We start from the raw sequence: 71,672 nt of genomic DNA on the forward strand, positions 1-71,672 counted from the left end.
ACATACCCCTAGCTAGATGTCATTCATGCATGTACGGCAAAGTCATTTTGTCGTTTTCAAAATACATTTCTAATAAGGAGATTATTATCTCTTTAATCCAGTGAAAAGACTGAACAAACATAGTAGAAAGACTATCTACTTTTTTCCTGGCGTAAATGATTTATTAATATCGATCTTAACCATTGAATTAGCGATCTATATTGTGTGCTAAATTAGCTTAGATGCTTCCAAAAGAGATTCAGGGGGAAACTAATGATTTACACGTTAGAATAAGACCACATTGTTTGATTATACAGTTGAGATTAAATAAGATGAAACTTAAAAGTTAAATAAAATATTTTTATAATATAATTTTTTAATATAATTTTTCTTTTTATATTTAAAAATATTTAATTATTTATTATATTTTGTGTGAGAATTTAGAAAAATTATAATGATTATCTGAAATTGTTTACATAATCAAACTAAAAAATTTCTAAGTGCTATTTTAAAGAATAGTGAGATTCATCATTTAAAAGTGGCACCAAATCACTTGTAGCTTGTGACAAAGTTGCAGAGTAGGAGTGTCGATATGTAATACGACACAATAATAACGGGTTTAAGTTTAATCTTAATGAGCTCAAATAAAAACGGGTTGACTCGTTAAGACATAATTGTTTAACGAGTTGATAACATATCAACATATTTTTACATATTATAACTTGTTATGACCCCTTAAGAAAATTAAAGTTACAATTATACCATTATATCGAAAAGTAATATTTTTAGAATTTTAATTTTAATATTTTTAGTATTTAGATTGTAATTTTGAACTTATAGTTAGTTTATAATTTTTATTGATATTGTGATTTTAACATTTATACAAAATTATACTAAATTTAATTAAGTCAAATTAGTTAATTTCGAGTATATTCAATCCATTTACATAAATGGATTGAAAGGGGTTAACACAACATGACTTGCTATGTTAATGGGTCGTGTTAGAATTTGATATTTTGACAAGATAAATTTAACGGGTCGAGTTCAAATTTACTCATAGTATAATATAGATACCTTGACACGGCACGAATACGACCCATTAACATGATTTGACATCCCTAATACTGGATATGCCTCAGTTATGAGCTTAATTAGGAAATTCATTCATAGCTAGCACTCCAAGTTATATATGTTAAATATCATTTTTTTTTCTTACAAATAATGTATGAACTATTATCTAAATTTTTATAAGCTAAAAATCATAACGAAGAGAACAAAGAGTATTGTTAGATATAATTTTAAAATACGTAAGTCTTGCATATTTAAAAAATAAAAAATAAAGTCTATTATGAAAAATATAATTTTTTTATATGGGTTCAAGATTTAACTACTTTTTTCAAGAAGTGGGAATGATTTACACATTCTAATTCTAATATTGTAAATATCATTTCTAAAAAAATAAAAAATAAATTCTATTTCAATTTTTTAAATGTACTATTTATTATTTATAAACATAAAAATTAAAATTAAAAAAAAATTGTTTCCATTATCAATTAAAATAACAAGTCATATAGTATTGACGTTAATTTTTGCTTTGTTTTAGTTTTCTTCCATATTTTTCTTTTCAAGCCCTCTTTATTTACATGTATTTTGCAAGTCTTTAGCGGGAGAAGTGGAGCCCACATGTTGGGAAGAGATGGGCTTGAGCCGGCAGCCTTATGCCCTTGACTGATACATATCGCCGGCATCGTACTTTTGGGCCCCGCCAATTGGATTCTTCTTGTGGCGCCCATTTCCGTATCTTTAGGAAACTTACAAACCTATTCCTAACCAGTTTTTGGTTCGGCTCCGAGCCATGGGTTTGAATATTTTGAACGTTGGGAGGGAGACGGGACAACTCTTTCAGTACTGGCTTTCGAATTTTGTCCAATAGCTTTAAATTTTATATAAACTTTATAAAATACAAACCATATATTTATTTCTTTCATCTTTTAGACTCAGGTGAATTTTTCTTTAGAAAATATTATCCCTGAAATAGTATAGGACCAATGACATTTAGACTAATTATATATATATTTTTTGTCAAAACAAAGCATTTTTGCCGACATAATTTTGGTTTAAGAAATGCTACGGCCACAAAGTAATTCTTTAAAATAATAAAAATAGTTTGATTATCTTAGGCCTCTTTTAGTTACACAGTTTAAATGAGATGAGATGAGATATTTTGTTAAAAATTAAATAAAATATTATTATAATAAAATTTTTTAATATTAAATTTATTTTAAAATTTAAAAAAGCTGAATAATTATATAAAATATGATGAGATGAGATAATTTAATATTTAATAATCAAACCAGTCATATCATCAAATTACATTAATTTATGAATTTAATCTCTTTATACGTAAAGCATTTCTCTTTAGTTTCGATCAAGTTATAATTCAACTCAATAGATCATTACGTGTCCCATAATGGAGAAAATTTTCAACCCATTAAAACCGTTGCATGTATTATAGGCCATCACCTCGCATGAATTGGCTTAGGTAATAAGGATCTCGATTTTGGTGATAACTCCCTACATGTATAAGGTGCGAATTTTTTAGATCTAAATAATTTTTAAAAATCATTAGATTAGGAGAATTTTTCTTTGATTAGGAGTCTGTGCATCCCGAAACTAGTTGAGACTTTGTACCCAAACACTGATATCAATTAAAAAAAGAAAAAAAATTATTCATAATCAATTTTCTCATCATTATAAGATGTGATATTAGATAATAGATTTGTAAGTGAAATATAATAAATAGTCTCCAATCATTTAATGATGCATTATGAGATGATGAGAAGATGATGAGAATTAACATAATGAATAGCATTACTCTAAAAAAAGGAGTAATAATAGAGACAACCGATGATAAAAAACAAAGACAAATTCTTACAACAGATAATCAACCTAAATTCCTATAAATTTGGTAACAGAAACATTAATAATACGTTGCAACGTACTCTCAAGTAGAAATTAGACTTTAGTTGGGTGATACTTACAACATAACTTGTGACAACTTCATGATTGGATGGTATGGACCGTATGGTACACCTCTCTTTGTCCTCTCTGTCCCTCAGCTTTGGAGAGGAGAAATCCTAAAGAAAAAATTGGGAAACTTAATCTCGAACTTAGCCATTAATGTATAGTTTGGTTCATATCTGAACCTTATACAAATTTGTTTCCAAATTCAGCTGACAGCATTAATGTTTCTCCCGTGAAAGGAGAAGATTTCTGACAATAGATTGATGGTGTCCAACGGTTTGGGACAACAAATGGGTGGATAGTGGCTTAAGAGTTTTGCTACATACAAACAAAGTCACGTACTAATCTGCATATTAATACTGATTCCTTTATACTTAAAATTTAAATTAATATTATTTTTAATAAAATTTATTTTTTGACTAATCACATTAAATTAGTGCACAAATTAGTACACAATTATACTTACAACTAAATTTTTCGGTGGCCTAAATTATGAGGTGATGTGCATATCCTTTGAAAGTTATGGTGCTTTTTGCCCTTCCCCCTTTCTTTCATTTATTGGACACATTTTATGTTATTGACATGACAGAAATTGATTAATAAGAAAACTTCAAATTTTTAAATTTTTTTAATCTGATGTCAGTGATGTAAAAGACGGTATTGTCTACTTGTAATTTCGACAAACATCTTGCCTCGCTCAGTTGTATCTACCAAGAGACAACAAGACATATTCACTCCCTCACATCTCATGATGTACACATAGAGTTGGATTGATATATATATATATATATATATATATATGCTTAGAACCTACTAGCTAGATAAGTATACATAACTGCCAACAGAGGAGTATAAAAACTAATCAAAGGGACTTCTCACCAAACTGTGATAAGTTTCATTACCACATCTCATACATCTCCCTCACTCCATTTTTATAGTGTAAAAGATGCATCCACTTCCATCTCATGATGTTCTTGTCTTTCATTGATGGGAAAACAAAAAAACCCTTCTGAATAAACATCTCTTGATTTTGTATGGCTTAAGATTCCAATGCAATTGCATGTTGTTTGTATGCATGCATCGCTCTTGTCATGCATTTTTGGTACCCATGACAAGGATCCATAGATATAGATTTGTGACTGGTACTTGCATATTTGATTGATGAATACTACTGAATAAGAACTTATGATTTTGAGAAGCTGTCTGTTATTATCTCCACTTCTACCAAAGTTGTTTTGGTATAGTATAAAAATGTGAAGTAGCAATTAATTTAGCAGTCAAATATAACTGTGATTCTTCAAACCATCAAGTGTTTTACATTTTCTACCTTAAATTAATCCATGCATTTAATCAAATATTGATCCACATGAAAGCCTAACTCACTTACTTAGGGGGAGTCGGACTCATAAATGAGGCAGAGTGTTAAGATATAAGCTAAATAATAAAATCTATTTAATCATATTAACTTAAGCTTTTAAAATAAGTGTTACAAAGTCCAAGAAAAAAAAGGTGAAAAAAAAAAACTCTCTTGAAACCATACTATCATTAGGAGAAATGATATTTATAGTCGTGAGTGTATAAGTGTCACGCAATTATTTTAAAAAATGTGAATAAATACGAGATTTACATGAAAAGAAAATTAATTTTTTAATAATGGACCATACTCTTTTTCAAAGAGATTGCACAATATTTGCATATTTCACGATTATATGTAATATTACTCGTTAGTTAGTAGCTATAAACATAAACTGAAATCAGAGAAGGTAGGGGAGATGTATATAAAAACACCTCACCTCTTGCACTCATATAAACTTATAAAGTAAATATGAAGTATATTTCATTCACAAATTCAATATTGATGCTAATGATGGTCTTAATCTTTTGAGTATTGGTTTTAGGTTTATTAAACTCGGGTTTCCTAACCCCGACCCCACTTGTAGCCTTTTAGTTTACACATGAACAAAGGGATTGGAAGGAACAAAGTCAGTATCATGCACGAAGGCATTAACTTTAAAACATATGGGGAAGATCAGCCATTGTTTACACAAACCCATCATGCCATCACCAATTTTTATTGAGGGTTTGGGCTAAGTTCTTAAAACTTGTAATGATACATAGGCATCTTGACCAAATTGCTATATATTTTCTAAGACCTTCATTTTTTAAATAAAGGGTAATAATACATGCACAACTTCTTTCAAAAGTTTATTTCAAATTAATGACGATCATATAAATTAGAAAAAATTCTATTTATAAGTCAATTTTAAAGAAAAGTTTTAAAATTTACTATTTAAATGATGTGAATAATATACTCTACATACTGACAATAGAATAACTCAAAAAAATAGATCGTGAGATAATTATATGAATAATCATTATTCTTTCTTTTGAAACATCCAAAAGAAGCCCTCATTCAAGTTAGAGAGTGGATATATATGAACATTGGGCAGAATTATATAGGAATCCAGCAAGGTAATGTTTCAATTCTGAAAGGGCCAAAGTAATATCAACACAGCCAAGTTTGAAAGCAATCCCAGTAGAGTTAAATGTAAGTATTAATTAGGGAGATTAATGTGTATGCAATTAATCACTAATCAAGCAGATTAATGTGTACGGTTGACATCAAACCCACCTAGAAATGGTGCTCAATTTAATTTTTACTGCGTTATTATTTTTGCTCTGGTCAAGTGAATTTAAGGTATACCTGTTGCTTTGTTCTCTGCAGAGAGTGTCCTCTTGTCCCAACTGCCAACTACCAACACAGATGAATCTGAATAAATGTTCAGACCAAGCACCATCATACATTTGCCTGCATTTTGTATGCATATTAGAAGACATAAATCTGGCATTATATTAAATAATACACTTGGAATTAAACTCAAACCAAGTCAAGTCAATGAGACAAAGTGAACAGTATAACTGAAGGAGATAACAGAGTTTCTCTATTTTTATTTATTTTTTGTTTATAACCATAATTTATACAAGTAGAATGAACACACAATTCACGTAATTTAAACGATCAGATTTTATTTATAAGATTTAAATTTTAAAATTTAATTTTTAAATCAAATTATATAATATAAATATTTTATTAAAAATGGTCCTTGAAAATACCATTTATTATATATATATAAATTACTTGTTTAGAATTAAAAAAATATTTAAAATTGAATTTTCTTTGCCCGAAAAATTTTCAAAACCGTCCAGCCCACGCCGAGAGGCTCGGAACCAGGTTCGTTCGGGGCACCTTTCTCCTTTCAATATTAGACACAGGAAAGAAAAACAAGAACAAGAGCGAGAAAGAAAAGAGAGAAACCGAGAGAAAGTGTGAGAAAGAGCAAGGAAATTCGAACCACTTTTCCCTCTCTCTCCACCTTCGCATTCTCTCTTTATCTTCGTAGAAGTTCTCTTCAAAACCCTTGTGTCTGTTTCTTCCTTCCTATTCTCTTCCCCGAGAATTCGATCGAGTTAAATTTTCTTAAAATATAATCAAAAGTCTTGAAATCTTTGTTACCTTCAGTTTAGTTAGATGGACTATATTAGATTTTTGACGTCTTTCAATTAGTGGGTAGGATTTGAAATTTGGATATGGAGTGGTTTTAGCCGTCAGAATTTTCTGGGTTCGTTGCGATTTGTGTGATAAAAATGGCAACAGAGCAAGCTTTGTCTTTGTCCTTAGCTTCAGTGGTTGAAGATGTTCTTCAAAAACATGGTACCAGATTGAGTGATCGTTTGGTTTCGAGGAAGGCTGAGGAAGCTTGTATGATCAATCATTCTCTTGAAGTATTTTTGCTTTCTTTTGTTAAAAACAAATTGACTGAAATTCAGAGTTCCAGTTTCTTTCAAAAACAGAGAACGCTTTTGTGGTGTTATGTTGGATTTCTTTTGTGGATTTGATTTTTAACTTGAGTTTTGCAAGAGGTCACCTGGGTTTTGACAATATAAAATTTTGTAACTTGTGGATGTTTGAGCTGTTTGCTTGTTAAAGTGACAAATAAATTTGTGAAATTTCATTATATAAAAGAATTTTGAATTTTTATATGATTTTACATTAGTCTCATTTTCCGTATCATCATTCTCGTTGGATTAATCTTTTTTATATGCGTTTCCTCGTTCTTCTATTTTCTTTTTGAATTTCGCATCCCCTGAAATTTTATATGCCAAACAAACAAAAGAAACTTAATGTTGCTACATCATTTTGCAGCTTTGAGAAGATATGAAGCAGCCGGGTGGCTCAGAACGACGGTTGGAGTTATTGGGGGTAAAGACTTGCCAGCCGAGCCTTCTGAAGAAGAGTTCAGGCTTGGATTGCGAAGTGGGATAATTCTTTGCCATGTTCTTAACAAGGTTCAGCCCCGAGCTGTGCCAAAGGTATGGTTCATTTAAGGTTTTTATTTTCCTTCAAACTTTGTTGGTTTTGACGATGTTAATCGACTGGTTTAGGTGGTTGAGGGCCCGGGTGATTCTGTTAATGTTCCTGACGGGGCAGCTCTATCGGCATTTCAGTACTTCGAAAACGTTAGAAATTTCCTTGATGCTGTGGAAGAATTGGGGCTTCCGACCTTTGAAGTATCTGATTTGGAAGAGGTGTGTATTCTTGTTTTGTTGACATCAGTGGAAAGACCTTCAAGGAAATTCTGTATGATGGGCATCACCCGCACATCTCCTTTCTTTTCGATTAACGTTTGAAGTATAGGCAAATCTCTATAAAGCTATTTCAATTTTGTATGTCCTTGTCTCTTTTTTGGATGTGACAGAATTATACGGATAAAACAAATACTTTTAGGCGGATGATGAAACAATATGGTTCTGAATTAATGACTAATTTGCAAGAGATGTCATTCTGATGCCATATCGTTTAAATCGTCTGAATTACAGGGAGGGAAATCTGCGAGGATTGTAAACTGTGTTCTAGCACTCAAGTCTTATAGTGATTGGAAACAAGGAGGTGGAAACGGATCATGGAAACTTGGTGGAAATTTGAAACCACCTACGGGTGGGAAACCCTTTGTACGAAAAATTTCAGAACCATTTATGAATTCTTTTTCAAGGACCTTATCGTGTGAGAAGTCTCTAGAGAGTTTGTCTGGTGATCTGTCTTCATATGGTGATCACAGTCATGACCCCAATGAAACAGTTAGTGAGCTTTTTTTTGTTATTTTTTTGTGTTTTACTTTTTAACTTTTTCTTGTCATTGAAGCATGTCGCCAAAAAGCTAATATGTATTCTGATTTGCAGGGTTCATCTCGTTCCTTAAGTATGCTAGTCCGTGAATTTCTTTCTAATAGGAAACTAGAAGACATTCCACTTGTAAGTTTCTTATGCTGTTATAACATTTCTTAATGTAAATACATTTCAAAGAGACTGGTCATGATCCTGCATACCAAGCAGGCGAGTAAGGAGTTTAGAACAATCACTTACTGCTGCCTATGTAGGTATTTTGGACCATATCTTGTCTCAGTTGGCTGACACTACCCTTTAGGTTTCAAATTAACTGCCTTCATGTTCATCTTCTTATTTTTCTGGGCTGAACTTTGTTGTAACCGATTAGGTACATGTTTTTATTCAGATTTAAAGGGCAAATTATTTTTTTGGTATGTCACAGGTTGTGGAATCTATGCTTAGTAAAGTCATGGAGGAGTTCAAGCGCCGATTTGAAGGCCAAAATGAACTGGTAAGCATCTGTTTTCTTCAATCGAGTGTCACCGCCTCCTAGGCAACAAAAATTCCTAACTACCTTTGAGTATGATTAATGTGAGGGATCGGGATCCCACTTCTTGCAAGTCATGTTCTTGCTGTAAAATTGTTAATGTATTTGATTTTTTTAAGCTCACTGTCAATGATATTAATTTTTCCGGCGATCTTTACAGACGAAAACAACTGTGAAAGATATCTCAGTATTTGTCCCTGACAATTCTCCTTCTAAAACGGTTTCTGGTGATATAAAGGTAGTTACATCTATCGTATAAAATTTAAAATGCAAGTGACAAATCTGCGGCACTCAAAATATATTTTTTCCACAAAAAACTTGAATATATAAGTTTGCTTTTGTGTATTGAGCACAAATCGGTGACCTTTTCTTTCACTATGATTAAGATGGAAGAAAAACCTACTACACAAGATAAAGAGGAGGAATGTCATGATCGGATGTGTGATCTTGATGAGGGATCAAAAAGTCAGCTTTTCAAACAGCATAAGTTGGTAGAACAACAACAAAGAGACATTCTGGTAATTTTTGCTAGTATCAGACATCAGGAAGAAAAACTGCTATTCTCATGCAATTAGTGACTATGTTGATATCCTGTAGGAACTGAAACACATTCTTCATAGTACAAAAGCAGGCATGCAGTTTTTGCACAATATGTACCAGGAAGAATTCAACTATCTAGGTACATTTTAAGTTATTCTTTAATGCTTTTGAAAAGTTTTTAAAGATGAATGATATATCACTAGCTCCGTTTAATAGGTAAGCATCTGCATGGTCTAGCTCATGCTGCTTCCGGATACCAGAGAGTTCTTGAAGAAAACCGCAAGTTATACAATCAAGTGCAGGACCTAAAAGGTGACATATTGAATGGTTTGAAGGCTATCTTTATGAATTCAATAAGGAAAACTTATATTTGTGTTAGGGAGAATAAATTTTGTGTATATGTTATGTTTGATTAGGGAACATTCGGGTATACTGTCGAGTGAGGCCTTTCCTGACTGGGCAACCAAACCGTTTGAGTACTGTGGGTCACATAGAGGAAGGTAATATTACGATTGTTGCCCCTTCAAAATATAGCAAAGAGGGACGGAAATCATTCACTTTCAATAAAGTATTTAGTTCGTCTGCAACCCAAGGTACGTTTTATTTTCTTTTTGTTTTGTTCTGTTTCTCTTCTCTTAATTTTACAAGGTAAATTATATTTCTGTAGTCCAACCACCATCCTTTATGCAAAGTGCACCATAAACTAAGAAAACTTGCAACATGCAACTACTAACTGATTTCAATTTATACTCTCCCCTTAAGATCTAGTTGTTGAAATTATTCCACGTAGCTTATTTTTTATCGTTTCAAGATCCAAAGTTTAACTGAGAATTTACATTAAAACCTATTAGTGATTTAGAATGCTCAATAAGTTTTCATGGTTTATGATGCACATTGAAAGATGGGTAGTAATTTGAGGGCATGAAGTCTAATTTCCATAAATTTCTTCTGGCCAACTTAGCACATATACTAATACTGCTGCTTTCCGTTCTTTTCCAGGGGAGGTATTTTCAGACACCCAGCCTCTGATTCGGTCTGTTCTTGATGGTTACAATGTTTGTATCTTTGCTTATGGCCAAACAGGATCAGGGAAAACTTATACTATGGTGAGAAATTCATTAAATTTTCATTGCAGTCAGATTGTTGCATTCTGTCACTATTAAGGCTTCAGTTTATTTTTTGCCAATAGATGTTTAGTACTTATATTATTCATATTGATATATCTTATCTATCAACCCAGAGTGGACCTAAAGAGCTCACAGAGGAATCCGTAGGTGTTAATTACAGGGCATTGGGTGACCTATTTCTTCTCTCAGAACAGAGGAAAGAGACCATGTCCTATGATATTTCTGTTCAGATGCTTGAAATCTACAATGAGCAAGTTAGGGATCTGCTTGTGACAGATGGTCTCCACCAAAGATATCCTTCATGAAATTTGTTTTTTTTTTTTTTTTAAAAAAAAATATTATTATTATTATTATTATTATTATTATTTGTGTATGGAATGCCTCTTACTCCTATAGGTGTTCTTAACTCCTATGTACATTAGAAATTCGTAACAGCTCTCAGAACGGAATCAATGTACCCGATGCAAACCTTGTACCTGTATCGTCAACATCTGACGTAATAACTCTGATGAACCTTGGGCAAAAGAATCGTGCGGTGGGTGCTACAGCTATGAACGATCGAAGTAGTCGTTCTCATAGGTATGATTCATTTTGCCTTAAAAGTTTTAGAACAGAGCAGTCTTTCTTTTCTAAATTTCCCTTTTAATTATTGCTCCTACTAGAAAGAAAAATTATAATATCATTTCCAGGTATTTATCATGATCATATTGTGATTTTGGGAACATTGTATTTGTTTTCTTTATGTGTGTGTGTATATATATACGGATACTTATATGTGGTCTCAATTTCCAGCTGCCTTACAGTTCATGTTCAAGGAAGAAACCTGACATCTGGATCTATTCTTCGTGGCTGTATGCATCTGGTTGACCTGGCAGGGAGTGAAAGGGTTGACAAATCTGAGGTGACAGGAGATAGATTAAAGGAGGCACAACATATCAACAAATCTCTTTCTGCTTTAGGAGATGTGATTTCCTCACTTGCACAAAAGAATTCACATGTTCCTTTCAGGAATAGCAAACTCACACAACTTCTCCAAGATTCACTTGGTAAGTTTCTCAATGTCCTCTAAGAGATTCTTCCATTTTTCCACTGTAATTTTCTCTTCTTAAGTTGTTGGTAATTGTATCTATCAGGAGGGCAAGCAAAGACGCTCATGTTTGTTCACATAAGTCCAGAGCTTGAAGCTGTGGGAGAAACAATTAGTACACTCAAATTTGCTGAAAGGGTTTCCACCGTTGAGCTTGGGGCTGCTCGGGTTAACAAAGATAGTTCAGATGTGAAAGAGCTTAAGGAACAGGTTTTTACTCCATTTTCTGTTTGTTCACAATCAGTTTGACAAGTGCCTATACTTCTTAATTCCCAGTCCAACAAAAATTATGTTTAGTTGTAAGTCAGAAGGCTTAACTTGAGGCTATCTAGCAGTTTTATCTTTATCCTCTATATCTAGATGATAAATTTGAGAGAAGCATTGACACATTTACTTATCTTTTACGCTTTTGTAATATTTTTGGAAATTAAAGGTGCCTTGTTTACTGTCTCTCTTTAGATTGCTAGCCTTAAAGCAGCCTTAGCTAGGAAGGAGGGAGAAACAGAGAGTCTTCAACATGCGCTATCTAGCAGTCCAGAAAGATTAAAAATGAAGTCATGTGGATCTTCTCCTCCCCATCCTAGTTGGAGAATTGTTGGAGATCTGTCTGGGGTTCAGAGGCAAGTAATGGAGGATGTTGGTAACTTAGAGGTATGAACCGAGCATTAAAAATTGTAGGGCCATGGTTTCATGTTACCTCTGTAAATTAACTGTCTGAGCACTATAGGTTCATATCATGCATGCCACTTGCATCAGATTCAAGTTGAATATACTGAAAATTGGACATGCCCATAATTTTGTTGTGTTCTTATTGTTACATAAGTCTGTCTCTTGCTGTAAACCATAGATTCTTTTTGCATTTAAAATGATATGATTAATGGAATAACGAGAACAGTAACTAATTTGTGGGGTTGACTCAACTTGGAGTGTATTCAAACTTCAATGAATTTCCTAGTAATTTTAGAAAGTAGTTGTTGAAACCTAATGCAGTATTTTGAGATGAAATCGTTCTGTTTCTGTATTCGTATCATTTGAGTCAAGAGTTAAGCCATTTACCAAAAAGAGAGAGACTTAGACCCGAAGTAGGGAATAGTTTCAAAATGTTCATCGTCTAAAGATGATAATAAAAGACGTAAGCCACATTATTCGTTAGAATCTTAGACTAAACTCGTCTCATCTCTAATGTGATGACAAAGCCTAAAAACTAACTCATTTTTTTTTTTTTTGGATAAATGAGCCTAAAAACTAACTCATTTCTACAGCTACTTTACTTTGATGCCTAAAATCCAATGATTTGTATCTGCTTTTACTCAAAGGCTATTGAAAACATGGTTCATGGTCTTATGTTGGATTGCAGGGTCTGAATAAGTCTGCAGTAAAGCCAAAAAGATGTAGCTTAGATCTCCAAGATATATTGATGAATTCAACTTCCTGGCTACCTGTTGGCAGTCCTGGGCTGAATAGAAAGGAGGATGACAAGGATTCAGTTTCTGGAGACTGGGTTGATAAGGTTATGGTGAATAAGCATGACAGTACAAATGGAAATGAAAACCCGGTGGATTGTTGGGAAGTAGACAAGAGACAGTCGCCTGAGATGTTTGGTCAGAGTTATATCCCAGTTCCTTCAAAAATATACCCAGAACAAGCTTTTAGTAACTTAATGACTAAACCGAAGGGCAGCCAGGACTATGATGTACCTAACGGTCGGTATGAAACAGCCACTGATGACTCTGATGAGCTCGAGGTTGCGACTAGTGATTCCTCAGAGCAAGACATGCTTTGGCAACCGAGTCTTCCTAAACCTACCAAAATTCCCAATGGGCTGGGTTCTAAAACAAAGAAAACAAATCCCAAGTCGGCAAAGAGCATAGAATCAAGGTCTGTCTTCTTGATCATGTTTTACTAAGTTCTTGTGCATTCTTGTTGGTTCCCTTCCTCCACTTCTACATGTTTGGAAATTTTCTTCACGTTTCAATATGAAATGTAGAAACTAGAAGTGAGATAATTTGTTCCTTTACATACAAGCAAACTGACAACATTCAGCTATTCAGCTGGCCACTTATCTGGTTTTTCCTTTTCCTTCTTTAATATATTATTTGAATTACGTGTTTGTAACCAGGAGCTTAATTCCAACATTGATTCCTTCACCATCACGGATCAAACCACCCAATGGGTTTAGTCAGTCTTTGCACAAGCCTGGAAGGCAGGCTGTTCCAGTTGATGGAAAACGGAAGAATGGGATTGCAAAGTGAGATTACTACTACGGGGTATTGATGAAGTTGCTTCATGATTCTTTTTTTTTCCCCTCTTTTTATGTTTATTTATTATGGAATTGTAGAGAGAGAGAGAGAGAGAGAGAGAGAGAGAGAGAGAGAGAGAGAGATTTTCTATATCGAAGGGGCAATGGTTCCAGTTGCCCGAATTCTCTGGTGGTGATCATGAGATGTATGGCGCCCCAAATTCCATACAAACTCTTATTTCTAGGCTCATAAGAGTGTTGATATGGAGAACGTTTTTTCTTATTACAAGGAAGAAAGAAAAGTGTGCAAAGTGAGAGAAATATGTTTGACGCCTCTACTTGCATTTGTGTCATTTTCTATTGCTTGTCTTTGTCCAATTCCCAGTTTGTATGGAATTTGGGATCATATTGTAAATTTGTAATGGATGAAAAACTAACAAATGAAAGAACACGGTGAGGTGAAATGCTATACACTAAGTTCTCATTTTACATCTATTTTATTGTGTTGAAATCTTTGGATCAATTCTTTTTTTTTTTTCAAAAAATAAAACTCAAGGAGTAACATATAATATTGCATCAAAATATCTAGATATATATGCCTAATGCCTTGTTTGAATGTTAAGATGATACAAAAAATATGTAAATAATAGTAAAATAGTTTGGTGAATGGTAAATATATTGTATTAAGATAGTTTATGGAGTTTTGGGATGAGAGAGAGAGAGAGAGAGAGAGAGAGAGAGAGTTAAAAATATTTTTTTAATCTTATTTTTGTTTATGGATTTGAAAATGTTGAATTATTTTGTGTTTTATTTGAAAGTTTGAAAAAATTGTAATAATTATATGAAAAGATCAAAAATTTGAAATTAAAAAATATTCGTTTGAGTGATGTTTGGATGTTGAGATGAGATAGGATGAAATCATCTCAACATCCAAACGAATAAGACTTTCCAACCTAGAAATGGAACTCAAATATAAATAGTACTCTATGGTTCTATGGTTCTATACTCCTCATCTATTTAGCAGTATTTAATCCTTTTTTAAAATCTGGAGAGAACAGAACGCAGCCTCAATTCCTCAAGGAAGTACTCTCACATGCCAAGCTAGTGACTATAACAACTCTAGTAATAAATTTAGATAGACTCTTTTCAATAAGTAAGTCTGTTTCATTAAATTAAGTAAAATGTATAATTAATATTTCAACTCTGGACTTATGCTATTCAAATTGCTCACAATGATGTCTTCTGTGAATGGGCCAAACATATTGTGATTGATTGTCACTTTGTTCATCACCATCTTCTTGGCTCGCTACAACTTCATTGTATTACTTCTTATGATCATCTTGCAAACATTTTTACCAAGTTATTGTTAGGAACGATAAAAGAAAAGCAAAATAAAAAAGTAGAATCAATAACACATGACACAAGGTTTACCTAATTTGGCAATGTGCCAAAGTCCATAAAACTATAGAGAATTTTATTTCAAACAATAACAAAATAAGTATAATGACAGTACAAGAGTATAATACAACATACGACTAAACCCTAATTAGCTAGTCAGGTCGATTCAAGCCTCCACTCTATGGTCGAAGTCTCATTGAAAATCCACCAAAAAAAAAAAAAAAAAGCCACAATTAATCTTTGTTGGATCATGTCAACAACCAGGATCCATACAAATAAAACCAGACTCCATACTAAAAAAGGTTCAACAATTATATCCTTCAGAAAGGTTTTGTGGTCTTATTAATAAACTCAAGTTCACTTGTCAAACTTCATCTTGAGTTTGAGAGGGGCTGTTAAACTAGTCCAGCCAATCTCTTAATGCTTAAGAGATGCTTTGTATATTATTTTATTGGATTCTATAAATAGGGACCATTTGTAACAGGCTTGGTGTGTAGGCCACCATATCTAGCTCGCTCGGCCCATCTACTCTCACTAGCAAGCTATTGAGCAGACTACCCGCCCGATATTACCTAATGAGCAAGCAGATCAAAATCTTAAAACATAAAAAGCATGCAAGGGGTAGGCATGGTACCCGCCCGCACGTATATAACCCACCACCCCGCCCCATGCTATATAAGCAAAAAACAACCCTACATCTACTCCATTTCTTCTCTCTCCTAAGTGTCTCGTCGCTCATTTCCTCTCCTTCTCTTCGTCTCTTATAGCAGCCAAGTCTCACATTCTTCTTCATCTCCTTCTCATCCTCCTATTCCTCATCTTCTTCCAAATTTTTTCTAATAGACCCATGATTATGGGTCACTCAAACTAGTTGTGGCCAAAAAGATCCACAACCATCATCATCGGTCCTTACAAACTAAAACTGACAATAACTTGCTAGTGGGTGGCGTTATGGATCTTCAGAGCCTCTTCAGAGCCCCACGACCAAGTCATGATCGTGGGTCTACACAGCGACCCATAGTCAAGTCGTGGTCGTGGGTTTACACAGACACCCATAGCAAAGTCCCAACCTGGTATGGATCAAAACTGGGTCGAAATCCGCATTACAAAACTTAAACCAATCCAATCCAAGTTCGGTTATGAAATTCGGATTCCAAATCAGATACACCTGGGTGGACAGCCCTACAGGGAGGGTGCTAATTTGTAGAGTGTTCCTTGTGTAATTCAATATGGTCACAGTTCACTTTAGTCTTTGTTAAAATGAAGTACACGAAAACAAAGGATTAGGTCAATGTAGTTGAATTGGTGAATTAAAAGAACATTAATGTGGATGTTGTTCTCGGATATCAACTATGGGGACAAAGAGTAGTATGCGGCTCTGAGGATTTAATCGCAGTCCACTTTTCCTCTTATGTTGACCCTCTAACAGCTTAAAAAACAAACAACATCTTCAGGCCTTTAATGTTGTTGTTGTGGTAATGTTTCAATTCTGGGGGACAAATGAGTGCTACAACCTCAAGAAATTAATAACAACAGACAGCGCGGTGATACCCCATGTCATGTTTGATTGTTAAATTCATATCAAACTAATTATCAATAGGGTCTATTATGTTTTTAAATTTTTATAAAAAAATTAAATCTATTTTTTACTTATTTTATATATATAAATAAATTTTAATGGAATTTATAAAATATTACTATTTACATATTAATTTAATTCATTTAAGATCACTTCAACGTCTAAACATAGTTTCGCATGGAATGAGAAAACCCTCATTTGATATGATTTATTACATAATGCAAAAAATAAAATTTTCATTAACCTTTAAATAGAAATTTTGATATATTTGATATACCCATGACACTTCAATAGATGAGTAATGCTATAAATAGTTCTAGGGTGTGCAAGTCTTGTACATTATTTTTGAAAAAAATAAAGTCGATTATTAAAAAAATATTTTTTTATGTGAATCCTAGATTTAATCACTTTTTACAAAATGAATGTGGGATGTTTGCACATTTTAAGATTGTAAATATCATTTTTCTTAATATATTAAATTTTAAAAAGAAATATTTTAGGTACAAAGAGATTTTATAAAAATAAACTCATAAATGTATAGCTTGATGTGATATATTAAATTGTAAAATTAATTTTATGAGTAATGTTAAATACAATCATGTGTTGTGTAAGCGCCACACATTCATCTTGAAAAATAATATGGTTTATCGTTAAAAATTTAATTTTTTATGTAGATCACATATTTATTTTTTTTTTTAAAGGAATGTACGACGCTTCCACACTCTATATCATTTCTCTAATTTTATTATAAAGTAAATATAATCTATCATATCAACTTATGTTAATTTATATTTATTTTTATATAATATTTTTATAATAATAACAGTTCTCAATTTTAAAAGATACTATCGTCCCATAAAAATACTATAATAACAATACGGGCAACCGAAAGTTTTTATTTATTTATTTAATTTCATCTAAACAAGCTGAGCATATGTTCTTTACAAATATATGGTTGAGTGGAAGAGGGTGAAAAGAAATGATAAACTATTTCCAAAGTGGCATCATAATTGTTTGACTCTGATTACAAGGCATGCATGCAAATAAAGAATTAGGAAAGGAAATGATCTTTTTTTATTTTTTTAAATATTTTTTCATGTCTTTAAATAATTTTTTTTTTTTAAATTACACAGTCAATAAAATATACTTTCTTAATCATAAAATTAAAAAATAAAAAAAAATTAAAAACTAAAAATATTATCAGTAGAAATGCTGTCGGCATCCCAAACATTTTTCTTACCCTTATGGGCCTATGGCAGCGTAATCATAGCACAAATTCATGGAAAACTAAAGACAAGAAATACCTATAATTTAGGGTAGGCAACTTTCACATATTTTTATTTTTTTAAAAATGAATAAATATATAATTTATAAGAAAAATAAATAAATTTTTAATTATATATACCATTTTTTTTTTTTAAATACACGAAACTTATATACTTGAAAATTATATCCGTAATAACTCGACATACAAATATCGAAGCTTTTTGCAACTGCTTCTTTAGACTTTATTGTATATAAATTTTAAAAATTGTGCAGCAACATCAATATACAATCACAGGATCATCCTGAAGAGCCGATTGATAATTTTGTTGGAGGTCAATTTTATTTTTTAATTATTTTAAATAAAAGAAAATAATTTGTACAAATTTAAAACATACAAATCTCATGAATGTCCTTTATAATGAAGTAGATTCCATCATAAAAATATATAAAAAATATTTTTTTTCTTAATAAGATTTATTTTTTATAAAAAAATTATACGAAACTTACACATCTAAAACTTATAACCAACATTAATCTCTCAAAATTAAGGAAGATGACTTTTTTTTTTAGGAATTTCTAGATTTAGGGGTGATTTTTAGTTTTATTATTTTATTATAGGGTTGAAGAGTTATTTTAGATATCTTAAGGATCAAAATAACTTTTGGGAATTTTTTCTAGGAGGGTATAGGTATTTTTTTATTTTACATGCTTTTACATTTATATTTTACAATAAGTATATTTTCATTTATTATTTTAATTCTTCATAAACAACTGGACATATTTAATCAGGAGATTTAATTTTTGAAAGAAACATTATCAAGTTCTTTGGGTTGGAGTTTGTTTAAGAGGTAATAATATATATAATTATGGAGCGAATAAATGTTGAGAAATTATTTTAAAAATTTTAAAAATTTATTATTAAAAAATTAATTTTTTTAATATAAATATCATTTTTTTTTTTTGGATTGCTCCATACAAGTCCAAGAGATAAAACAGAGAGGTTGTCCTCTAGTCCCTTTCAAATACAGGCTCTTTTGTTCCTTTGTCAAAACACACTCTCTCTCTCTCTCTCTCTCTCTCTCTCTCAATCTGGATTAAGAAAAATCTTAGTTGGGTTACCGATCTGTTGTCGTATTTCACCACAAAATCTGCTGTCTTAATCTACCTAATTTTGTTTTCCACCACATCCTACCAGAATGACCTTTATAACCTTAACATAAGATGGCCACTTTATATAAAACTATAAGAAATAAGACCTTTACTAACCTATAGATGCTAATCAAGTTTGGGAGTAAAAAATAAGACATTGCTTGTGTTGTGTAACAAGATATTTTTATTTTTTTTTCAATATCATTTAAATAAAAAATATTTTTTAATTTTAAATATTCAACTTTTTTATTTATTAAACTTTCTCTTTTGTTTTCTAAAACTTAATCAAACATCATTTAATTATTATTTATAAATTATTTTATTATTTATATATATTTTACCATATTTTAAAGTTACTTTTAAGTATTGAAGTGATTTAAGATATTCTGTAAATAGTAAAAAATAATAAAAATAAAAAAAATTAAATAATAATAAATAATAATAATAAAAATAAAAGAATATTAAATAATCATATAAAATAATAAATAATAATATAAAATAATAAAATATACTGAAAATACTCCCCCTCTGAATTTGTCCCCGTCTATTGAATAGGAAAAAGAGACCGGGGAAGGGAGTAGGGACTAGACGACGGTCCACGGACTTTTCCGTCATTTCGACAGGTTGGCTTTTCGTAATTTTGTTCCCTTAGTTACTACGAAGATTGGGACATTACTTGGCCCAAAAAGGACGATTAGGACAAAAATGTCATTGTACAAAAAGACTGCCACCGAGAAAAAGGACACACACTCTCTTCTTCTCTCCTTCACTCGGTATGTCTCTTCCGATCAAATCACAGAAAAACCTGTGACTCTCTCTCTCTGGACTTGTTCTGGCTTTGAGCATTCGATCAAGTTTCAAAATGCTGGCCTTGTAGAGGGGTTCTCAGCTCTGTTCAATGTACCTTGCTCTCGACTCGATCTGCATCTAAAACTGTGAGTTCATGACTTTCTTGTTTTCTGGCGAGTTTCCTTTTTTAATATGTTTTTGCACGCTATTCTTGCCGCTTTTAGTTCAACTTCGCTCAATGAATGGGTCTCTTTACTTGATGTATGGCATAAAGAAGAGAGAAGACATTGTGACTGCTTTTTGATGGTTTGATACGTATTAACTCCATTGTTTATGCTTGGTACACATGGTTCGTGCCGAGTTGGTGTGTGAAGAAGTTAGATCAACTAATGGAGATTTGTGAGTTTTATGCGGATCTTCTTTTGGTGCGAGTTCCGATGAATGTGTTTGACTGGTGGATGTTCTGGTATCAATGTTAGAAATGTCATAACTTTGATAGCCTCATCATCATGGGTTCTTTTGTACGTTTTGAGGGCTATTTGATATTTTTTTTACTGTAAGGTGTAATTTATTTTGCTCATTTTTGAGTTTTTACTTTTGGAAATCTAGATTAGTTGCGAATAATTGCCTATATTTTGTTTTCGTTTCGATATGTGAAATTATGCGTGGGAATTTTGATTAACTGGTTAGTTGTAGTTTTATTCGATGCGTAGTTTAAGATATGGTCGTAAATTCCATACGTGTAAGTTTTAGATCATTGGTGAGATATGTGCTAATTTTTATATCTGTGATCTAAGTGGTCCAGCATTCATGTAACTGATTGTTCTGGGTGGTTAGGGTTTTGGCATTCGGGTCTTGGAAATGTCAATATATAAACTAAGATGAGCCAGACAGAAGTGTCAAGGATGAAGCATCCTCTTGTTCCGCTTGCAACTCTGATTGGTCGCGAGCTTAGGAATGAGAAGGTTGAGAAACCTTTTGTTAAGTATGGACAGGCTGCTTTGGCAAAGAAGGGAGAGGATTACTTCCTGATAAAACCTGATTGTCAGCGGATTCCAGGAAATCAGTCGACATCATTCTCTGTCTTTGCGGTAATAATTCCTTCCCATGTATATATTAACACGGAAACATTACATGACCTCCTGTAAATGATAATTATAAAATATATACCCCGAGGAAAAAAAAAAAAAAAAAATTTAGTCCCAACCAATGCATCCTTTGCCATTTATTTACTTCTAAAAAAAAAAAAAAAACTCAATTTCAGGACCAAATCTTTAGTTGGATAGAGGTTTTGGCTCTTAACTTTCTCGACCGTGGCAAATTTGAATTTGACATAAATTTCTTATATTTTCCATCCTTCTCTCGGTGCCAGAATGGAGCGTCAATATAATTCCTTTATGGTTATAATACCCACTGGAATTCTTACTTGGCAGATTTTTGATGGGCATAATGGTATATCAGCTGCCATCTTTGTAAAGGAAAATTTACTTGGAAATGTTTTGAGTGCGATTCCTCTAGGAATCAGCAGGGAAGAGTGGCTTCAAGCTCTTCCTCGGGCATTAGTCGCAGGTTTCGTGAAAACTGACATAGAGTTTCAGCAGAAAGGTAGTAACCAATTTTTTTATTATTAAATTGATATATTTTTCGTTTTGTGAATGTTCTTTTGTTCTTACATTTAACATTTGGATATTAATGACAGGAGAGACTTCTGGGACAACGGTGACATTTGTTGTGATTGATGGTTGGACAATCACTGTTGCATCTGTGGGGGATTCACGATGCATATTGGACACCCAAGGAGGTGTGGTTTCTCTCTTGACTGTTGATCACAGGCTGGAAGAGAATGAAGAAGAGAGAGAACGTGTCACTGCTAGTGGGGGTGAAGTAGGAAGGCTCAATATATTTGGAGGAAATGAGGTATAATTTGACTATCATTTTGACTTATCAGAAAAAATGACTATTATTTCAGCATGCGACTCACGGTTGCTAGATGATTTTATGCATTATGTACTACTCTCCTATTGTATTGGTTTCAATCTGTATATGATTCATAGGTTGGCCCCCTTCGCTGCTGGCCTGGTGGATTATGCCTTTCTAGGTCAATTGGTGATACAGATGTCGGAGAGTTCATTGTCCCAATACCACATGTTAAGCAAGTGAAGGTGAGGGTGTTATGTCTTATTGGTGACTATATTTGCATTTTTGGTAATTTATTTAGAAGTTGAACTTTTTTTTCCTGGTTGTTTAGCTTTCAAATGCTGGAGGAAGACTTATAATTGCTTCTGATGGTATCTGGGATGCTTTATCTTCTGATATGGCTGCCAAGTCTTGTAGGGGTCTACCTGCAGAGCTAGGTGCAAAGCTGGTCGTGAAGGTGATGTCTAGAATAGGATTCTCCTCTCAAAATCCTAGGTGACAATTAAATTAATCTGTGTGGCTTAATGATTTTTCTTGTTCCATAATTTAGGAGGCTCTGAGGACGAGGGGCCTGAAGGATGATACAACCTGCCTTGTTGTTGATATAATCCCATGTGACCGTCCTGTTCTACCACTAACACCAAGGAAGAAACAGAATATGCTCAGTTCAATATTTGTGAAGAAATATCAGAATTCTATGAGCAAATCAACAAATAAGCTTTCTGATATTGGGGTTGTGGAGGAGTTGTTTGAAGAGGGTTCTGCAATGCTTGCAGAAAGGTAAATTTGATTGTGTTCCTCATTTACTTGGCATACTCGCATCATGATTATATAACTCAGTTATATGCAACAGTTAATAGGGCAGGATGTTGAATCATCTTATGGACTGCTGCTGTTCCAAATATCAAGGTTTTTTTAAATCTGGAATTAGTTGAGTAAATGCCTAGATGCATTCTCCCACACTATAACTGATTGATGCCTGAGAACTTGACTTAATAGACATCAGATGCCAAATTAAGACCAAATTATTTCTGTCTACTTGTTCAGTACCATTGATTACCATATCCATTACTTTAACAATGTGTCTGTCTGATCAAAAACAGTAATTGGGGGGCCTCAGGTTTTGCCATTTTGACATAGTTCTTAGTTTCGTCTCTTCTCAATGGAAATGCAGGCTGGGTAAGGATTTTCCTCCGAACACAAACTCTGGGCTTTTCCGGTGTGCAGTCTGCCAAGTTGATCAACCCCTTGTTGATGGATTATCGGTAAATTCAGGGCCCTTCTTCTCACCAGCTTCAAAAGCATGGGAAGGCTCCTTCCTCTGTGCTAACTGTCGGAAGAAGAAAGATGCCATGGAAGGAAAAAGGCCAAGCCAACCCACAGTGACCTTATAGTAGTTTTCTCTTTTATATCGGTACATATAGAGATTTTTTCTGGCGGTGTGAGCATGCTTGGTTTTTAAGAAATGAGAGAGAGAGAGAGAGAGAGTTTTGGAGATTTCTAAACGATTGTGCCAATTCTGTCTGCTCGGCTGTTGGACTGACTGACAGAGAACAAACATGTTACCTATTGGTTATATTGTGATATTGTAATAGTGATTACTGACAGCTTGAATTTGCAAGTAAATGAAGGTTGCCTAATGAGAAGTTATGAACGCAGCAGTTTTTTCTGCATGTCGTTAGAAAGTCATTGCAGATGTCTTTTACTTTTTGTTTGCTTTCTGAACGATATTTTATCAGAATGCTACCTACACTTACATAAAGGAATGCGGCGGTTTCGGAAAGTTTTTGCTGCTCTTTACAAGGAAGGACAGTCTTGGTGCACCATTTTTCTGAGTAATAATTGAGAAACAGCAACAGATTTGCTACGGTAATACTTCCTGGTTGCTACGGCAGTCTTTATTCTATTTTTAGAAATGAGATTTGCGATATAAGTATTATGCAATCTTTCTAAAAAAAATGAATAAATATAGGACCTAGATAAAAAAAAATAATAATAATTATTTAATAGTAGATCTTACTCTTTTTAAAAAAAATTATACAGTATTTACATACTTTACGACTATATGAAATTTGGAAGATTGAAAAATATGCTTCACCCTCTTGACACAAAGCCTAAGTATGTTTTGTGCAAGTCCAAAGGTGGGAAAATAAATCCCAAACAAAAACTACAAACAATATAAAAGTTGGGCGGAAAACCTAATGCAAGTTAATATATTCCAACGCTCTACCAGGAACTGAAGTTAATTTACATGCATCACTATTATGCTCATCCCATTCCCATTCAACTTTTAGCCCAACTATCAAGCTTTGAAGATGGCAAACTTCTAAAGTGGCCCAAAGAGTTTGATATATTTGTTATGTAATTATACTCACTTCATTTTGATCTATAGCGGAAAGTTGAAAGTCTATAGTTGTTTATTTTGGTTTATTTTGCACCTTGGTTTTGAACTTCTCGATTGTTTATTGTAATCATCAAGATGTTTCTGTTTGTTATCATGGTTTTCTTTTATCGTGAGTTCTTTAAAAAACTAAAATAAAATTACAGATTAAATATTAGAGGCGAAGAAGATTGTTGGCCTTGGTGTTTGATACTTTAATCTTGAAATAAGTCCTTTAATCTTGAAATAAGACCCAAAACCCCAAAGAGAATGACTCCATGTACTGCCTATTTCGTTGACATGGTTTTCATTAGCCTATGCTTCTATAAAATCGAGTGGCCCTGCGCATCGGCGTAGGTATTTTGCAAATGAAAGACTTTTCTAAATGAAAATTTAGCTTTAAAAAAAGTGATTGGTATTTGATGTTGTCAAAGGGCAATAGTTATGGTGTGTCTTTCAAATGAGAGCAGAGATGAAGACTAGGCAGGTTTCTGGAGCAGTGAAGAAGAGCTCAAGGAGAAGGACAAGGACTGCCTCCTATTGTGACCTATAGTTTAAGAACAAGAGAAAACTACATCATGTTGTATAAACCCATAGAACCAATAATGAATCTTAAGCAGATTGAGAAAAAATAGGCAAAAAATATTGGGAGTGACTTAAACCTCGCCATTTTTTGCAGGACTTGGACTGATTTAGCATACCTAACCCCATGTTGATTATTTATATAATCTTGTAATGGAAATTACATGAAAAATGATGAGTTATTCAATTAACTACCAACATGTAAAAGCAAAGAAGAGCAGTGGAAACAATACAGATTTGCAAAGAGCGAAACATAGATACTTGGGTTTTTTATTCCAGTTTCCAACACATGATGTTCCGGTTCGATGTGGCTTGTAACCAATCATAATACACCAAAAACTATGGATAACTGGCCCACATCTACCATAAAAGCAACAAATTATAAAGTAACCAAAATGCTGTTAATTTTTCAGGCAAATGACAACCATTTGCCACTAAATTCAACTCAGTTGGGGGGCACCCATTGCAGCTCAATTCCGTAGTTCCAAGAATCAAAAGAAGCTCCAGGCTTCATATCCACCACAGACGTATAAGCAGAGCACCCTCCAGCCCTGACCCGAATCATGTGTGAGGCCATGGAAAAATCTTTCAAGTAATGGCAGCAAAGGGTGTTTCTACACCCACTTCCCTCCTCCACCTCCTCCTCAAACTGCCTACAAAAGCTGTTTGTGGAACAATTCAGAGGGGACCTAAGCAGGGCTTCAGTGCAATTCAGCAGCATGACAGTGTTGTGAGTAGAGATGTTGAAGGGCAAGTTCTCATCAAGTCTTAAGCCTTCCGAAGTGAAATCAGAGGAATAGCACGTGTTTTTCTGTATTGAGGGTGGGCTTATAATGAGCTTATAAAAACTTGGATTAATGCTGAGGACCTTGTAGTAAAACCCTCCTGCTGACAAGAACTCGAGAACGCCATTGTTGCAGTAGACTTTATACCTCGAGTCTCCACAGCTTTCATCAGTGCTAAGTGGGTATGGAACTTCAATGCTTCCACATTTAGGGCAAGCATTGTATGCAGACACAAGGGTTACAAAAAGGAGCACCAGAAACATCAGAACCATCCTCACTGACATGCTCATTTTTTGAGGACTAGGGGGAAGACCGGTTGGATATTGCAAGAAATGCAGAGAGCAAGGCGTCTGTATATAGCAACTGATCACAGAAGCTGGTTCTAATTATTAGTACGATCTTGGGACTGTTGAAATATAATAATATCTGCAGAATATGTGGAAAACCATAAATTTGGAAATCCCATCAAAGTGGAAGCTCTTCAGTGCATTATCATCGAAGCAATGACAAGAAGCGTGCTTTGTTTCGGCTTTATTCGAGAGATTAAAGAGCCACCACTGTACTCCCCACTTGTAGATATGATAAAATAATTACCAAGTTTTATTTCTTGTGAAGCTATACAGTTTTTTTAAGCTGGTCTACTCATCACCATACATACCAACCCGTACAACCTTAAAGTGAATAAGGTTTAATGCTCCCTGTCATTACCATAGGGTTCAAGTAAAATCAACCCTCTGCGTGTCATAAAAACGCTTAAGATTATGATCAATACCCCTTAAAGTCACTGCAAAATGAACAATGCAGAAAAAAGAGTAAGCCAGGATATCAAATGGAAGTCTAACTGTCTTCATCACAAACTTATGCATACGGGTGAACCAGTTCAAAAATGCTCTGGCAAAAGGGGACTAAGAAAGCTGGTCAATCAGTCTCCACCAAGGACTTCAATAGACTTCATTTTTCTGAAAACCAGAAATTTTAGAAACGGTGTAAATGTACCATATCTTTTATCTAGTTAAACTTCGGACTCAGATAGCGCGTCCATATCACATTTCTGGATAAATAATCAATTTTTTACCGACAGGACGTGACCCTATAGATTATTTCCACCCCAAGTGTTCTAAGTTCAGATCTGGAGAGATCCTTCATCCTTTGTTATGGGTCCTGCTTATGGTTCTCTAATGATAAATTGAAGCCAACAGTACTACGTGTAGGGGACCATGAGAATTAAAATAAAATTATCCAGCAATCCCACTTTCCTTGAATAGAGTTTTTAGCTGCCACCTGCCCAATGGAGGGCTCCCCATTTCCTGAAGTGGTCTGTGTAGTTTAATGCCGCGGCATCAGATCAATGTCATTTGGCCATTAGCGTGTAGATATAGACATGTTTCTGGTTTAGTTGCAATTTATATATAGTGCATGTTGACAACCAATATATATAATCAGAGAAAGGCACCGCCTTTTACAACAAATCAACAGGGATCGTTGACAGAAAAAGCTTCTGCAGACCGATGGGAATAAAAAATGCTTTGCAAGAGCAAAGATGGTAGAGGAGAGCTATACTACATTTCTTCTTTTCTGTGCTGGAAATAGCTAGACTACACTACACGTTTGCAAATTTTATGTACTCTGAAGCGGAAGTTTGAAAAAAACAGAGAACACCATGCACCACCATGATAGTTTTGATTAAAATGGTAAGTAGACCTGATGGGAGGGAGACTGTATTATATACTAAAAGGTATAGAAATGAGTAACCATTATAGGTTCTTTGAGGCTCAATCCGGCCATGTACATCACTACTGGAAGGTTTTGAAACTGTGAATCATGGAGCATATATTCTTTCAACGTAGTTGTTTTTAGTGTGTGTATATGCTTCATGTCTGCCACTAAAATCAATGTAATTCTCCTGTGATCAAGTAGAGACAAGGGGTTTAAAATGTTAACTCACATGTACATTAATGCATCCAGATTCCTTTTTCAAGCTGTAAGTTCCAATCTATATCTCAAAATTACAAATTTCAGCCCAGGTACAACCTCACCAAATGCCTTGTCATTGTCTCCCTTTCTTTTGAATAAGGGTCTACATGGAAAAGTAAAGAAATGCCTCAAAACTCGCAAAGAATACCTAACAAAATATTAGGAGTAGAGAATTACATTGCTTCTTTGAATCCTCAGGGGTTCCTTTGAGGCAATATCAAAACATCTGAGCATTAGTAGTGAAATAGCTTTTTTCTTTTTTCTTTTTTTAAATCTAAAATCTGGTTAAAAAGTTCATACTTTTTTGGTTTGTTTAAAAGCACCTTATAATTAACAAACTTTCTAAATCTATCTCTATTCCATCTAAATCTATCTCTATTCCATTTAAATATATTTATAGTCATTCTTCTTTTATATGTATTTTTGTGATAGTTGGAATGTTTATTCTTAAACTAGTCATATAAAAACTTGGAATAAAAAATAAAAAAATTTGCCTACTTTCCATACATCTTGCTAGAAAAAGTTGGTATACTGCACCACCGCCCGATCTGGTTTTCATTTTAATAAATATTTCCATTTCCAATCAAGTATTACACATTAAAAAAAAATAAAAATGTATGATAATGTCCCTACGTAATACATGGTTTGTTGGCCATAAGAAGTTCTAGTTTTTCTTAAATAAGTTGTCGTTATGTTTGTTCCATATAGCAGATTGGAGCTTGTTAGGTGTACAATAAAGTAATAGAAAGAAGAATGGCCAGGCAAGTTTACCAACCATGTTTGGCCAAGAAAATTAGTGTACATTAACCATGTTTGGAAATATTTGAGAATTTGTTTGAGATTAGGTTTTGAAAAATGAGAGGGAAAAGTTTGAATAAAAATCTTTTATAAAATGAGTATTGTATTGGAGTTTTTAAAAGTAGATAGATAAATTTGAAAATTTATTTGAGTATAATTTTTTAAAAATTATTTTTCATTTTAGAGTGTGTAAAAATTGTATTGATTTTTGTGTTTGAGTATTAATTAGACAATTATTAGATGAAAAGTTGGAAACTTGAAATAGAAAAATCTTTTAAGTTTGAGTAATATTTAGATCAAATGAAGTTACAAGAAAGAAAAATGATGGGGGCAATCGGCCTCGGGACCCGGCACGACATCGTGTTCGACGTGGCATTATTAGAAACGACACCGTTTTTGTTTTTCATCAAATCCAAGCGTCTTCATCTGAGTCGTGGCATGATAACTGCAAGTACTTTTTTATTTCTTTGAACAAGAGACAAATGTCACCTATCTATGAGTGACCCCTCACAATTTTATTAAAAAAACCTCCCCACTTATGGGGAAAGAATACCGTGGTAACAAGAAAACAACAAGAGATACTCAAACAGTCTCCACTAATATCTAACATAAAGAATACTCAAACCGTGGTAACTGCAAGTACTAAAATCCAAACAGCCCTCTTTGAAGTTCATCCAAACTGTATGATGACTCGGTTTTTATTATTTTAGGAGCTACAAAAACGATTTCGTTTGGCACCACCTCGTAGAGAACGATTTCATATGCCAAGTGCATGGCAAAGAGTACGTTCTCAAAGAGTCTGAGGTCCTCGAAACCTGTTTGAATCTTACAGTTCACGAAACAGCATCATCGCATTCCCTTCTATTTCACTGCTTTTATTTCATCCATTTGTTTTCGTTCTGATTTTCAACAAATGAAGCAATCGAGTTAACAGATAATCGACAAAACTCAGCAAAGCTAATCACTTTTGAGCCACATTGTAGCCTTTTTTTTTTTCCAACCACATGCACACGAAGCTGACGAACGCACGAGATCTACTAATTGTTTTCTCAAATCTCATATTTGAAGTGTGTGATTTTCCTATGTTTTTTTAGCAACCAAGCAAACTGTTACTAACTATTGTAGACTATTGCATGATTTTCCTCTACTTTCTCGGCAACCAAACAGGCTGTTACGAACTGTTTTTAGATTTTCCTCTGTTTTCTTGGCAATCAAACAGGCTTATAGACTATTTCATTTCTCAACTGTCAAGGTTTTTGCACCAGGGCTTCGACCTTTTGTCTTTGTTTTGGTGTTTTCATTTTTTTTTTAATAATAATATCAACTAACGTGACAATATGATGCAGCAGGGCCAGGGGTTACCTTATGCAGTTGTCCATAGCATTTCACTACAAGAAAAGTTAAGAAATGTTAAAAGAATTTGAAAATACTAACCAAGAAAATTAATGAATGAGAAAAATCAAGGGCAGCGTTAAAATAAAGAAGAAAGCGTTTAGACAATTGAAGAGAGAGAGAGAGAGAGAGAGAGAGTTGCAATTATTATTATTATTTTTTAAATGGAAAGTAGGTATTGGGTTTTAAACCCAAACCTGGACCGGATAGGCCTGTGTTTAATCTGAGTCGGATAAAAATCTAGCCTTAATGAACAGTATTAATACTTTTTGATGAATAAGGCCTAAAAATCCCTAAAACATTGGTTAGCTCACCAAATGATATTTTTCATGACTACTAGCTAAGATTTGTGTAAAAATCCTTGAAAGATTGCTAGTTGACCAATAATGCTCTTATATATTCTAAAAGATCCATCAAATGTGTTTTGTTGATCTTCCTGGTTTTTGAAATAATTTTATAACTCATTTCTAAAGAATTTAAAAGGGTTTTTTTTTTTTTGGTTAATAAGAATTTTATTACCAAGCATAGGCACAACCTAAGTACACAGTAAGTATATAAAGAAAATACCTACTATACATTAGAAAGTAGGAAACTACCTTAGAAATAGATTCAATACATTATCATAATTCCTTACATAGATCCTAGCCCACAAACTCAAAGAAAAGAAAGAAAAAATAGCGAAAATCTTTAAAAGAATACTATTTATCTTCAAAGCATTTTCCATTTCTTTCCAGCCATACACACCACATTAGACACAAGGGAATCATTCTCAATCTGGCAGCAACACTTTTCCTTGCCTCAAAACCACACCAACATGCAAGGAGATCCTCCACCATAAGTGATTCTTTGATGTAATTATGGATGTTCCTTTGCCATAAGTGAGGGTTTACTAATAAAATTAGAGATGAGCCACTATTGAACATGTGGTCCCAACTCTTTCATAAAATAAAAAAATAAATAAAAACATGTAAGGAGATCCACAACTTCCTTGGGCATCACCCAATATAACCCTATCCGACCAAGAACCTCATCCCACAAGATTTTGCCACGTCACAATGTAAAAATATATAATTAACAGATTCGGCATCTTTCTTACACATGACACACCAATCAACTAAACACCAACCATGTTTTCTAAGGTTATCTGTGGTCAATACTTTCCCAAGAGCAACCACCCAACCAAAGAACGCCACCTTAGAAGGTACTTTCACCCTCCAAATGCTTTTTCAGGTGAAAACACAGCCAAAATGACAATTAAGCACCTTATAAAAAGAACTGACTGAAAACCTGAAATTTTCAGCATGATTCGACAAAAGCATGTCCTCTCTTCCCTACATCACTTTAGAATTATAACTTCTTCCCAGAAAATTTAAAACAACATTCACTCTCCAGTCATTCACATCTCTAATAAAGTCATCTTCCCTGCATCACTTTAGAATTATAACTTCTTCCTAGAAAATTTGAAACAACATTCACTCCCCAGTCATTCACATCTCTAATAAAGTCCACATTTCAAAGAATATTATTATTCGTGCATCAAAGATAATCAACCACAACAGCATTTTGATTCCTTGATGGAAAATCTAATTTTAAAGCTGATTTCCCACACCAAATGTCATGCCAAAAAGAGAATCCTCCTCCCTTCCCCCACTTTAAATTTAATATGTTTAGAAAACTCCCCCCATCCTCTTCTAACGCCCTTCCATAAACTCACCCCCTATGCTCCTCTAACATCATTAGTACACAAATCCCCCCATCTACTCACATATTTAGCAGCAACAACATTCTTCCATAAAGCATTTCTTTCTTCGGAATATCTCCAAAGCCATTTTTCAAAAAGTGCTTTATTAAACAACCTCAAATTTCTCACCCCCAAACCACCACAAGAAACCGGTTGACACACCTTATTCCAACTAACCAAATGAAACTTCTTTTCCTCTCCTATACCTTCCCATAAGAAATCACGATAAATTTTCTTAATTATCCTAGCAACCCCAGCCGGCAAAGGGAAAAGTGAAAGAAAATATGTCGAAAGAGTAGACAACGTACTCTTTATCAAAGTAATTCTTCCCCGTTTAGAAAAATATATCTTTTTCCATCCAGCCAACCTTCTCTCAATTCTCTCAATAACCTCATCCAAAATCAAAACCGATTTGTGAGGAGACCCAAGGAAAGACCCAGATACGAATTTAAAGGTTAAAACAATAAAAATTTAAAATTGTTCACCCTATCTCCCACCCTTCTGTTGGTTCTTCCAATATAAGTGGGGAAGGTTAAAAAGCAAAGAACAAAATCATTGTTCAAGAATGATTACAAAAAGGGCCATTTTACAAGTGTCTCCCTTTCTTCTGGCTCTTGTACAGTTGTACTTTCCAAGAAAAGCCATCAAGAATGTGGCTGATGAACTAGTAGAGCCTATGGAATACGTCCAATATCGAACAAGCTGGCAAAAGAAGAAATGCCTAAGAATATCTGAGAATCCAAACGCGTGCATGATATCTCAAGTAGAATTGATAATAAATGATTTGACTCCAAATTGAACTGACCAGAATGCACATGATATGTACGCATGTGTGTTTACAGAACGGTGTTTCTTTCAAGTCCACGAGGTTTCTATTAACTTTGAACAAGAATTTACACTCCCATCTTTGTTTACCACTCATAGCAAACAAATGCAATTATCACAAGTCACGACATCACTCAAATATACCAAATTGAAATTTTCAAAAAATGGAACGGCTATGTTACGTTTCAACAATGGTACCCAAAGAAGAGTATGTTTCAGAAGATATAGTGAACATCAATCTCATGGGTTCAAAGCAGATTCCATCACTTGTATTTTTCCGTAAAACATACATTTACAACAACCAACCAACCAACCCCCCTCCCCCGGGGGAGAAAAAAAATAAAAAAAAGAATAAAACCCTTTTTTCTCAAGGGAAGTAAAGGTATAAAATGGTGGCATCCCTAAACAGAGTCTGGTTACAGTCAGGCTAAATAGAGGCAACTGCACGCTTTTTTCAAAAGTGGCACCTGACGCTAGCCTAAAACAACCCTTCTCCTGCCAGAAACAAAGATGAAATGATTAACAGGATGTTTATTTCACAATGTTCTCTTAATTGTTTAAGTTCAACAGTAAATACTAAAGGACTATTTCAAGAATTGAATATTAAGGAAAATGCTAAATATACTTGAGAAAAACTTACAAAAAACTTGTTTTTCCACATGTCAGTTATTGATACGTTGAAAATCATGAAATTTGAATTTCAAAAAAAAAAAAAAAACTAACAAAATGAGTTTTATAAGTAAAAATATAAGTAAAACTGTAAGTACATGTAGCACTACTCAAATATTAAAACCACTAAGGATTGGCTCAAGTGGTAAAGGCCTTGGGCTTAAGGGTATGCTCTCCCCTAGGTCTAAGGTTCAAATCCCCTTGGGTGCAAACAATCTCTAGGGGCTATCGAACTGGGGGATTTTTTCCTTGAATTACCCAAAGTGCACTTGCGGAAAACTCCTTATCAAGGGGCTGTACACCCTTGGGATTAATCGAGACGTTGTTCTTGGACACCCGGTGCCAATAAAAAAAAAAAAAAAAAGAATTGAATATTAAGACAAACAATAAAGCTTACAAAGATCGTCAAAAGAAATACTGCTGAGGCTTTCTCCGGTCTTTAGAAGTCGAATTTTCCCTGCAAGGTTAAGACACAATAAGGATATCCACACTATAGTCTAATACATAGGTCTGGCTTCCACATTGATGAATGCAATTCCATCTATACCAAAGACACGCTTAACGCTTCATAGACACACTTAACACTATCAAAAAGTGAACTTAAGGTTGTTTTTCACCATAATGGTATGGCTGCCTCAACACTTCATACCCATGTGAGACACTGAAACATCTGTGTGTCCTTTCTATATTATCTATCAAACATATTGACCAGTGATGCCCCTCAAAGATTCTACAACATTTGAGGTAAATCAATTCTCTTTATACAACAGCTTCTTTGGAGAGAATAAGATATGGATAAACCAAAGGATAATGGATGCATAAGTATATAAAGGGGCACAAGAGACATCAAATTGCACCGAATATAACTGAGAACAGTAACATCGTCTCTTCTAGAAGACTACTGAGAGAGGGAAAAAATTACATAAAGTATAACATACCATTTTGACGAACACATATCTCTGGGATATTTTTAACTTCACCATTGATGCGGTCATTGTATACTCTCGTTTCAATGTCACCCTCAACATAAACAGAAGAGCTGCATTAAACCTTCCAGCATTAGATAGAGACATCAAATGCTTAACCCAATTTTCCCAAAAGAATGATCCGTACTTTTTAACAAGTTGTTGTACTGCATAAGCTCCAAGGGGTTCGTTATGCACAGCAATTCGATGCCACTGAGCAGGTTTTGACAAGTCTTTTGCTCCTAGAATTCTTTGGTCAAACATACCCCCCGTCCCAACTGTGAAGATGGTTACTGTTCGGCCATTTCTTAGGTTCTTCTGTACAGGGGCTTGCCCAACTTTTCCACAAATAATTGCCTGTATAAAAACACTACAAGATAGGTCAAATTATTCACTGGATAAAGCACACATGAGCAGATGCCAAATCCACTTTCAAGCAAGAGGATTTTTTTTTTTCTTGTGATAATTCAATCACAAGGAAAAGTAAAATAAATATTGAATCTAATGAGACATGTATTTATGGTGTCCTAATAACTCAAATGCATAAAACAAAATTTTCTAGATAAGGGAAATTTCACAATATTCAATGTCTAGCCTTTTCCTAAATTTTCTTAGAAACCAAAAAAAGAAAACAATAAAGACATCTTTTCAATGACCCAGAAAAAACAAAATCATTCTTCATGCCTTATGTATCACTACCAATCAAGTTTAAGAGTGAGACAATCACAAAACCAGTGTGTGGTCACAAACAATGACACACAATGGTAAAAAGAAATAAGTAATTTGATCATCCCATGGAAGCCCAATATTCATCATAACATCCTTTGAGTCCACGAATAAAATTATTCAATTGTTTTTTGATAAAATTATTCAACAGTTTCCAATATGACATTATAAATTCACTCTTAAAACAGTAAGTAAAATGCCATAGAGCCAGTCAATTTCCAAAAAAGTACATTATATTATTCAACTGATTTTTTTTTTTTTTAATAAGTAAGAAAGACACTTTTATTCATCGAATGAAATAGGATTATTCAACTGAAAATTTGAAACCAATTACCTTGTAGACGCCACGAAAACTCGGACCCCTTCTTGGATCCACACCTTCAGCTTGTAGCTCCTCGGCCTTGTTACCAAGAAAGTTATCAAAATCCTCTTCCACATCATTTTTCTTTTGATCATCATTGTCACTATCGAATGGCATAGTTGAGTACCACGACTTTGAGCTTCTTTGAACACGAACCACTAAAACCATAGAAAAAATCAGTATACAATGTCCACCTTTTTCGCTCATCGTTGTCACAATCAACTGACATAGTTGAGTAACCTGGATCTGAGCTTCATTGCACACCAACAGCTAAAACCATAGAAAAAATCAGTATACAAATACAATGTCCTCCCAACATGCCCATCTCCAATTATCACTTCATTACCCATTGATCTTAGTAAAATTACTAAATAAATAAAAAGCCCCGAAATACCATGAAGTACTTTATGCCTTGTGAAAAATCCTCTAAGAACAAAGATGATGACCATGCCCAATACTACAAAAGAAGTAACCCAAAAAGAAAATTGAACTAACCCAGAAAGAAAACGTAGTTAAAATTACGTCAATTCCAAATTTTAGCCGGCTAATTAACAAGAAAATCCATCCAAGTCGACATAGTTTTCAAAAACAAGTTCACATAACATTTTCGAAACACACGTTTTGAACATGTTATGTGAAATTGTTTGGAATAAAAACAAAAATAAAAAGACATAGTACTCAACAATATCTAAGCTTGGATAGCTGCTCATAACAGCTACCAGTTCTCCAACCTATTAGAATTCTTTTTCTTTTTTAGTTAAAACCTATTAGAATTCCAGGATTATTCATCTTTTTTTTTTTTCTTTTTTAATCTAGTTTGGTGTATCATTTACACAGTCCGGTGTACATGAAACCAAAAAATGAATAAAACAAAAACCATAAACAAGTTTTCGTATCTACAATATACAAACAAACACCGATATACAAATGAGCTTTAAGAGAGAGAGAGAGAGAGAGAGAGAACCGAGAGAAGAAGAGGGTGTGGTAGAATTAGAGAGTCTCATAATCTTGGCGAATCGCACGGCGAGTGAACTCATTTCAGCAACGAAGAGCTCAGTGAGAAGCGTAAGAGTACAGGAGAAAGTATAACGAGAGGGGAGAAAGGAGGGTTTTAGAGGAGTAAGGGGCGCGTGTCCGGGTCATGGATGGCCCGTTCTAGTGTGCTTATGGGCCTGAGATCCAGACGAATCTGGGTTCTGGACCACTCGTATGGATCTAGAACACCACTATAAAGTTTCATCCCTATTTTGGTTTATTGGAATAAAATCATCCCATAAAGTTTTTTTAAAAAGTGACAAATATATATTTTGTTCATAAAGATGGTAGAATCCGGCTCCGTTTGGATAGTAAAAGTATTTTATTTCATTTTCTTATTACAATTTTTTTAAATTTTTATACAAAATATAATAAATAATTAAACTTTTTCAAATCTCAAAATAATAATAATATTAAAAAATAATATTCTAACAATATTTTATTCAACTTTCATTTCATCTCAACTTACTATCCAAACAGAACCTAAGCTATTCTTGAACCTAACCCATGAATATTGAATAACTTGTCCTCTCTTTTTTTCTTTTTTTCTTTTTTTCTAATGGAAATTTGTCTAGTCATTCTAGTCCTAAACAGTACAAAGAAGAGAAATGTTATATAGTATTACAAATTTAGGTTTTATACATTTTGCATAAAATAAAATAAAAACTCATGTATCTCCAATTTTATCAATTTATTTCCTAGATTTGATCACTATCATCAATGACCTTCTTGCATTTAAATTCACTACCAACAAATTTTTCTAATGGTTAATGATCATATCAATTTTTGACACGTCAGCAATACTATGGTATATGTGGTACTCTTGGGAAGAAACTCAAATCTCTCTTATGGCTTCCATTTATCACGTATATAGAGAAATCAACATCATAACTGATTTTTTAACAAAAGAATGTGTTAAAAGTAAGATCATGAATTTTGAAGTGAATAACATACATTTGCGGGGTTTTTTGCGAACGGACTATTTGGAATTGCCTTATTTAGGTAAATAAGTCCTAACGTCTTGATTGCTTATATATAGTTATTCCTCCTCTCAATGAAAGTTTTTTTAATAAAGGTTCTACTTTAAAAGAAAAATTAAAGAAGAATAAAAAGGTGGATTCCTACACAAGTTATTTGTCTCTTTTTTTTTTATCAGATTTTCTTATTCGAGGACAAAAAAATAATAATAATAATTTGGAAAGCATATTAATCCTCAGAATTGCTCTTCTTCTTCTTTTTTTTTTTTTTTTTTTTCATATATCAATCCAGAAGAGAATAAAATCACTAAATTGGAATTTATCAAATGGTCAAAGAAGAATAAATACATTGTGCATTACAACTGTTTTAAGTAACAAGAGATTACAAAGAGCAATTCATTTTATGAGTTGACTACAATAAATTACGTATATCAGGAACATATATCTAACCATTAACACTTGTATGTCCAAAGCTTCCCTTTGACAAGGAACAAATGGGAGAATAAAAACCTACATATCTAGGCTGATAAGATACAGATGGGAGGATCAAAATACAAGGAATCTCATCTTTGTGCCTGATCAGGTGTGTGGTTGCTCGCTGTCGATGATGATCCTGTCCTACCATTCGGTACCCCATTGTCCATAGGTGGAGTTGTGCCCCACTTCCCCTCTGATTCAATTGGTTCTATCACCTTTACAGACCCATCACTCAATCCAATGGCAAATTGGTTGGAATCCAGAGGATGCGCAGCAACAACAAGGGGGTACCAAGTTTGGCTACAAATTAGTGCAAAAAACATTAAAAACACTGCATACAACAATATTAACTAGGAATATAGTAAGACAACCCCTTTTCACCTCTAAAAGTATATGTACCAACCCATATATGCACCCTAACTTACCCGTTTAAAGCTGCCTGGGATAAGTAGACTGTTGGGGCAATACGACATCTTAGTCTCAGGCTATCAGCGTCATAAACCCCAATGTTACCATCACAAAAGGTGGCATAAACCAGTTGACTATTGCACGAGTATGCAGCAGAAGAAATGGGTGCAGGAAGTGCATCTTGTGGGACCCACTGCAATGGAACAACAAATAAGATTTCATACCAATTTTGCCATCAGATATCATTTACAAACATTTCAATAAACTTCCCACCTGCCGAGTGCGGTCCATCTTGGAGACATCATATATAGCTAGCTGTGTCTCATGGACTACTAGCAAGCGAATTTGGTCAGAGTGGAACTGTACTCGGGTGTCACCAGCAGGTGCCTTTCCCGAAGGTATTTGGATTGTGATGGACTTCCTCTTTTCCCACGTGTCAATGCTCCACACACAAAGCTGCATAAAACAGTTACCACTAAATGCAATCAGCATCTTCAAATAAGTGTCTGACAACGTAAAATGTTTATGTTTTGGGGAGGATGCAAGACAAGCAGTATTGAGAATTGGAGTCATTTTCGTCATCTTTAATCTATTGTACTCTACCGGAATTGGAGGTGTTGGCGAAGATAAGATAAGGTAGATTCTGTCTAAAATGAGGTTCACAGCAGCGCTTCTTATCATGAATTATTGCCTGCAAATACCTTTTTTTTTGTTCATGGAAAAGTGTTCGGAGGAACGAGCACAGTTTGCAAGTGGCATTCGATATGGACAACTGCATCGGGCAGGATGATGGACAATTTGAAAAGGAGAATATTAGTAATAGACTGGTATTGCATGTGCAAGAAGAGCGGGGGAAACAGTCGATAACTTATTGGTGCACTGCAAAGTAAGTAGAAGAGTTAGGGCCTCGATGTTCAATATTTTGAGTGATACCCCAAACAGTTATGAAGTTACTGGCTATTTGGATAAGGCGGGATGTGGATCACTGCAGTGTGGAAGGTTGGAAGCTTGTTCCTTTAGGTATGATGATACAGTACGTATGGATGGAACAAAATGTATGACACTAAGAAGATTGTGAGAAGACAATGGAGGAGCTTAGTTCCTTAGTGCTAAAAACACTCTGTATGGATGTCAACTCAAAGTAGCTTTGGCTCCTCTAGTTTTTGTTTTCCTCCTTTCTAATCCGGTGTAATGGGTTGCACCCCCTTGTGCTCTTAATGAAATTTAAAAAACTTCTTCAGAAAGAATCACAAAAGCAACTCACTTGAGCATCAGCACCTGAAGAAACCAGGATATTAAGATTTGTTGAAAAAGCTAAGCCAGTAATCCGCTTTTGGTGACCCTTCAATTTTGATTTGACCTAAAAACAACAAATAAATTGTCATATTAAGAAAACATTACAAACCACCGCAGGTGATGGGGGGATGAGTAATTCCAGGAAAAATTACCGCATCCACTCTAACATTATATATATGGATAGTTGAATCCTCCATTCCAATAGCTATAATGTTATTATCCTGGGGGTGAAATGCTAGAAAGGTGGAAGCAGGGGGTGGTGGCATGAATGTGGTCATTACCTACAAACAAGAGCAAATCATCATCAACCATTTATTTTGACGAACTTTGCAAGACATGTATAGAGACATACCTTGAATGTCATCATGTTAAATAATGAAACCTTTCCACCACAGGCTGACATTACATATGAGTCATTCTTTGATAGGGCTATGCATGGAACTGCTTCCTCAAGGTTGACACCTGAGACATCATTACTCATAAGGAGGCCACTGTTTGGTTGCCAATGCTGTGGAACGACACTGGCAGTGGCCTTTAACACCCACAAACATCAGAAATCTCTTCCTCCCAAGGAAAAAAAAAAATCTCATGCAAATTTGCAAAATATTTATATATATATATATAAGTAGAAGTGAACTTGCTCCAAGCTAGTATTACCTTTCCACTTGGATTTTGTTCATTGCGTGTCCACTTCCACAGCCTCTGAACACCATTAGACCCAAGTGCCAAAACCCCAACACCAGAATTTGTATATAAAAGTCGAACAACCTAATTATAAATGAAACACTTGAGGCACCATCATGTAGATACATTTTATAATGAAAAATTACTTAATTGAAAGATTTTTTAACACACCTTGCTGGAAGAATCATTGCTGTCAGGCATGGTAACTAATCGGCACTGGACAGCATCACTAATTTCAGACAACTGCCAGGTTTTACTTCTATCAGTTACATCCTCCGCAACGATTCTTGGCTTCTCCATGCTTCTACTCATGGGATCAGCTCCATTCTTAAAAGAAAAGTCAAGCCAATCAACACTTTGCCAGTGCCTCAATTACCAAAAAAGAATTAGTAGTAAAAAGAGCTTTTCCCAACAATCAAAAGCAATATCATTAGCATAAAGAAAATCTTAAACAGCTCAGTGCCCCATTCTTAACCCTTTCACCAAGTATATTGCATGCCAAGGAGTATGTCCCCCTCACATGAAAGGAAGAGTTTAGAAAGGCAGACCGATAACATGCAACCCAAAACAAGTTTTAATATGTAATAGGGAACCTACATACATAATAGTTCCTCTGCCTGTTTATGATATTTTGAATGCAAGCGAACCTACATACATGATTGCAGCCGCAACTCTCGTGTATAATTCTAGAAAACTCATATTTCAAGTTATAGGGTTCGAGTAGCATACAAGAATTGGAGAAGGCCTGATAGGGGAGCTCCTTTCTACTTTACAATTGACTGAATTTACATTTGTGACGACAGAAGAACCAGGTACCTAATGAATATAAACAAAAATGAGATCCCAACAGATCTTATGAAGGAAATATTCTTTAAGAAACCATTAACTAAAATAAAAGACATGACCTCAACCTTGGCTGCAGCAGATTCAATGGGTGACCTCAATGCTTCAAACGATGGGGCCTCAACTGCTCTAAAATATCTGAGACCAACAGCATTTGCAAGTATCTTGAATCCATTGTCTGCTGTAGTAACACCAAGGAGATTCCCTTCCTTATTGAACCTCAAGCGAGGAAGGCTCTGAAACAATGGAAATAAAGATGTAAAGGCACCATTTATAAAGCAGAGATGTCTGAGAGAGAAATTAACCATGTCACACTGACCGAAAGTCCACCCTCTGCATCCATGCTGGTGAGAACAGTGGTATCATCCATATCCCAAAACTTAATCTGGCTATCTTCACCAGCAGCCAAAAAGTGGTTCTGTGTTGTGTCAAACTGCACAACACCCACTGATTTCTTTTTAAACCCACTATAAGTCCTCTTTATTGCTCCTTCACTTTCATTCCATTCAACTAGGTAAGAATCCCCATCTTTACTTGTGCCACAAGAGAACAACCTGCCATGATTTTTGAGAAGACAAATTTAATTAAAAAATAAGAGATAAGTCTACAATGGAATATAGTGAATACAATTACGATCTCCCATTTTTCACTCTGAATCATAAATTTGGTAAATCTTACCTGCTTCCATCAGCACTATAAAGCATTGTAGTACACCCATGTCCAGGAGCATCATAATCAACTCTAGAACCCACGTGATCATACAGCCAGGCCTTTATTTTTCCATCAACAGCAGTTGAAAATATAAACTGCATTCACAAGTACACCCTTAATGACATGAGCATTTTCTTTATAGAGAATTCTAACATATGATGCCGCATACTTGATTTATGCATTAAAGGTATCATGATAAGCAAGGTGGTATTAGAGGTAGGATGGGGCACTAAAGAGTGGGCATTGTCAGGGAAAGGTAAAGAAACAGAATAATGGAGATGACAGGATAATTGTAGTCTAATAAATGCTGTGGTAAAGCTTGTGACAGAAGGGTGAAAGCAGAGTGCTGACTGAAAAGGTTGGTTTGTCACCACAGTACAACTTTAGTGCAATACCAATGGAAAACCCATTCACTGACGTAAAACAGCATAACAGAAAGTGTTTGGGTCGGGGGGAGGGGGTGTTATACTATAACAATTAAATGCAAATCCTACCCCACCCTGATAGATGCATAAAAAATTATGCTCAGCAGGAGTCTGACATCCGAGCAAGAGGTCAGACCAATCCCATTCATCCTAGTCCAATCCAAACGGATCTTGTTGAATGAATTAATCCATTGTTGCGACTTCAGCAGAGGGTCAAGTTGACTGTAGTTACAGGGTTGTAGAATTGCAGTGGTAAGGGGTTACATGTGATGGTGTGATTGAGGTGCATGGTAGCAGTGGAGGCAGTTGTGTCATAAAGGTATTGGCTGCAAAGAGAGCCATCATTGTGGTGGTTTTGAAATCAATTAAGAGTATCAAATAGATAAGGTACATATTAAATTTTGATAGTTGTGCTCAACGGATATGACCCTACTCGATACACCGATCAATTGATTTAGAAGCATCAACTATGGCCTAGATGATACAATTATTGAGTGAAACCATAAAGGTAGTCATAATCAGATATTATCATGACTATTGTGGATTAATTAATTAACAATTTCAATTTTTGAATCAAAACGTGCTCTTAATTTACCTCAAGAATGCTTCATCAGCCTCAGTCATCAGTTAAAAACAGGTTCTTACAAAGTACAGGTATTTTGGTGGTAAAAAAGCACTGAATGGGATTGAAAGATTCCTCAGATTTTAATCAAATATTGATGATTATTGAATAGATAGGTTGGCAAACCATGAAGTTTTCTCCTTTTTCTAACATACCTGAATGTTCTCCTTGTGATGAGGACAGACAGAATATACCGGAGCCTCATGACCTTCAAAGTTGAATAGCTTTCTTCCTGTCAAATCCCACACCTGTTCCACTTCTCCCATTTAGAAAATGTGGAGATCTTTTTCACAAATCCCAACATACGATGAGAATACTTCTCACCTTAATCAGCTTATCATCCCCACAGGACACAAGACATAGTTGTTTATTTGGATGAGCAAAAGCCAAGTCATTCACACCTCCAGCATGGGCATCAATCTGCAATAAGGAGAAACATGAGTCAAGCTACGCTTACAAATTTTCCTTGATAATAAAGCAGAAACATCACCACCTGACCTCTATATTTTGGCACAGATCGTTTGATGCAGGATAAGCATACAAGTGAATCAAATGCTTGGTAAATGCAACTCCTGCAGAGAGAATACTAATAAAATACACAGACTAGCAACTTAAAAATATTTGGTCAACCATTTTTGCACATACCCACAAATTTCTCGTCTGGACTCCATGTAACTCGGCTGACAGATACTGATGTATCTTTGGCAAAGGAAGCCTGTGTAAATTCTAAAATGTAAGAATCCAACAGGAATTCATATTCTCAAGCATCATATGACAAGTATTAGAGCAAAACCAAATAAAGTTGCCAGAACACCAGCATAGTTTTGTATTACATTTTCTTGAATTTTAGATTATATTTTAACTTCTCAAAAGAGGAGAACAAGAAATAAATACTAAGACAATGTATAATACACATGCTATCACAAAAGGACGAGGCTAGAAACCTGAAATGCCATTGAGCAGTTTGGTGGATCCCATATCTTGAATGGCTTTGAAACCAACCTCTCACGCAACATGAGCTCCCAGAGAGTAATTTCACCATTACTAGAACCAACTGTTCAACAGACACTACAAGTAAGGAAAATAAAAAAAAAAAACAATTTGGTATGAACACCACTACCATTTAACTGCAATATGGGCTATAAAGATGAAGCTATACCAAGAAGCAATGTGTGACGAGAAGGATGAAAATCCATGCTTGTGACAGTGGATCCTTGGTGAATGGTCATAGCTACTGTTCTGGGCAGATCCTCCAGTGACCAATGAGCTTGCTGTCGCTGGGTTGGATATGTGACCTGAAATTGAAGCACAGGAAAGAAATACCAAGATTAGCCAGAAAATACAGTTTAGTGGCAGAGATACAAGAGGCAGGATGAAATATTCCAACACACAGACAGGAAAGAAAATACTTTCAATGGTACCTCTTCAACAGATTGAGCAGGCCGCAGTCGTTTCATTAATTGTTCATGATCATTACTCTGATAGTCCACTATTCCAGGTGTTCCTGGAGGTGTTCTAGGATGTTTCAAGATTGAAACTGTTTACATTTAAAAAAAAAAAATGATGAAGAAGAAGATTATGCCACGCATACTCATCTAGTGATAGAATTAAATGAGCAAGAATCAACTTGAGAACTCATCATTCAACTCATATCAGGTTCAATCCTCTAGGTTGCATAAAGAATTGAATACCCACCAGCTGAAGCAGGGTGAAACGTCACACCAAAATTTTCCAGGAGCCACCAAAATCACATAGTTTTGAGAGTAAAACTTAAAAGTGGTATTAAAAATAAAAAATAAAAAATTCACTTCCTCAATATGGTCAACATGTGACCAGAAATTACAAACTACTGTCTGTGATATCCAGCACCTCTTCATCCATACTCTTACACCCTTTCCTACTTTTTTATTTCCCCACAAAAGGGAAAAAAGAAAGAGATTTCTAAAAATGTAAAATCAGTATTTGACAATCATGACGGTAAGTTTCAATCAGAAGAAAAACGTTATCAGCACAACTTGGTAGAAGTTGCATGTTCTTCAGATTCAAACCATGAAGCACTTAAATGCACATTTCAACTCAATAAAGTTATAACCTTGATTCTGTGGAACAGGTATGGATGATGCAGTAACAACAGCTGCTTGGACAGATGAAGAAGCAGAGGCATTGGCCATCCAACCTGCTAAAACATTAGCATTTGCAGCTACAGCCGTCGGTGGAAAGGGCTGCACACATTAAAGGAAAAAAAACCAATTAATCAACAGAAGTAGTATTTTATCCTTAGTATGTGACATACAAAAAAGGGCAAAAAAAATATCAAATCTTCTGAGATGCATAATATCATACACCATGAGCTCCAAGGGGGGTATAAGCAGCAGGCTTTGCAACTGCTGCAACTGGGAGATTGACAGGTGTTGGTGCGAGAGGACCATTTGGAGGTGTACAATTATGGTCTGTGAATAAGGTTTTAATATCCGGGTTTGGCCTTGGGTTCTTGCATAGCTGATGCTGCCAGTTCAAACTACACATAAACCAGTCATCAGATATCAAACAAACATTACTAAGCACAAACTCAGAATCAATACGCCTACATATACGATAACCTAAAGCAAAAAGCAATTATCATCCTCCATATCCCCCATATTCCTATTTATTGCATGATATGAAATAGACAATGAACGTGAATACAGATCAACTGGTTTTAAGAAAAGACTTTCATTGCAAAAACGTATGATTAATACAAGTATTATGATAACAACTACAGAAAATTCACCAATTCCTAATGAATAGGAACAAAAGCAAAATCAGGCTGAGCTCATGTTAAAAGATGACATACTACAACAAGTTATCCCTACCAAGAAAAGGAAACTTAAATAAGAACAGGAAACAAGTAGGCAGCTTCTTGGGCATAAATGATTCACATAGAACACAAAAGCATGGTATAGCAGCAAACTAGAGAGAATTGTGAACCTCAACTTGCTTGTCTCCCCATTCTAAACCGGCCATACCTTTGGTTAATAAGAGTCCGCAGTCTTGATGACTTCAGAGTGGGGAAAGCAAGCTTATCACGAAAGAGTGGATTTGCTTCTATGAGTTTTTTGAGCTCGATCAACATTATGCTACGAGCTGTTTTGGTATCTCCATACTTGGACAGCTGCTCATTTTCCCTGGTAATTCAAACCCACGAAGGAGGGGGGGGGGGGGGGGGGGGGGGGGAGGAATCAAGTTTTAACAGATAATATAAAGTCTTTTGAGTTTCTTTCATTAACTGAAAATAATGCAAGCAGCACAATCATCATAGTTTCAGAACTCCTCAGAACTCTAGTTCTTTGATTTTTCATTTTGCTTCTTTTTTTTCTTTTCTTTTTCTTTTTTTGTGGTGGGGGGAAAGAAGCATGCAAGGTAAGACTTATCCCGTGTTTGAGCATAAAGCCATGACCTGAAATTGGAGGGTAATAAGTAAATGTCCGTTTCTTTTCTCCAACCATCTGTTATTTTTAGTGATAACGTTATTATTCACCAACAAATTATTCAGTACAAAATATAGCTTTAGGTCACCATAGAATCTTTTGCAGGCTTCTCAATCTGGTCCTACAACCTGGGAAATAGAGTGTTGGTAAAACAGCACTTAAGTGCAAAGCACAAAGTGCCAAGGCCAAAGCATTTCACTTGCCAAAAGTAGCACATTTACAACAGTGTTTTCTGCTGCTTTAAGCTCACTAAAAAAATCTATAGTCAAAATTAAAACACACGAGAATTGTATAACATACTACGATTAAATTTTATTTTATTTTTTTGATAATTAATTAATTAATTACTTGATCACTTGATTGTCGTATTGCATAATACTTAACAAATTGAGTCCATAGATATTGCTATCTTTATTTTTGTACTCTAGAATATTTTGGAATTATGCATTAGTTTCAAAAAATATGTGCGACTTACTTCAATTGGGTGCGCACTTGAACTTTGCGCTTTGGGCCAAGCGCTTTCAACAACACTAAGCCCAACACCAACATGCACGCTTGTCATTTCTCAGGCACTCTGTATCACTATTAGTTATATCCGTTGTCCTAGATTACATTTATAACTATGGCATTGATACACCAAGTGCTTCTTGTAACATTACATGAAACAAAGAGTTGATACTTCATTAAGTTTATGAAAAAAGGTGGGAAAAGTAAAACAATGAGATTATAATTTTGTCTCATATGTTGCCTTTGTTTTCACAAAACAAAATATTCACCTCAACTAGGCCAACTTGTTTAAAACAGTTCAATTAACCAAATATTTCTTTATTTCAATTCTGAATATTAAAGAAATAATAACAAAACTCAACATTGCTTTCTTTCCTATTTCTTTTCCATAATAATACAGATCATAAATGGAAGTAGTTGATCAATATTACAAAGACAAATAAATTTGTTTACCATAAAGGAGTGAGAAATTACCTGAAATTTCCAAGAATTAAAAGCTGAGTGATTTCTTTGTACAATTCTTCATTGAATGTTGAGAACACTTTCAAATCATTAACTAATATTTCAACAGCCTTTGCTTTGTCTTGCCTATAATATAATTCAATGCACAAAGAGATGATAAAATAATACTTTCCAAGAAAAGACATTGAATTAGAAGATATCAACAAATATTGATCAAATATATACCGATCAAGTGCTTCAAGATACTTCTGCTTCCTGATTTCAAAGAATATCTTCATGGAGTATCTGTTATCATCAACTTTTGTAAATCCTGATAAGTACTTTTCTACTTCTTCCCACTCACCAGACTGAACTTTCTCCTCAAAGTACCTCATGTTGAAGAAAAACCCAGAATCTTTCTCAAGTCTACAAAAACCAACATTTTCTTATCAAGCAAAAGCAGCCCATCACATTATTACAAATTAAGAAGTTTCTTTTCTTTTCTTTTTTCTTTTTTTTCTTTTTTTTAAGGAAAAAATGTGAAAAGGAAAAAAATGAAGTTTAAAATATCAGTATCTAAACCCAAATCAATAAATCCTTCACTCAGTCCATCTAACAAATTTAAAAGGCATTGTTAAGCAGAGATTTTTCTTTCCATTTCTTCCTCATTAACAAATTTATGTGTTTTTCTTTCATTCCCAAAATTCTCATTGCTAAAAGCCAAGCGTAAAAGAGGGGACCTAGTCTTGGCGGACCACATCTTAAAAATTTGCATTGTCAAAACCAAATAAGACAAAACGTGCAATATCTCAAACTAATCATAAGAGGTTGGTGGTAAGGCTGAGCAAAAATCAAAAAATTCGACTCTGAATTCATCTCCGCTCCAATTCCAACAAAATGGAGTCAGAGTCAGATTCTTTTTTAATTTTTCAGTCAAAGTCAGAGGTGAGCAACTTTATGCTCTGACTCCAATATTGTTCATATGTTATAAAAATATATATTTATTAATATATTTATTATATATAGTAGTATAGTTATATAGTATATAATATTATAACTAGGACATTAGTTAAATTCAATAATATACTAGTATGAGCTAATTATTATCAAATAATATATTTACACCATAAAGAAAATAGACTAATAATAGTTTAATATATGCAAACATCATAGTATTACAACCATACATAATCAAATATATAAATAAGTTAGACACTAGTATTGAAATAAGTCTAGTGTAAAAATAAGTTATAAAGAAGTTAAACTACTATATAATATAATAATATGTAATACTATAATATAAAAATAAGTCTAATATAATAAGTTAATAACACATAATACAATAGTATAATAACATGCCATTAGACGTCAGAAATAATACGTAATGCTATAGTCTAATACCATGTAACTAGAAATATAGTACTATAAGTCTAATATAAAAATAAGTTAAATATTAGTATAGAAGTAAATCAGTAGTGAATGATTTAGTTATATTTTTTAATTCTTGGAAAAATTAAAATTTAAGTCAATGAAAAACTCTTTTTTAAAAATGGGCTAAATATGAAGCTTAAAAAAAAAAAAAATCCAAAAAAGGCCCAAATCTAACTCCACTCCTAAAAGTCAAAGTCAGAGTTCGGATTTGAACTCTGACAAAGTCAAAGTCGGAGTCAGATTTAGGGGAATCTGACTTCGACCAAGTCGGTGCTCATCCCTAGTTGGTGGATTGGATCCCACACTACCTGAAATTAAAAGGTTCTTAAGATTAATAAAAAAGAGTTCTAATTGTGACATTGACTAGTCATTTTTTATTATAAGCATAGAGGCCCATTCTATACTAGGGTCTTTATAAGTGCTATCAGAACGACTCCTGGTCATAAAAGTGGGACTTGAGTTGTGCCAACTCTAACATAATGGCCAACAAAGATATCAAGGATTTAAAAGAAGCAGATTGTAATCCCAGATTAAGTATAAGAGGGTGGTGCATGAGAACCCACATTGCCTAAAAGGAAGAAGATCTTATTATTTATAAAAATTCCAAGGAACTCCAACTTGAAACATTGACCTGTCTTGTGAAGTATAAAGTCCAGATGTAGTTTGGGCGTTATTCCAAGTTGTATCAGAGCCAATCCTTAACAATCGTGTGGGACTTGAGTGGTGCCACTTACAATGAAATGGATTGATGACGACATCAAGGATTTAGGGGAAGAGATTGTAATATCTCGAATTAAATATTAAGAGATGGTAAATAAAATCCCAAATTTCCTGGGAGGAAGAAATTCTTGAAATTTCTAATAATTCTAAGGGATCCTAACAGTAACATTGGCTGATCCTTTCCTTTTAAGAGTATAAACTCATATGTAGTTTGAACTTCCATTGAATCATTACGAAACTTCCAATAATATCACTCAATTAAAATGAAATTATTGGTTTTAGGAAAAAAAAATCAACCTAACACGAAAGTGTCCCTCCTTTTCTTTGCTTCCCTTTTCCCTTCAAAAATAAAACCCAGCCTGATTTTGAACTTCGGAAAAGGTTAGTACAGCATCGATTCATCGAATTCCATTCTCTATAGCCAAGAACCAGATAGAAGCAAATACAAAAATAACCCTTAGGCGAAATCAATACAGAAATGTAGTTCATCTATAGTCACCAAGTACAGTACATAAAACTGTTAAAAGACATACATACATACCCAAAAAAGAAGAAGAAGACATACATACAAGCTTCAAAATCACAATTTTCCTTCACTTTACAAAAGCTAATATAGATAACTAAATGTACAAACAAAGCTCGGATTGGGAAACTTTCATTTCTATTTCTTTCATCTCCCTCCATTTTGCTCCAAACCCAGACACGCACTGGCACATAAATACGTAAAACAGTACGTACAAAAACGCGTATTTTCATAAACAAACACCGAGAGAGAGAGAGAGTCACCTGTGCACAGCCTCCTTGAACTTCTCCTCCTCCAGGAATTGGAGTATAAGAAACACCAACTCCCTGCTCAAAGAAGACATCCTACCACTCAGAACCCCACGAAACAAAACCCAGAATCGCAGACCTCGAAAACCCAAACCACCACAAAAAGCTCCCAACGAGACAGGACACCAAATTCCCACAGAAATGACACACGAAATCAAACCCAAATCACAACACTACTTCCAGTCCCAATCCAAAATCACAAATGCTCAAACAACCTCAGAGTCTTCCAAAATTATGCTTGTTCCAAGGTTTCCACAGCAGGAATTACGAGCATACTAGGGTTTCAGAGGCTGCGGATAAGAGAGCCAGACAGACGGAGAAAAAAAAGGAAAGGAAAAGGAAGAACAAGGGACTCGGTCTCGCTATCTTCGATGCGTTTGTACAGGGGTCCTATCTCTTTCTACTGACCTATCAGTGATAAGTACGAGTTCAGATCTGATAAGTCGAACTACTTGTATTGCGTGAGTGACAAGGTAGCAGGAGAGAGTGGCGGATTCGTAACCATGAATTCAAATCTAGTGAATATTCGCAACCCAAGTCCAGTCGTGTCGTAATTCGTACCCCTACTGGGCCCACCCTGCACAACTTTCTTTTCTAACTGTCGCTTTCGCCCTTTTTTCTGTTTCCCGTTTTAAACTGGAAAAAAGTTAGAACTATTACTATTTTATTACTCATTTTATTTTTTATTTTATTTTAATTTAATAATTAAAAAAATAACTATTAATAAAATTATATATTTTTTTAATTTTTTTTAATGATTAAATATTTTAAAAAAATATTTAAAAAAACAATAAAAAATTAAAAAATTTCTAATACCTTATAAATAGTAAATGGAAAATAATATAATAGTAAACCTATCACTAACATTTAAACAGATGAGATTATCGAATTGTTTATTAATATAAATGAGTTTTTTTTTAAATATATTTTAAAGAGTAATGTTGTCATTTTATTACTTATTATTTTATAATATAATATTAGATAATTAAAAATTATTTATTATATTTTATTTATAAATTTATTATTTAATGTCACATTATAAATAATAAGAAGATGATAAATATATATTTTAAATATATTTAATTATTAAAAAAAATAATATAAAATTGTTAATAGTCACCTTAAAATCTTTAAAAAAATAAAAATCTAAAAAGATATAAATGGATAAATTTGATAAGTATATTTGATAATTATATTATCATTTTTCTTTTTAAATTCTTAACAAACTCTCTCGTAGACTCTTGATTGTATAATAGAAATGTTAGTTATTGATCTTAAAAAGATAAGTCTTTTATAAAAATACAAGTTTTACTGATAAAAAATAATTTGTTTATAATTTTTTTTAAAGTAGGGTCTATTTTTTTATAATAATATATATGAAATTTATCTATTTAAAATTTTTACAAGTAATTTCTTCCTAAAGATATTTGAAAAGACAATAAATCAAATTATACTCATGAGAAAAAGAAAAAAAAAAGAATGTTATATAGAGCCATGTGTTGTATAATTATTATATACATATATATTTTTTAAAACATGTAATCTATTATTAAAAAATTTTTTTTTTTTTGAAAAAAAGTTTTACATCTATATATTCTATAATTACAAATATCATTTTTCTTTACTCGTATTATATTTTCAAAAAAATGTAACCCAAGATTTATATATTTTTAAAAATTATATTTAATATTATTTAAATATATAATTTAAATGATATAAGTTAAAATGATAAAATCAAAATAATATTTATGATTCATCTTTGAGTTTGTTCATCCCAATTAATATGATGATGGATTTAAATTAAGAAAAAAAAAACCTCATAAAGTTTGATGTTATTTATGAGTTGGGAGCTGCTGATGTAACGATGTTTAAGTTAAACCTAAATTCTTAAATTATCCATAAATTGTGAATTGTAGCTGAAAATATTTATCATGTGACCAAAAATGGACTTGGAAGGCATAAGCTCTCAATGCCCAGATTGTGACAAAACGTAAACAACGTGCATGAAATATTTTGGCCTTTTTCTTTTCAACTTACAATATTGTTAAATATCTTGACAGGGACTCTGATGTCTCGATTTGAACCTCGATATCCTCAATAAAAATGACAGCTATTCAAATAACAAAATCCTATTAATTTAAGGATCATTTGGATTTAAAAAATAAAAAAAAAAACATTTTATTCTATTTCATTTCATTATTATATTTTTAAAAAAATTTATATAATAAATAAATAAAATTTAAATAAAAAATTATTTTTAATTTATTACAAAATAAGTTATAAAAAATATAAAAGAATGATTATCCAAAATTTTAAAATGGAGACATGAAATATTCTATATTTTACAAGGAAAAAGTATATTCATCATTAATTTTTTTTATCATCATCTCATTATTTTATAATATAGCATTAGATAATAAATTTATAAATAAAATATAATAAATAATCTCTAATCATTTACTATCACATCATGAGATGATGAGAAAATAGATGATGAGTAACATTACTCTTTTACAAGTTACTTGAGTAGCTAATGTCCTAAAATATAAATCTATTAGATCCTATTTATTTGTATTTAAGTGATATTTAAGAAGGAAGCTATTAAAAGTTTTAAAAACTTGAAAAATTGCTATGTTTGACATACATCAGCTTAGTTAAATACAAATATTTGGGTGCAGAGGATGGTTCTATCCCTTTTCCTGGAAATTTCGCAAAGACGCTTTTGGTTTCTGTTGGACCAAAACTTGTAATGTATTCTCGACATCAGTCTTTCTCTTCCACGTCGCTTTGTCAGAAACTAAAACTAAAACCATTACGTCTCTGTCTTTTCTTTGGCTCTTCAAATTAAATTAAAACAGGAAAAACAAAAACAAAAACAAAAGAGTACGAAAAGGAGAGATTTTTTTGAATGAATTAGGTATTATTTGGCTATTAAAATTTTTTATTTTAAATATAAAATTTTCATCTTATCATTACAATTTTTTTAAATTTTTATATAAAATATAATAAACAATTCAACTTTTTCTTAACTTTTTCAAATCTCAAAATAATAATAATATTAAAATATAATATTTTAATATTTAATCTTAAAATTCAAAATTCTCATATAAGAATTCTCATCTGAAATTGATGTATCTCGTTTTAGAACATTTTTAAAATGGTAAATTATTTGTATAAGTCTCAAATAAATACCTTTTGTATAAATTATTATAAAAAGAGTGTATTCCATTTAAATTGTAAAAAAAATCTATTCTTTGTTGGTGGGGGGATTTTTATAAGACTTGTGAGGTTTGTACTTAACATTACTCTTTTAGCCGATACAATCTAATAATATTAAAAGATGCAAAATAGTTAATAATATCTAAAAATAATTTCTCTATTGGATCATTTAAAAAAAAAAATCTAAACTATAAATAAGATATAATAGCGATTGCAATAGCCTTTCATTTCTCTTCAACGAAATGCTCCATTTTATTTTTCACATCAGCGTTCAGTGCGTGATTTGGTACACGAGTTGCATGTGGGAAGAGTTTTCCTAATGTATATTGGGGTTCTTATAAGTCGCTAGATAAAATCAAATGGTATTTTAATAAATAATCTAATCTACAATATATTACAAAAGTTATTAGTTAAAACAGATAAATTTTTCAGTTAGTTATTTCATGTAAGCGTTTTTTTTTTAATCAAAGAAATCTTTATTCAAATAAATCAATCAAATAAAATGGATAATACATGAACGACCATCCTCTAATCTAACTTCATCTCATCACTACTTAAGGCATAATTGTCTAAAATGTGTGAACCTCCTGGCCTATCTTCTTTACTTTTGCGCCGACTTTCTTCTTCAAGAACTGCAGTTGCAATATCATCGAAGACTAGAACTTCAATGTTGTTGGTTAAGTTGATGATGAGTTGATCATACGAATCAGGTAAACTTTGAAGTAGAATTTCAGCACATTCACCCGTTTCTATGTTATGCCCCATTGCTGTGAGCTGTGAAAATAAAGTGTTGAGGGTGTTGATGTGGTCTGTCACCATAGTTGACTCCATCATCCGAAGGGTGTAGAGTTTTCTTCTCAAGAAAATTTTGTTGTGTAGTGATTTGACCTCGTACAATTTTGTCAGAGTATCCCATATCTCTTTTGCTGTCTTTTTCTCTGCCACACTTGACAATATTCCATCAGCTAGTGCTAGGTGCAGATTAGCAATAGCATTGCCATCCATCTCGTTCCCTTGCCATCGTCAGTGATCTCATCGGGCCTATCTTCAATTGCCGTCAAGCAATTATCTTTCCTCAAAATTGTTTTTATTCTCATTTTCCACAATGAGAAATTACTCCTATTGAACTTCTCTATTTCGTACTTCGTCGTCATTATTGAAGATGCCTCCTTTCCACTAACTGGATCTAACTGTAGCACGAAAATCGGCTATAAACCTGATGCTCTGATACCACTGTTAGGCGATTGTGGTACGGGGCATACAATTACAACTGAAGTAGAAATGAGAAAGAATAAAAAAAAATAATAAGGAACTCCAATTGTAGAATAATTTCACTTATAGCAAAAGGATTACAAGAATTTCTCTCTTGAATAAGGAGAGCACAATTGACAATACCCTCTCTTATAAAAGGAGAAAACTCACTCTTTCTTATAAAATGAGAGACAATATATAGGAGAAACCTCACTATTTTTCTCTCTAAAACTCTCTCTCTTTCTTTAAATTTTTCTTTCAAATGTGATAGGTTTTTAAAAGCAAAAATATGTATTTATAGGAGTTAAAGGAGGTGGAAGATGGTGGAAGCAATTGGAAGATGGCGGAAGCAAATGTGAATGCAAGTTCAACTAGCCACCATTTTTGACCCATAAAAGTCCATAAAAGTGGCTTTACCGCTACATTTCTTTTGCAAACCATACTGCTTGAAGTACTTCTTGAGATTCTACTGTGAAAGCATCAGTAAACATGAATTTCTATAAACTTCTAGATGCTACTACACTTCCTTCAAAATCCCTTATGACAATGTCAATGCCAACTTTACCAATCTCTTGTTTAATTGCAGCATCCTAATTTACCAATCCCAATTTCATGTAAGTGTTTAGTTCAACCATTATGAATGCTCTTAATCATGAAATATAGTGAAGAAATTTATGAGTCTAACTCATCTCATGAAATCGATTTTAAGAGAGATGTTTGCTCCAACATTATAAACATGTTTAAGACCTTGTCTATATGCAATATAAGACTTATTCCTCAACACCCTCCCTCACCTGCAGACTAATATTTTTCTTGGTTCTTGTCACGGGATAAGTAGTGTGAGCCCCTAATGGTCCTATGACAGGTTCAAATATATGAACTTATTCATAGTTTATCGTAATAGGTTATTGTCTAGAGTAATACTACTCATTATCACATGATGTGACAGTAAATGAAATGATTGAAAACTATTTATTATATTTTACTTGTGAATTTATCATCCAATGTCATATCATGAGATTGTGAAAAGATGATAATAAAATAGATGATGAATAGATTTTTTTCTTTGATTTATAAGAAACTTTTCAAATTTAGATTATTTTTATAAATAAAATATTAGTATATAAATAATGTGAATGGTATGTAATCCATACCAATTTATAAATAAAAATTTTATTGAAAAAATGAACATATGTAAGTCCTGCTCTAGTTAACAATAATATGTAGGACTCAGAATTGGCGGGTCCGGATTGGACCGAATGGAAATTTAAAAAAAAAATATTATTTATATATATTATTTATATAATAGTTGTATATAATGATTAATTATATAATTATATATGGTATAAAAAAATACTAATAGTCTAATATAGAATGTAATTATAGTTATACTACTATAACTAATATTAATATATAGTTGTTGTGAAATGTACGGACGTATTTAAAGAAAATTACAAAAATACTCTAGTACCATAATTATTATTTTTAAAGATTTAATAAATTTAAATAATTTAATTAGAGTATAAGTTCATTATAAATGGGTTACAATTATAATCTTACTTGAACATGTCACCTATAGTAAAATGATTTGATGAGAATGTCTTGAAAGGAAAGATTATAATATCTAGAGTCAATTTGGGGGGAGAGATTAAAATTAGAAAATGATTATATATTTTTTATTCAAATTATTGTCAACTAATGGTAGCCAAGTTTTGGGAGTCTTTATTTATTGATAGATTTATTTTTTATTTTTTATTTTTTTATTGGTATTGGGTGTCGAGGAACAATGCTCCTACTAATTTTGGAGATGCACATGCTCTTAGTAAAAAGTTTCCCGCAAGTGCACTTTAGGTAATTTAAAAAGAAAATCCTCCAACCCAATAACCCCTAGAGATTGTTTGCACCTTAGGGGACTTGAAGTTTGAATCTTAGAACTTGGAGAGCATACCTCCAAATTTAAGACATTTACCACTTAGGCCAACTCTTAAGGATTATTGATAGACATTCTAACATGCCCATAAATTTCTCACATGAATTTTCACATTTCATATTGATAATTGAAGATCAATTTACATGTACTTCAATTCCATTTTGAAGAAAGAGGGAGTATTTTTGGGTGCCAAATTTTGTCAGCAATGGTTTGCCATATTATGGAGTCTTACGATCAAATGGTAGTCACATTTCAATTCATGTGTTTGTTTTTCTTATTTTTGAAATAAAATAATTTTTAGGTATTTTTGAAGTATGAACACGCAGTACTTCCATCCTACTACAGGATGTCATGTTAATTAAAAATTATCAAAAATTTTATATATAGTCATTTTTACGTACTCTTTATGCACTTTACTAATATGATTGGCTTCATTATTTTTTAATATAAAATTATTATTTTGACCAATTATATCAGTAGATTACACAAAAAATACATAAAAATTATATCACATAACTATGTTTGAAAAGCAAAATATCTCACCCTCCAATTATCTGCCCCTTTATGTTCCATGTGGTACTGATTGTAGACATCTTGAACTGTTAATAAAATCCAATTATTTTAGAACTTGATATTTTGGCATTATGGAACCCAATATCTACTTTTTTCGTATTTAATAAAATAGACAAGTTTTTATTTTTTTAAAGAAATATCCCTACGTATATATAGATATTTTTTTAAGAAAATACATCAATTATGGCCTAACAAGATAAAATTGATTAATAATTAGGTGGGGGGAGATTACGATGCCAATAAACTCTAATAATATAATGTTTTACCCAAAATAAAATCTTCTTTCAACAATCACAACCATTGATTAATTTAATTCTATTAAATGGAGGGGCGCCCATGTGGGGCTTAAAGCCATGCGTTATCTTGGTTATAACGCATGGCTTAAAGGCTATGCGTTTCTGCCAATTAAATGGCAGTTTAAGGCTGGCCGCCTTTAAGGCCAGCCGTGTAGGGGGCTATATATTTTGGTCCTTGGTAATTTAGAATAGTGAAAATCTCTCTATCTTGTTCTCTCTTAAAATAGTATTTAAGCTGTAGATTTGTTAAGTGTTATTTTAGTTTTATACTGCGTAGTACACCTTATCACCTAGTGAAAACTCTTGAAATTTGTCGATTTGGAAAAACTTGTGAAGCATCTTTATAAGCTGAGCTTGAAGTACTTTCCGTTGTACTTTCTAACATTAGTATCATAGCTTTTATAATTGCTTCCAGTTTCTTTTTTTACATATGCATGTAAACTGTGATTGTGTTTTTTTTTTTTTTTCACTCACATGTGGTGCTGCAATGTTTTAAAAAAAAATAAAAAACTTTTCTGTCTGAGCTGAGCCGCTGTGCAGCACTGCTGCACTCACCACCATACACGGTGGTGCAGCATGCACCACCTTTATGCGTGGGGGTGCAGCGCGCACCAAAGGGTGTTGCGCTCACCACCCACACACGGTGGTGCAAAAGGCACCACCTCTGCATTTGGTGGTGCAGCGCGCACCAACTGAACTAGGCGGTGTAGTGCGCACCAAAGGGTGCTGCGCGACACCCCTGTAATGGTGCTGTGTGCACCACGGTGTAGCACGCACCGGTAGGAGCCCATGGTGCACGGAGCACCGTGGGGGCACCACAGTTGTGCTGCGCGCACCAGAGGGGTGCTGCCAGCACCGCCTCGGTGCTATGGCAGCATCCAGCTTCCTCTGGAAGTAGTTTTCGGCCAAGGCGGCGCCGATGACCTCCATAAATGGCAACTGAAGTTGCTATTTTTTTTTTTGAGTTACTGTTCACGTGAACAGTAACATGCGGGAGGAAGAAGATGACTTAAGTCATCTACTCATCTAATGGGCCGGGTTGGGCTTGGGCCCTTTAGCCCACTATGTTTTTGTTTAAAAACAAAACTGGGCTGGTCCATTCGGCCCTTTTTTCTGTTTTTTTTTTTTTTAAAAAAAAACTGGGCTGGCCCATTTGCTTTCTCTTAAAAAAAAAAAAAAAAATCTTTTTGGCATGATTTAATATATACTTAAATATATTGTTATATTACATGTGATCTTTTATTTAATATTTTAGATTAAATGTGAATATTTGGTTATATTCATGCTATTTTTTTCCATAATATTATATTACATATGATCTTTTATTTAATTTTTAGATTAAATGTGATAACATGTATGTGTGTATTGAACATGTGAAAATATGATTATTTTATTATCTATGAATGTTAGACTTGAATGTTTAGACATTAGTCTTTATTTCTTTTAGTGATAAAATGGAAAATCCCACTAAATAGTCTTAATTAGAATTGTCAGTGTGAATGATAGGTTGAAAGAATTGCAGTGACCCCAATAAGAACTGTAAATGCACTGTATAGCCAAAAGACCATGGTAACCCCAGTAAGAATTGTAAATGCACTGTATAGCCAAAAAGACTACGGTGACCCCAATAAGAACTGTAAATGCATTGATGGAACAAGAAAAATAGACTGTAATGGTATTATATGAACCATCTTTGTAGACTGGCCCAATAGGTTGCTATAGTCTGGCTGTCTTTGTAGACTGGCCCAACATGTTGCTATGGTCTGGGTAGCTATCATTGTAGACTGGCCCAAAAGGTTACTACGGTTTTAGTAGATTATGTCTTTACATGTAACTAGGCCTAGATGACTACTTAAGATAGTGAGAGTATGGTTGAGATTTGTGATGATAAATTCTCCCATATTTTTTTTTTTTAAAATTTGCGCGAGAATTAGGTTAGAAATTTAATAATTAGATATTGTGGCGCAAGAGATGATTTTGAAACCTAGCAATTTTTCGATCTTGCGACATATCTAAATTATTCTTTTTCTAGCTTGAAAGGACGCGACAGATTTCTTAGGTGTGTGTTTACTATCCCTTCTTTGCGTATTGTAGTGAAATGGCATCCAAGAATATTGTTGCCAACTTAAACAAATGGGAGAAATTAGATGGGGAAAACTATGACATATGGCATCGCAAGATCCAATATGTCTCAGATGAGCAAGAGGTCTTAGAGGCCTTATCTCACACCCTTACTATGCCCGGGGAAGTGAACTCGGAACAACACAAGATAGATCAACAAGCCTATACTCAATGGGCTAAAAAAAATCGGTGCGCGCGCATAATAATGTAAGCAGCATGCACAATGATCTAATATGTGAGTTCGAGATCTATGACACTATTCAAAGCATGTGGGAGGCTTTGAAATTGAAGTTTGGTGGAACTTCAGCCACTAGGTTGCGTGGATTAACCATGAGGTTCGACTCCTATAAGATGTGCTTTGACCAAACGATGAAGCAGCATCTTAGGGCTATATCAACTATGATCCGCGAACTTAGGTCGGCAGAAAACAAACTGACAGATGAACAACAAATACAGGCAGTGATAAGATCACTACCGAATTCTTGAGAGAATATGAGTCAGAACCTAACGCATAACGAGAATATCAAAGACTTTGATGATGTCTCGTGTCATTTGGAATTGGAGGCTGAGCATCTAGAGGTTGCTAAGCCCAATCATATGGCCTATGTGGCTAATGCTGGTTCGCGCAAGGCATCAAGGCCTAAGTGCAAGAAGTTTAAGAATGGAGTAGCTGCTGGACAAATTAAAAAGGTGTTAGGAACTTCTCAACGCACCAAGAGGGGCAAGCGCGAGAAAAACAAGTTAAAATTAGAGTGCTTCAACTGCGGAAAGATTGGTCACTTTGCTTGTGACTGCACTGAGCCGAAGAAGGTACACTCTGACTTTTCTTGCATTGTTTTTGTAACTAGCCATGTGATGGTTGCTGACTCCTATCCTTTGTGGACTGTTGATTTAGGAGCGACCGAGCACATAGCGCGAGATAGAGTCGAATTTGTGGAGTATCGCTGGATTCCAACTACGAGTCATGATATCAAAGTGGGGAATGAAGCTAGTATGAAGGTACTGGGACTTGGTACCTACAAGCTGGAATTGCGGGGTGGCCGCACTCTTTTCCTCCACAATGTGCTATACGCTCTCAAGATCTGACGAAACTTACTTTCAGTTGTTACTCTATTAAAACCTGGTTTTCGGATTTTTTTTTAAAAACAATTATGTTTTCTTTCATTTGGGCCATGTGTTTTATGACAATACTTTTCTGCAAGACGGTTTTATGATATTGGATTTGGCTTATTCTAATATAAATGAATCTATTGCTTTTCTTTTTTCATCTATTGATAATTTGGATTCATACACATGGCATGCTAGGCTTGGCCATATAGGACAAGATAGAAATCTATTGATAATTTGGATTCATACACATGGCATGCTAGGCTTGGCCATATAGGGCAAGATAGAATGACTCGGTTAGTTAGAGAAGGCCTGATAGGCAATCTCACTAAGGTCATCTTGCCCACGTGTGAACATTGTCTAATGGGAAAAGTTAAAAGAAAACCATTTGGCAAAGCCACTAGGGCATCTTTTCCATTGCAATTAGTCTACTTAGACATCTGTAATCCAATGAGTGTGAGGGCAAGACACGGAGGCATCTACTTCATCACTTTTATAGATGATTTTTCACGTTACGGTCATGTCTACTTAATCTCCCATAAGTCTGAAGCATTGAAATGTTTTAGGCGATATCTAAGAATGGTCGAGAATCAGTTAGATAAGAGTTTAAAAATCTAAGAACTAACCGAGGACGAGAATATCTTTCTGAGCAATTTAAAAGGTTCTGTGATGAAAAGTGAATCAAAAGACAATTAACGATGCCGAGTACACTGTAGCAAAATGGCGTGGCGAAAAGGAGAAATCGAACACTGCTTGAGATGGTTAGGTCAATGATGACACAAGCAAACCTACCAATTTCCTTTTAAGGGATGCACTTTTGACTGCTGCCTACATTCTTAACCGAGTGTCCTCCAAATCAGTAACTTCCACCCCATATGAACTATGGACTGGCGAGAAATCAAATTTGAGTAACTTGCGGCCATGGGGTTCAACGAGTTTTGTTTATGATCTTTCTCATAAGTATGGAAAATTAGGCTATAGAGGGAAGAAGTTTATCTTTATAAGGTACCCAGAACACTCTAAAGGGTATGTGCTAATATGTGAACAAACTGAAGGAAGTGTAACTAAGATTGAATCACGAGATATGGACTTTATTGAAAATGACTTTCCAAGTAAAGGTGAGGTTGATAAGATTTTAGAACTTCATGAGATTGTGGAACAAGAGGAAAGTGCTCCAAGGAATTTTGTTGAGAATGAGGAAGAAATTCTTCAAACTCCTACAAATGATAAGAGGGATTTAAATCCGAGTGGGAGCACACCACTTGTCAATCAATCACAACAACCTCAGCCGCATAGAAGCACACGTGAAAATATTCCCTGTCGTCGTTTTGAGATTAAAGAGGAAGTTTTTATGGTAGCTTCGCATGATGATGATGAGCCTAGGATAATTCATGAGACTCTCTCATCTTCTACTAAAGAAGAGTGGATGAAAGCTCTTAATGATGAAATTGAGTCTATAAAGACTAACCAGGTCTGGGATCTAGTTGATTTACTGATAGAGCGTAAGACTATTGGGAACAAATGGGTTCTTAAAGTCAAACGCAAGTCGGATGGATCGATAGATAAGTACAAAGCTCGCTTAGTGGTGAAAGGATATACCCAACATGATGGTATAGACTATGAGGAAATTTTTTTACCAGTGGTGACGTTTGCTTCAATTCGCCTAATTCTAGCTATAGTAGCAAATATGGATTTAGAACTCTACCAAATGGATGTTAAGACAACATTTCTCAAAGGAGAATTAGATGAGGAGATCTATATAGATCAACCAACTGGTTTTGTGGTCAAAGGTCAAGAGCGCAAAGTGTGCAAGCTCAAACGATCAATATATGGCCTAAAACAATCATCTAGGCAATGGTACCTAGATTCCATCGAGCCGTTCTTTCAAATGAGTTTACGATGATCACAGAGGACCATTGTGTCTATGTCAAAAGGTCCCAGAAGAGTTTCATTATGTTATCATTATATGTTGACGACATACTACTAGCTGGAAATGATAAAGAGTTGATAGTCGCCACAAAATAGTGGTTATCCTTCAATTTTGAGATGAAGGATATGGGTGAAGCAGAATATATTCTGGGAGTTAAGATCTACAGAGATTGCTCAAAGAGACTTTTGTGTTTATCCCAACAGACTTACATAAAGAAAGTCCTCGAGCATTTCCTAATGAATGGATGTAAACTCATTGACACCATTGTTGCAAAAAGTGAGAACTTATCTAAAGAGTTGTGTCCTAAGACTCAAATAGAAAAGGAAAAGATGGCCTGTGTCCCTTATGCTAATGCTGTGGGTAGTCTGATGTACGCAATGATGTGTACTCGGCCTGACATATTGATGTAGAGGGATCCGAGACAGATGATACTGAGCTGTCAGATTGCACCTTGATGGCGTTGAGGTACTATGAGTTGGCAGATCAGCGCAAAGGCAGGAATTGATTTTGATATGTTCCTCATTGGGGCCGTTTTGAGTGTGTTTCAGTCTTTTGGCCATAACTTTGGCTATGGGTGTCAGAATCGCACATAAGACCCTAATTTAGAAAGATCTTTTTGGCACGCACGCTGTCCACATTGAGCATGGCTCTATGTGCCTTTTTTTTTTTTTTACCTCAAATTCTGCTGTTTTCTCATCTGAATCACTAATTTTAGTTATTTTTGACTATTTATGCTAATATTTCACTTGTCAGTTAGAAATCATTTTAAACCCGATTTGGGCTGGATTTTTTGCATATTGCTTATTTTATTTCGAATTTCAATTTGGAGTGATTTTTGAGATTTTGCTATTTTTGACAAAATTTGGATAAACACGATTTTTGGCTATAACAGTCTGGCTTGTGGACTGATTTTGATTATTGCTTGATTTGATAATATTCAGTTAAACCCTAGAGACTTTTTTCTCTGGTTTTGGGCGATTTTTCTCCTGTGAATCATCCGTTGGAACTAGCCTGTAGGATAATCGCTATTCTGTCCGGCGTCACATATGCTATGCAGTTGGCTTAGTGAGTAGATTCCAATCTAACCCTAGACTGGTTCACTGGAAAGCAGTCAAGAGGATTATGCGATATCTCAAGGGAACTGCAGACCATGTGCTGTGCTATCAAGGTTCAGATTTGTAGCTAAAAGGTTACAGCAATGCCGACTGGGGCAGTGACCTAGATGAGCGTAAATCAACCACTGGTATGCTTTTCTGCTCATCAATGGTGTCATTACATGGAGCAACAAGAAACAACCCTGTATAGCTTTATCTACCATGGAAGCAGAATACATAGCTTGTTTTACAGCAGTTCAAGAAGCTGTTTGGTTATGGAGATTCCTCAAGAATGTAGACATTGGCATAGATATTTCAGACCCAGTGACAATATTCTGTGATAGCATGGCTGCTCTCGCATATGCTAAGGACTCTAAGTACCATGGAAGAACCAAACACATAGATATCAGATATCACTACATTAGAGACATGGTAGCGCAAAAGGAAGTGGTTCTGAAACACCTTTCTACAAGTCGCATGGTTACTGATCCCTTAACGAAGCCCATAGCAAGAGATGTCTTTGAGGCTCATATTAGGAATCTAGGACTACGTAGACTGTAAATGTATTTTGTGTTTCAGATGACACTGAGATGTAACCTTTCTTTGGGATATTAATACAATATGATTCAGTTATTGTCTTTATCGTATTTGTTTTCTAATTCACACACAAGATATGTCAACAGGCTTAGATCGGCTCACTCACACGAGCGATCGCCTCTAGCGCTTGAGAAGCGAGTAGAGATGAGACATTGTGTTCTTAGATATTTATCCAAATGGATAAGTTAGTTGACACAAAGATATGTCGTTTTAGTGGGAGCTAAGATGAGGTCCAATGAGAGGACTATGCATGGGTTACCCCACAACTTATGTAGCCTGTGGTTAGCCAGATGTGAGATCCTCTTTAATGTCTTGGAGGCGACCAAATAGAGGAACTCGGGTTTGACGCTTAAGGAGCAGCTAGACTAAGATCTGTACGGTGTTAATATAGACATATGTTCTTTGAGAAAGAGAAATCCACCGTAGCATGTGTTTCATACTACATGTGCTTATTCGACCAAATGAGTGAGTGAGTAAATGGTTCCCCTCTTTCTCACTATGTGAGTCTCATTTTTAAGTGTCCTTTACTATTGACTATGTCACAAGATGGAGGTTATGATATCTGCTACTTTGGCATGTTGTCTATGACCATTATCAATACGGTCTAAAGAGGCATTGCTGGGAAAGTGGTTTCACCAAAGTTGAATGATATGAGTGCAAAGGGAAGATTCTTCGATATCGCATCTTCGATAGTGTTTGCTGACGTCAAACTATGACGCTACATATTAGTAGCGACTAAGGTTGTGAACATATTGAAATGTTTTAGAGGTAGTCAAGCATTGTTCTGAGTTTTCTGAAACTCAAGAGGGTTTCGAAAATGCTTGAACTGATGTGATTGAATGAGTCCATGACATAGCCAGACACTTTAGGGATGTTACTGTGCTAGTCTTCTATGGAAAATATTTAGTGTATGTACTCCCACTTTTTTACAGATGTGCTTAGTGGTCGCATGACCTATTTACTTGTATGAATAAGATTGAGAACATTAGAGAGATGCTGACCTGAGGTCATGTCCACTGTGTGCGAGTGTGAGATGTTAAATGGAAGGACATTTCTGTCAATTAAATGGCAATTTAAGGCTGGTTTTTAATGCCAGTCGTGTAGGGGGGCTATATATAGCCCCCTCTTTTGGTCCTTGGTAATTTAGAATAGTGAAAATCTCTCTCTCTTGTTCTCTCTTAAAATAGTATTTAGGCTGTAGATTTGTTAAGTGTTACTCTAGTTTTATACTACGTAGTACACTTTACCACCTAGTGAAAATTCTTGAGATTTGTCGATTTAGAAAAACTTGTGGAGCATCTTTATAAGCTGAGTTTGATGTACTTTTTACTATGCTTTCTAACAATTTTTTTTTATAGATCCATTGTATAATATAATATGAACGAATGATTGGTTGGTGGAGAATAATTATTTTAGCAAAAGTCACGGCTATGAACTTTACATCAAATGATTAATGTCATGTAATTAATTAAATTATTAAATATATATGTCTTTTGGGAATACTTTATTAGATATTTTTCATTGAGATGAACAAAAAATAATAATAACATGCCACAATCCTAAAATGAATAATGATAAATATATATATATATATATATAAGTGCTAAGTTTACAAATCTTGTTTATGTCTTTTATAAAAAAGTCGTTCCTATAATAAAAAAATGTAAAAAAATTAATTAATTTTACATAGTCTACTTTTTAATTTTACATAGTCTACTTTTTTATAAAAAATTTGAATGAGACTTGTATATTTGAAACTTGTCGTTAATATGTGGCTTCAATATGGATCGCCACAACAATGGTAGAAGAAATGTGGTGATGAGGTGGTCCCAATCCCAACCATTAACATCATGGATGGTCTGTGCCGGAGGATCCAACTCTAGAAAGTCATGAATTATATTACGGTCGGTAACATTTATCTCCATTGGGCAAAGGTTTTGGGGCTACAAAGTGATACCCCTCTTCTGTCTTGGTGGTCCCTTAATTACCTTCAAACATTCAATTAAATCGGCCAATTGGAAGAAAAAAGTTTCATTCAATTGGATGGTAATTTGAGCCATTAGCTATTGTTGCAATCCTATTATAGCCATATAGGATGAGTTTCCTAGTCCACTTGCTACTCAAGTACTACCCTCATTGGCCTAAAATTCTCTGATCTTCGTCTCAACCATTCCCACTAAAGAAAACTTGTGCTCTAGGATAAATTTCCCAACTTCTCTATGCTTCATCTACAACTTCAAACTCCTCACATGCTACACTCCAAAAAACGTAAGGAACAAAAGGTGGGATGAAAGCACGAACCTTCAAAAGGAAGCTACCTTTTCCAGACCTTACTAGAAGTAAAGGATTTACAATTATAAAATATGTAAGTGTTTATTATAATCCCGAAGGTCAAAGGTTTAACCAAATTAGTATTCAATAGTTCTAAGGCATTTGGATCAATGGTTGAGTTTTTAACAATTAGTATCAGAGTAGGACCTATGTCACGGGTTCAAGTCACAAAGGGGACGTTGATACTATGTATGGATATAGTGTTAAGTTATTGAATACTGATAGATGAGTGAAGCCGCTAAAAGGGAAATGGCTGCCACCAGGATAGTGCCAATAGAGTGGGCTGTCGTGGACGTTAGATTCTGAAGCGTGATAAAATGTTATAATCTTGAAAGTTAAAGGTTTAACCAAATTAGTATCTAACAGTTCTAAAGCATTTGGATTAATGGTTGGGTCTTTAACAATTGATATCAGAGTAGGACCTATGTCATGGGTTCAAGTTATGAAGAGGACGTTAGTACTTTGTATGGATATAATGTTAAGTCATTGAATATTGATAGATGAGTGAAGCTGTCTAAAGGGAAATGACTACCATTGAGTTGGTGTCGATAGAGTGGGTTATCGTGGACGTCAGATTTAGAAATGTGATAAAATGTTATGATCCTGAAAGTTAAAGGTTTAACCAAAGTAGTATCCAATAGTTTTAGGGCAGTTGGATTAATAATTGGGTCTTTAAAAGAGTTGTGCACTATTTTTTTTTTTTTTTTAAAAAGAGTAAATATAAGATCTACAAAAAAAATATAATTTTTGAAAAAAAGTGCACGACGCTTATATAACTCATGATTATATCTAACATTACTTTTTACAAGAACTCTTGATTATTAAACAACTTTGGGACTAAACAAATCAGATTTTTCAACATAAAACTTAAGAATGCCGTGCATTCAAACTTTGGGGATGGGCGGATCTTCTCTACACACTAAAGTGCAAGCAAAACTAGTCAAACATTTCATGATATATTGATACTAAAAGGCATTAATATCCTAAACCAAGTAGCAGATGTAGGAGATATGGGGACAGAAGGTGGGTGATCGGTGCGAAGGTAGACAGCGAATGCATGGGGGCATGGAGGTAGGGTCCATTAACCTAACGTTCGTAATTTGGGCAAATCAAAGGCTGCCACGTAAAAAAAATAATGTTGGGATGGTGCACTGGACATGGACGTCTCGGACAGAATGCGTGGACAACAATGATGTATGATACCATTATCTTCGATAAGTATTGGGGAATAATTTTTATATTATCTGTAAATAAGATTTTAGATTTATTTATAAGTAATAAATAATTTTTTTTTGTTAAATCAGTTTTATGAGATGAGTTAAATTTATTAATTTTTTTAAGAACAAAAATTAACCGAAAATTAACTAATTTTCATATTCTTTCTAATTTTATGGTTTTATTGAATTAATCTCTCTAGGCTGCCTTCAAATTGACTTTTTTTTTCTTTATATATGTTCTAAGTAATAGATTAATTCTTCAAATTCGTATTTAAATTTAAAGATTTTAAATAGAAGAAAGATAAATATATGGTATAAAATTGATTAAATATTTAATACCATCGGAAAATTTAATAAGTGTACAATCTATTTTATGAATTTATTTCTCTCTAATTTAAAATCTTTAAATTTAGATAAATAAAAAATTGAAGAAAACTAGGGAGAAATAAACATTGAGGTAGGCACAATGTTTTGTGACCACCCTACCATCTACCACCCTATTTTCTTGTTATTTATTATCCAATATTTTAGAATATATTTTTTGTTTACTTATAAAAACATTTTCTATTATTTACTTATATTTTAAGTTTATTGAAAAAAATTGTATTTTAAGTTTTTAATTTATTGTTTTTTTTTGGGTTTTGAACTTTTGTTTTTATTTTGTATTTCAAGTTTTACCTTTTCTGTTTATTATGTTATTTTGTTTCCAATACTTTTTTAAAAAATACTTCTTGACTTTCTAGGTAATTTCTTGCTTTTTATATCATTTAAAAGTTTTTTTTTTTTTTTTAAAAATAAAAAACTTATTTACAATAGCGTGGTTTCTGTTGACGTGACGCTTCTAACAATCCACTAACGGATTTCTAACGTGCCAATTTGATTGTTTTTATGGCTTGTTTGAATTCTGATTTTAAATAAAAAATGAGAGTTGAATAAAATATTATTAGAATATTAATTGTTAATATTATTATTATTTTAAAATTTAAAAAAATTGAATTGAGATTTGAAAAAGTTAATTATTTATTATATTTTATATGAAAATTTAAAAAAGTTATAATAATAAGATGAGATAAGATAAAACACTTTCTAAATTCAATTGTGGGTCTAAAACTACAACGAATAAAAGTTCAATTACAAAGTACAGAGAGCAAATCCGTACTCTAGCACTAATTTTTATTAACATTGATAAAGATGTGCAAGGGAAATTAACATCTAGATATTCCTTAAAAAACATAACATCCAAATCACGGTATTTAAACACCAAAAGACAATCCAACTTTTGATAAGAGTGCATGAGTTCTAGTAAGTTTACAGGGAGACTTTTCTTGGTGAAATCACCAGTTGTATCATCTTTTTAACACCAGAACCTGGATTAGGTCGTACTCAAGTGATCAGCTTGAAACTTTCTTAGCAGCTGCAGAGACTGATGATAGAGATTTAGATCAATGCCATCTACATTTCTACCCACACGTGCTTGCAATATAGCCTGAAATGAAACAGCCAGCTAGATTTAACAATCTTGATATCTGTATTCTCTGTGCGTGTGAGAGAGAAACAATAAGCTTCAACTGATGTTGCCAGCATCCTACCTCATTATCATGTTGGATAAGGAGTTCACCAATGAATTGGTAGAAGGAACCGACTCGAAAGCTCAGGTCCCTTAGGTGCTGTGTGTTGATCTTCAGGTTGGCATTTCCATCAACAACTATTGCAACAGCTGTCTCAACAGAATACTCTTGTAGTCTGTTTGGGAACAAAATATAAGCCCTCCAATGACATGGGATTATTTAAACAAGCAATTAACAATGAAGCAAATAAAATATGAAAACTGCAATCATCCAGCCAAACACCAGCACAGACAATATAATGGCATAAAGCACATGGAAGAACCCTTATATGTAGGCACATGGAGATGGAAGAAACCCATAATTTGTTGGCACACAGATATTTCTCAGTCAGAAAGCAAACTGATTGGGTGGTAACGAGTTCATAACCGCTAATGCAACCATGCCAATAAATCTGTAATTGATATTTTCATATTTAAATATTTAATGATCAGAGCTGCAAATAATATTAGTGACCAGGACATCCAATGCGAAAGGAGACTTTAGAACAAGATCTATCGAGGAATAAGATCTAAAGATGATGAGCTACCTGTACTAAGGTGTTTGCGATCATAATTAAAATAATCAGGTGGACATAACAGTATGGGCTATTGGTTTATCCTAGTTAACTATATATACCACTGGATAGTTCTACAAATACCAAAGCATAATTTTAGACAACCAAAATTAAAATAGTAATGATGATGACAAAACATTCCATCCATGTAAAATAGTAATATAATATTACAAATGACAAATCCAAACCAAAATGGAAAGAAACTGTAAATTACACGAAGCAGACCATCAGTCCCCAAGAGAACCAAATAACTACTTGCAGGCTTTCAACTCTATTGCTCTGTTGCTGCCAAAAACTAGAAGTCTAGAACAAGAAGTTGTAAGAAGATTGCAAATATTACCCACCCCTCTTCTTTCATACAAGTGATAAGTGTATCAAAAAACATCAAAAAGGTTTCAACCCAATCAGATCTTGAATATTGCCCAAAGAAAGCCCATTTTGATCAAGATCCAAGCAAGAAATGCCTTGAGAGAGCCTATTTTGAAATTCCCTAGGGGAATCAATTTGCTTTAAAAAAACCCTCTTGTTCCCCCTCCAGCTAGATGCTGATTGGGAAGCAATTTTCCCCGAGATACTAGGCCCCTACAACAAAACTTTCCAGATCAGCAGTCTTTTGATATATATCCAACCTAATCCCTTGCCTGATTTACATATACTGTATAACTACGGGAGGCCAATACTTTTCATGGTCTAACAGAAGGGTCCTGGCCCAATTCTCAGGAAGCTTGAAACAGCACTTGTTAATGCAGGCAACTGCACCATCAGGCAAGAATGCAACAGATTGCACCAAAGGCAAAGCAGGATCCCACGGCATGGGCCAAGAAAACTCTAGAATAAAATGTGAGGATACCCCTGTCAAAACAGAATGAGAATCTGTGGTACACGTGTCACAATGATAGAGAATAGGTTGTTATGTATTGAGTAGTACAAATGATGTAAATAGGATGATAGAAATGAAAGAGAAGAATTTCGGAATAGTAAGAAAGCCCTTTGAGGCATTTCAGCAAACACCTTGTCTACACTGCTCTTCCTACTTTTATCATGGTATCAAGAGCTCAGTGACCTCCATCACATTTTACAGATCCAACCCAGATGGATTCTTCCATCTCTTCTGAAACTTCCACCCCAACTTCCACCTCCACAGTCAACACTTCCCTTCTCAATTCGGCTAGTCATTTTATTACTATAAAGCTTACAATTGATAATTATCTCTTGTGGAAGGCTCAGATTGTGCCTTTTCTCAAGGGAAATCGTCTGTTTCATCATGTGGACGGCTCATCTGTTGTGCCCCCTCCCATGGTTGATGACAGCCCCAACCCCGAGTACCTAAAATGGTCTCAACTTGATCAATTGATCATTTCGGCACTTAACTCTTCATTGTCCGAAATGTTCTTGCACAAGTTCTCGAGTGTAACTCTGCTCATGAAATATGGACCACGTTGCAGAACCTCTTCACGCCGAGTGGCTCCATCGAACTCACTCTTCACATGGTTCATGAGTCTACTTCCTGACCATATGAAGAGAGAGAGAGAGAGAGAGAGAGAGAGAGAGAGAGAGAGAGAGAGAGAGAGAGAGAGAGAGAGAGAGAGAGAGAGAGAGAGAGAGAGAGAGAGCTAGGCAACTGTTTAGAGCCAAATGCCCACAAGCATACCAAAACAACAACAAGCTAGCCTTAATCATACTTCTCATCCTTGGGTTGCAGTGCCACCCAGTTATGGAAGCTGGATCCCATTTTTTCCTCTTCAAATAACAGACAAAATGTCTAAATTTCAAAATCCTGGTTCTGGCCTAATCCTTTGCAATCAATGCAACCTTTTAGTTGACTCCTATAGCAACTTATATAACTTTCACCTCTATCAACATCACCACCTCATTTACCATGATGCCCCCATAATTAATACCTCTCCCATTACCATCATCATTCTTCACCACCATCCAACTATAATTA

At 34.0% G+C, this 71,672-nt stretch overlaps 6 protein-coding genes across 12 annotated transcripts in view; 2 read left to right on the forward strand and 4 right to left on the reverse strand.

The window, feature by feature from the left end:
- The first annotated feature begins 6,274 nt into the window (after positions 1-6,274).
- Positions 6,275-14,190, forward strand: LOC122318434 (kinesin-like protein KIN-14G). Its single transcript, XM_043135778.1, has 19 exons — positions 6,275-6,763; positions 7,208-7,374; positions 7,447-7,590; positions 7,882-8,139; positions 8,242-8,313; positions 8,609-8,677; positions 8,874-8,951; positions 9,100-9,231; positions 9,311-9,392; positions 9,470-9,565; positions 9,670-9,846; positions 10,253-10,359; positions 10,494-10,672; positions 10,798-10,959; positions 11,173-11,426; positions 11,514-11,677; positions 11,927-12,118; positions 12,825-13,345; positions 13,587-14,190. The coding sequence occupies exons 1-19, from the start codon at positions 6,649-6,651 to the stop codon at positions 13,717-13,719; spliced, it is 3,102 nt and encodes a 1,033-aa protein (XP_042991712.1). The 5' UTR covers positions 6,275-6,648; the 3' UTR covers positions 13,720-14,190.
- A 5,649-nt stretch (positions 14,191-19,839) lies between these two features.
- Positions 19,840-29,856, forward strand: LOC122318435 (probable protein phosphatase 2C 5). Of its 2 annotated transcripts, XR_006244827.1 has the most exons (9): positions 19,840-20,033; positions 20,725-20,978; positions 21,321-21,492; positions 21,587-21,804; positions 21,942-22,049; positions 22,136-22,261; positions 22,355-22,584; positions 22,979-23,292; positions 29,828-29,856. XR_006244827.1 is itself a non-coding variant. In XM_043135779.1 (8 exons), the coding sequence occupies exons 2-8, from the start codon at positions 20,769-20,771 to the stop codon at positions 23,196-23,198; spliced, it is 1,284 nt and encodes a 427-aa protein (XP_042991713.1). In that variant the 5' UTR covers positions 19,840-20,033; positions 20,725-20,768; the 3' UTR covers positions 23,199-23,493. The 2 variants fall into 2 exon arrangements, 1 of the variants encoding a protein (XP_042991713.1); XM_043135779.1 differs by lacking the exon at positions 29,828-29,856 and having other exon boundaries at positions 22,979-23,493.
- LOC122318437 (wall-associated receptor kinase-like 20) lies at positions 25,039-26,099 on the reverse strand. The gene has a single exon (XM_043135785.1). The coding sequence runs from the start codon at positions 25,839-25,841 to the stop codon at positions 25,212-25,214; it is 630 nt and encodes a 209-aa protein (XP_042991719.1). The 5' UTR covers positions 25,842-26,099; the 3' UTR covers positions 25,039-25,211.
- Positions 28,903-36,124, reverse strand: LOC122318436 (single-stranded DNA-binding protein, mitochondrial-like). Of its 4 annotated transcripts, none has more exons than XM_043135781.1 (7): positions 35,967-36,124; positions 34,976-35,160; positions 34,064-34,272; positions 33,889-33,989; positions 33,348-33,407; positions 29,686-29,711; positions 28,903-29,222 (listed from the first exon to the last, which is right to left on the reverse strand). In XM_043135781.1, exons 1-7 carry the CDS (start codon positions 36,037-36,039, stop codon positions 29,199-29,201), a joined length of 678 nt encoding a protein of 225 aa, XP_042991715.1. In that variant the 5' UTR covers positions 36,040-36,124; the 3' UTR covers positions 28,903-29,198. The 4 variants fall into 4 exon arrangements, with proteins under 4 accessions (XP_042991715.1, XP_042991718.1, XP_042991716.1 ...); XM_043135784.1 differs by having other exon boundaries at positions 34,064-34,285; XM_043135782.1 differs by having other exon boundaries at positions 34,976-35,272; positions 35,967-36,063.
- A 1,217-nt stretch (positions 36,125-37,341) lies between these two features.
- Positions 37,342-50,287, reverse strand: LOC122318635 (topless-related protein 3-like). Its single transcript, XM_043136183.1, has 25 exons — positions 49,833-50,287; positions 47,142-47,321; positions 46,929-47,042; positions 45,486-45,644; positions 44,824-44,998; positions 44,573-44,702; positions 43,902-44,017; positions 43,640-43,775; positions 43,425-43,534; positions 43,126-43,195; positions 42,979-43,052; positions 42,805-42,900; positions 42,636-42,728; positions 41,401-41,528; positions 41,042-41,276; positions 40,791-40,958; positions 40,609-40,695; positions 40,051-40,206; positions 39,853-39,963; positions 39,548-39,727; positions 39,348-39,476; positions 39,164-39,259; positions 38,173-38,355; positions 37,917-38,092; positions 37,342-37,791 (listed from the first exon to the last, which is right to left on the reverse strand). The coding sequence occupies exons 1-25, from the start codon at positions 49,910-49,912 to the stop codon at positions 37,578-37,580; spliced, it is 3,396 nt and encodes a 1,131-aa protein (XP_042992117.1). The 5' UTR covers positions 49,913-50,287; the 3' UTR covers positions 37,342-37,577.
- Positions 50,288-68,686: 18,399 nt separating this feature from the next.
- The window catches only part of LOC122319184 (CST complex subunit TEN1), a 5,589-nt gene continuing 2,603 nt past the window's right edge, over positions 68,687-71,672 (reverse strand). For all 3 annotated transcript variants that reach the window (XM_043137133.1, XM_043137134.1, XM_043137135.1), the window contains 2 exons: positions 69,133-69,286; positions 68,687-69,029 (listed from right to left, as the gene is read on the reverse strand). In XM_043137133.1, the coding sequence (XP_042993067.1) occupies positions 68,916-69,029; positions 69,133-69,286 (268 nt within the window). In that variant the 3' untranslated portion in view covers positions 68,687-68,915. The remainder of the gene's footprint in view (positions 69,030-69,132; positions 69,287-71,672) is intronic.

Source organism: Carya illinoinensis, chromosome 8 (assembly GCF_018687715.1).
Source record: "Carya illinoinensis cultivar Pawnee chromosome 8, C.illinoinensisPawnee_v1, whole genome shotgun sequence".
Taxonomy (NCBI): Eukaryota; Viridiplantae; Streptophyta; class Magnoliopsida; order Fagales; family Juglandaceae; genus Carya; species Carya illinoinensis.

Excerpts from the sequence above, each read along its gene's own strand:
- LOC122318434 (XM_043135778.1), top strand. The coding sequence starts at position 6,649 with ATGGCAACAGAGCAAGCTTTGTCTTTGTCCTTAGCTTCAGTGGTTGAA. Across the intron at positions 8,140-8,241 it reads GTCATGACCCCAATGAAACA|GGTTCATCTCGTTCCTTAAG; the intron begins GTTAGTGAGCTT and ends TCTGATTTGCAG. Across the intron at positions 13,346-13,586 it reads GCAAAGAGCATAGAATCAAG|GAGCTTAATTCCAACATTGA; the intron begins GTCTGTCTTCTT and ends GTTTGTAACCAG.
- LOC122318437 (XM_043135785.1), bottom strand. The coding sequence starts at position 25,841 with ATGAGCATGTCAGTGAGGATGGTTCTGATGTTTCTGGTGCTCCTTTTT.
- LOC122318435 (XM_043135779.1), top strand. The coding sequence starts at position 20,769 with ATGAGCCAGACAGAAGTGTCAAGGATGAAGCATCCTCTTGTTCCGCTT. Across the intron at positions 21,805-21,941 it reads ATATATTTGGAGGAAATGAG|GTTGGCCCCCTTCGCTGCTG; the intron begins GTATAATTTGAC and ends TATGATTCATAG. Across the intron at positions 22,050-22,135 it reads CACATGTTAAGCAAGTGAAG|CTTTCAAATGCTGGAGGAAG; the intron begins GTGAGGGTGTTA and ends CTGGTTGTTTAG.
- LOC122318436 (XM_043135781.1), bottom strand. The coding sequence starts at position 36,039 with ATGAGTTCACTCGCCGTGCGATTCGCCAAGATTATGAGACTCTCTAAT. Across the intron at positions 33,408-33,888 it reads GATATGTGTTCGTCAAAATG|GGAAAATTCGACTTCTAAAG; the intron begins GTATGTTATACT and ends TTAACCTTGCAG. Across the intron at positions 29,712-33,347 it reads TATTTCTTTTGACGATCTTT|TGAAATGCTATGGACAACTG; the intron begins GTAAGCTTTATT and ends CTTTTCTTGTAG.
- LOC122318635 (XM_043136183.1), bottom strand. The coding sequence starts at position 49,912 with ATGTCTTCTTTGAGCAGGGAGTTGGTGTTTCTTATACTCCAATTCCTG. Across the intron at positions 43,196-43,424 it reads ACTGCTCAATGGCATTTCAG|GCTTCCTTTGCCAAAGATAC; the intron begins GTTTCTAGCCTC and ends GAATTTACACAG. Across the intron at positions 42,729-42,804 it reads GGGATGATAAGCTGATTAAG|GTGTGGGATTTGACAGGAAG; the intron begins GTGAGAAGTATT and ends GAAGTGGAACAG.